The following is a 60,948-nucleotide window of genomic DNA, read 5'->3' on the forward strand; positions in this document are numbered from 1 at the left end:
TATATTTGAAGACAGTTGAAATGACGATTTTATACACAAAAAATGCTAATTTGTTACAATAAGGTATCGTCATTATCAGTGTATGGTTGTAGAAGTACGGGAAAACTTCCAAGGGTGTGTCCTAAGTCCAATTCTGTTTTCTCTATTCATATTAGTATCTTGCTGCAGAAGCTGCTGGTTCATGAGATAAGGGTGTTCCAATATCACCAGATTTATTGGCATATTTCTATTTCTCTTTGCCGACGATGTGGTTCTAATTTCAGATAGTGTACTTGGACTTCAGAAGCGGTTAAATGTCTTGCACAAATATTGCAAGTCTTGGTCAGTTACTGTTGATATGTCAGAATGAAAATAGTTGTATTCTGGAGTGATGGAAGCTTAGCCAGAGTCCAAACGTAGACATATGGTGACTGTTCAAGTTGTTAACAATATAAATTACCTTGGCAAATACACACAAGTAAGTTAAGTCGTTCTCCAATTTGTAGATAAAATGCAATAAAGGCCAAGAAATCATTAACTGAAGTGCTTAGTACAATGTATTGTTATGAACAGTTTCCATATAATGCTTACTTTAAGATTGTTGATTTTCAAATTATGCCAATTTTACTAAACTCTTCTGAAATATGGGGCTACCAAAGACAGGAGTGCATGAGAGGGTTCATTATATTGCTTGTAAACGTTTTCTAAATATAGGTCAGACTACTATGGTTTGGGGAGGATATGGAAGATACTTATTTATTATAATTCTTAACTGAGGTGTATTAAGTTTTGGGTAAGGATTATACATATGCCAAGCAATGCATACACTCGTCAGGCATACACGATGTTTTATGTCTAGGATTGTGCTAATCGTCATACGTGGGCAACTTCTGTCAAGGATGTGTTGTTTAGTTTCGGTTTTGTTTTTGCTTGGATCTTCCAGGAAGTGGGCTGTGTTTGTATTATAGTACTCCAGTTATATAACGGCGTGTCAGCTTAATGTGGGAGGAAAGCCCGAAGAGGTGCAGGTCTCAGACGTTAACCACTTTGGTGAAACCCGCGACTTTGGGTATGGTGCAATGTGTTTCCGGTTGTTAAACAATAGGTAAACAATAGACTTGCCTTTGCGTGTGTTTGTGACGGATGCTACCGCGACGACTGTTATCATCACTATTCAATAGTTATTCATAAGCACATGATTTGTATTTTGGTTTGGTTTGGTTTGTTGTTTTACGCCGCACTCAGCAATATTACAGCTATGAGGGCGGTCTGTAAATAATCGACTCTGGACCAGACAATCCAGTGATTGACATCATGAGCACCGACCCATGCAATTGGGATCAATGACATCATGCATCAACCAAGTCATCGAGCCTGACCACCCGATCCCGTTAGTCGCCTTTTACGACAAGCATAGTCGCCTTTTACGGCAAGCATGGGTTACTGAAGACCTATTCTACCCCGGATCTTCACGGGTCTGATTGTAATGTGGTCGTAATCGTACAACAAACTCTGGTTTTAAGCAGATATTTCTTTTCATTATCGAAAGAGTTTTGTCGCTTTTAATAAATAATATTATTGGTCGGAAATGCGTTCCGAGTGTCAATGCACTATTCTCACGGATTCAAAAGTAAAATTATCTTCAGACGAAGGCAATGCCTGATATAAGTCACATATAGCCTCGCTACGCGTATCCTGGCAATTGTTTCGGATTTCGAAACGCGTGAGTAACCATCCCCTGTTCTTATTAAAATTGCAGAGTAATTAAGGTGAGACCAGTTGTCGCGAAATACTTCCTTTAACTCGGAGGCCACTGGAGTAATACTGAATGTAATGCCTCTGGTAAATGACAACATTAATTAAAATATTTAAAACATCCACACTTCATTTACCGACAGACAGGCTAATTGTTAGTGCAGATTTTCAGTGCGAAACGACTCATGCTATCTGCGTAGAAACTTTGAGTGTATACCACGAAGAAAGTGTGTGATTCAACTCAATGTGTTGAGAGTTACCCGCTCTTGCGATGCAGAAGAACTGACGCAAACTGCCACCGAGGGGTCTGGTCTTTTTTCCAGGCTTGAACTGACGTTTCGGCTTGCAAATGACGTAAACTGAAACGAGAGCCTTTACACTGTTTCCTGTAGTCGAGGAGAGGAGTGTGTAACAGTGAAGCACATAATTTGGTCGTGAGACTGTGCCCCCTCAATACAATAATAGGTTATGAAGCACAGTTCAGTGGTTCGAAAAACTCTATCTCTATCGCACACAAAAATTCACAATCAACGCAAAAAGTATGATTGGGGACAGATGAGTCAGCACTTGTACCGTGTACCACTACAGTCAGTAATATTTCACGGCGTGAGTGTTGTTAAACGCCACAGTCAGTAACATATCAGTTATATCAAGGCGTGAGTGTTGTTTGACGCCACAGTCAGTAACATATCAGTTATATCACGGTGTGAGTGTTGTTTAACGCCACAGTCAGTAACATATCAGTTATATCAAGGCGTGAGTGTTGTTTGACGCCACAGTCAGTAATATTTCAGTTATATCACGGTGTGAGTGTTGTTTAACGCCACAGTCAGTAACATATCAGTTATATCAAGGCGTGAGTGTTGTTTAACGCCACAGTCAGTAATATTTCAGTTATATCACGGTGTGAGTGTTGTTTGACGCCACAGTCAGTAATATTTCAGTTATATCACGGCATGAGTGTTGTTTAACGCCACAGTCAGTAACATATCAGTTATATCAAGGCGTGAGTGTTGTTTGACGCCACAGTCAGTAATATTTCCGTTATATCACGGCTTGAGTGTTGTTTAACACCACAGTCAGTAATATTTCAGTTATTTCAAGGCGTGAGTGTTGTTTGACGCCACAGTCAGTAACATGTCAGTTATATCACGGCGTGAGTGTTGTTTGACGCCACAGTCAGTAATATTTCAGTTATATCACGGCATGAGTGTTGTTTAACGCCACAGTCAGTAATATTTCAGTTATATCACGGCGTGAGTGTTGTTTAACACCACAGTCAATAATATTTCAGTTATTTCAAGGCGTGAGTATTGTTTGACGCCACAGTCAGTAACATATCAGTTATATCAAGGCGTAAGTGTTGTTTGACGCCACAGTCAGTAATATTTCAGTTATATCAAGGCGTGAGTGTTGTTTGACGCCACAGTCAGTAATATTTCAGTTATATCACGGCGTGAGTGTTGTTTGACGCCACAGTCAGTAATATTTCAGTTATATCACGGTGTGAGTGTTGTTTGACGCCACAGTCAGTAATATTTCAGTTATATGGTGGCACGTGGTCCTGTGCACAGCGCACAGATTACAAATCAGGAGAAGATAAACAACGTCGGTCTCGGAGAGTAGTTGGATGGGTGACCACATTAAGCAGCTTGACTCCTGAGAGTTTCTAGGGCTTCGGTCCTGCCCCACACAAGGGGGCACGGGTGGCCCAGTCGTCTAAGGCGCCGCGATTCGCTGTGCAGATTTGCGTCCCTTGGGCACGCCAGAAACCTATGTATTGTGGGTTCGAATCCCGGTTCGACCCAATTGTGTTTCTAGGTTTGTCAGCACCATACCCGTGCTCGTGGGTTTCACCGAAGTGGTAAATGTCTGAGACCTGCATCACTTTGGGCTTTCCTCCCACATTCAGCTGACACGCCGTGATATAACTTGAATATTGTTAAAAGCAGCGTTTAACCCCACTCACTCACTCACTCACTCCTGCCCCACACTGAAGCACATGTACCACATGTGGTGTCTCCTTAGGCAAGTGACTTTGTTCAAAATGTGCCTCTGTTCACCCAGCAGTGAGAGGGTACCCGGTAGGATGAGATGGTAATGTGGCTGTTAACCTTCTAACGCCTCACAAGCAGCTTGGGTTGTATACTCCCCATGGAGGTGAGAATGAAAATCGAGTGCTCGCTGATCCATTGACCGGGGTAATAATAGTGCAGCTCTATGAGCATCCACTTGGTGAATGAATTTTTTGCAAAATAAATGCACTTATAATTATCATTATTATATCACGGCGTGAGTGTTGTTTAACGCCACAGTCAGTAATATTTCAGCTATATCACGATGTAATGATTGTTTGACGCCAGTCAGTAATATTTCAGTTACATCACGGCGTGAGTATTGTTTGACGCCACAGTCAGTAATATTTCAGTTATATTACGTCGTGAGTGTTGTTTGACGCCACAGTCAGTAATATTTCAGTTATATCACGACGTGAGTGAGTGGCTGTTAACCTTCTAACGCCTCACAAGCAGCTTGGGTTGTATACTCCCCATGGAGGTGAGAATGAAAATCGAGTGCTCGCTGATCCATTGACCGGGGTAATAATAGTGCAGCTCTATGAGCATCCACTTGGTGAATGAATTTTTTGCAAAATAAATGCACTTATAATTATCATTATTATATCACGGCGTGAGTGTTGTTTAACGCCACAGTCAGTAATATTTCAGCTATATCACGATGTAATGATTGTTTGACGCCAGTCAGTAATATTTCAGTTACATCACGGCGTGAGTATTGTTTGACGCCACAGTCAGTAATATTTCAGTTATATTACGTCGTGAGTGTTGTTTGACGCCACAGTCAGTAATATTTCAGTTATATCACGGCGTGAGTGTTGTTTGACGCCACAGTCAGTAATATTTCAGTTATATCACGGCGTGAGTGTTGTTTGACCCCACAGTCAGTAATATTTCAGTTATATCACGGCGTGAGTGTTGTTCAACGCTATAGTCAGTAATATTTCAGTTATATCACGACTTGATTGTTGTTTGACGCCACAGTCAGTAATATTGGTTCTAAATTTATATCACAGCGACCTGTTAACCATCGAATCTGGATCAGCCAGATCAATGCCTAAAATGCCGATTTTTACAGTAGGATTATTTGATACAATACGGTATCGTCGTAATCGGTTTGGAGGTTTAATACTGTATGTACGAGACCAACTTCATATCGGAAGCACACTCGGTGAGACGGTATGGCAGAATTACAGAGGTATGTAATTACTCAAATCACTAATTACTCCGATTCGTTTAACGTATGTATAATATAAGGAAGATGCTGGTGTTACATGAGGACACACTGTAACTTTTTTGTTGAAATCTGGAAACACACTGATTATTACTATTCAAATCATGCATGCGTGGCGATAGTTAGGGGTTGGTGAAGTGAGTGTGTGCTGTGCTATGTGCGTGGGGATGGATGGGGGAGGGGGGGGGGGCGTGCGCACGTGCGTGTGTATGTATGTGTGCTGTGTGTGATGTGTTGTGTGCTTCAGTATGAGTGTGATGATGATCTTGTGAGGATCACATCAGACTTCGCGTAATGTACACTTAATGTATGACGTTATACAGTTTGGGAGTCGAAGAATGAGATACATGCATGGCGCCAAGTTTCAAGTTACTTTAAAAAAATCCTAAAAGAAGTTAGTCTATTTGTGACATACTAGATACATAAGAATAAATACTGGACTCACGGAGTTCATCGTCCCATTAAGTATCTTTGATACACACATATACGTGTATATGAACAGCTACGTTAATAACCATCTTGTGTTGCTTGGGTTTTTTAACTAAACCCCAAGCAACACAAGATGGTTATTAACGTAGCCGTTGACGCATCCTTGACCCAAAAACAAAAAGTCCTACAAAGTTTTCAAACCGGTAAACTTTAATAGTCAGAATGATGTCATCAAATTTAATTGACCTTTCCCTTATAAGGGTCCATCAAATGTACCACCAAACCCCTGTCTCAAAGGTGAGGTGAGGTGAGGTGTGGTGAGTTTAACGTCGCGTTCAAGATTATTGTACTGATATTCAGCAATATTAACGCCGAATTCAGCAATATTACAGCTATATGACGACGGTCTGTAAATAATCGAGTCTAGACAAGACAATCCAGTGATTAATATCATGAGCATCGATCCACGCAATTGGGATCGATGACATGCATCAACCGAGTCAGCGAGCCTGACCACCCGATCCCGTTAGTCGCCTTTTACGACAAGCATAGTCGCCTTTTACGGCAAGCATGGGTTGCTGAAGACCTATTCTACCCCGGATCTTAACGGACCTCATATCTGGGGGTGGGTGGGTAGACGAGTGGTTAAAGCGTTCGCTCGTAACGCCGAACGCCCGGGTTCGATTCCCCACATGGGAAATCAATGCCTGTTTAGAATTTGGTAAAGTTATATCTTGGTCTGTTTAATGTGTGCAAATCTGTGTCAATGAACATATAACCAAACATAGGTGAGATCAGTGCTCTACAACCCATGTACATTTCAGAAGGTCATACATCGAGCTTTTTCTTCCCGTCTATCGTGTATCTCATTAAATAGATAGCCTGTCTTTTTTACATAACAATACGATGTGAGTGTACATTACAGCGATGGTGCCGAGGTTCATATGGATCCTGAGGAGACGAAATCCTGTCTACAGTATAACGAAGCAAAAGGGTTGGTATTCCGTATTTGAATAAATAACCAGGTTGTGAATGAATGAACTATCAACTATCACATTCACCGACTTACATGGACTTATGGACCCGTGAAGATCCAGGGTAGAATAGGTCTTCAGGAACCCATGCTTGTCGGAAAAAAGGCGACTATGCTTGTCGTAAGAGGCGACTAACGGCATCGGGTAGTTAGGCTTGGTCACTTGGGTGATGCATGTCATCGAATCCCAATTGCGTGGATCGAGGCTCATGATGTCAATAACTGAATCGTCTGGTCCAGACTCAATTATTTACAGACCGCCGTCATATAGCTGGAATATTGCTGAGTGAGGCGTTAAACAACAAACAGAAAAACATGGAATAATGGATTTCCACACAGTGTAAAGATGGCATTTTGAGTGTTTGTCACTTTTTTTATTATATTTGTTTGGATTATGGAGGAGTTCTATATTAGTTTACAAATACTTTTTGATACTTCGTATTAGTGGTTTCAGCTTTATTTCCTTTATAACAAACTAATTATTTTTGTAAAAACTACATGAACTATTTGGCAAAGGTTTTAAATTTTTACCGTCAGATTGTGTTTCTTCTGCAATATGAATCACACAAATATGATAACACACGGAATTGGCTTGCGAATAAAGGCCACAGACGGCCTTCGTCGTGTAAATAGTAATTTGTGACTTTCTCAACAACTAGACCTATATTACACAACCTGATAACAGGTTAGCCGGGATACGGAAGTGGCTGGAGGGGTTGTACAGGCGTGTCCACAACCCTCCCACAATGGATAACAGTGACCTGCCCTCATCCCTCGCCCAACTGATGACCAACGGTGGACGATGGGGGGCTGTCCAGGTAGGCGGATTCAGTTACCTGTTGCCGACTCTGTACTTCAGGTCTGTTTCATATAACTGAAAGGTAACGTCTTTCTATCATTGATGCTGTTTCAATAGTACATGTTTATCAAAATTAATAAACGTTAAATGAATGTATTGACACAGTTCAAATGAAACAATTTTCTATGCATTGAATTCGTGAATCCTATCTTTTTAACTATATTACTATATCGGAATGTGACAGAATATCTTTCAATGATTATACACGAGAATATGATCGTTATTCAACTTTCAGGTTCTGAAAATGGTTCTGGAAGATGGAGATTGTTTTCTCTCTGAAGAAGTTACATACCAAAGCCTCATTCCCAGTGTAAGAATAAGCTGTATTTGACTATTTGTAACTCTCAGCAATTTGATTGCTTAAAGAGGACATCTTTGTGTCCATAACGAGATGAATCTAAAGCTTTGGTTTGGTTGGTTTGTTGTTTAACGCCGCACAATATTACAGCTATATGACGGCGGTCTTTAAATAATCGAGTCTGGACCAGACAATGCAGTGATTGATATCATGAGCATCGATCCACGTAATTGGGATCGATGACATGCATCAACCAAGTCAGCGAGCCTGACCACCCGATCCCGTTAGTCGCCTCTTACGACAAGCATAGTCGCCTTTTACGGCAAACATGGGTTGCTGAAGGCCTATTCTACCCCGGATCTTCACAGGTCGCAATCGTATGATTACGGAACATTAATACTTACATTTTCTGTTAAAGGTTTCCCGATTCCAGTTGCTCGACGTATGTGGAAGGGAACATGAATGAGAACACCCTGCTACTAAAGTAGTTCGAGTTTGGGCTTCGCCAACATTGCTTTAGATAGATTCCGGGGTAGAATAGGTCTTCAGCAACCCATGCTTGCCGTAAAAGGCGACTATGCTTGTCGTAAAAGGCGACTAACGGGATCGGGTGGTCAGGCTCCAATCAATCACTGGATTGTCTGGTACAGACTCGATTATTTACAGGCCGCCGTCATATAGCTGGAATATTGCTTAGTGCGGCGTTAAACAACCAACCAACCAACAACCAATCCTTATATTTTAGTTTTTACCCCGGAACATTACAGTTGCCCCAGTGAGAAGTGATAATGAAGGGATGGACCCTGTTCACCTCCATCAGATGATGTCTGAATGGGATTCGAAGATGCAAGGAAGGCGTCCCCATCTGCTTTACATCATCCCTTCTTTCTGCAATCCAACGGGCACAATTATGACAGAACAAAGGAAGAGGAAGATCTACAACGTTGCCCGAGAATTTAACATCCTCATCTTGGAAGACGATCCGTACTACTTCTTGCAGAGCGTTAGTGTTGTAAACGCTTGTAATTGTTTACTAGGATGAATTGCTTTACTAAATGGAACTTTGCTGCCGGTTGTAAATGTTGACTTTGGCGAGATACTTTTAAAGAAACAGAACACACAATCTCATTAAAATCAGATCTTAATTCTTGCTACCCCTAAACAAAGATCTGAGGACACCCCAAGTCGACATTAGCCAATCAGAAGTCAGCTTTCTCGTGCTATTTGGCACTAATTTCAAATTGGGGACTTCTTTTCGAAACATATTTTGACAAATTCTCGATTAAAAATTTGAAACCTTAACAAAAGAACAGTCTGGAATGGAACTATCATTCGGAATACCCCATATTAAGGTTTTCGAGGTTGCATGATCAGATATTACATTCCGACTGTCACTTTCATGATCTGGTAAGCGACGCTCTGATTGGTCGGATGTAAGGTCGTTCTGACGTGACCCCAAATGGGATGTCCTCAGATCTTTGTTTTGCGGTAGCGAGAACTAAGATCTGATTTTACTGAGATTGCAGAACACATAAAGTAAATACATTTTCCCATTTTTAAATAATGTATTGCTGATTAGGCAAAAAGAATTTCATGAATAAAATATTGCAGCTCCTTATGCATGTAATTAGTACTTTCAAAAGATTGGAAATGATCAATCTACACCAACTTGCTGGTTTTAATTGTTCCAATTATCATATGATATACTTTCATAATGAGTTGATGCCTGAAAGTTGTTATAACATACAAAACATCTTTATAAACACATTATACTTAATTGCCAGCCAACACCGATACAGGCTTAGCTCTGATAAACGGTTATGACTTTCCATAAACAAATTAAATATCTCCGCTTTTTTATACAAGCTTCCAAGGTTTTAACCAATAAGGAGACGATAATCGTTATTAAGAAAGCCATGTTTGTTTGATATAGTCGGTATATATCAGTCTTAACTTTTCTTGCAGCCTCTGGTCCCAAGCTTCTTGTCGATGGATACGGATGGGCGAGTAATTCGAACTGACTCATTTTCGAAGACGTTATCTCCGGGGTGAGCAACGTTTGCCGTCAAGTTAAAAAGTAAACGAAATCTGAATTAATCTAGTGCAGAATTCATTGTTTTTGCAAATTATCAAAATTTTCGATTTAAGACAAATCTTATCCCTACATCACAATTTCTTTCCAATTTCCCAGTATAACTTTGTATGTTTGACTGAATATTATCAGTTATCAAATTGTGACATATACTTCAGTATGTTTAAATAAGAAAACGACTTAAAACGCAGTAAAAAGTCACGTCGACCCACAATCAAGCAGGTGAACCATCCGATCCCCGAAATTTCTAAGTTACCAGGCGTATAAATGATTATCATCTGAGAACGTACACGTAAACGGATGCGACATGTGTAGGCCCGTGAAAATCCGGGATAGAATAGGTCTTCAGCAACAAATGCTTGTCGTAAAGGCGACTATCCTTGTCTAAGAGGCGACAAAAGGGATCGGGTGGTCATGCTCGCTGACTTGGTTGATGCATGTCATCGTATCTCAATGGCGTGGATCGATGCTCATGTCAATCACTGGATTGTCTGGTCCAGACTCGTTTATTAGCATACCGCCGTCATATAGCTGGAATATTGCCGAGTGCTTGTACCAGTCCGTACTGATGACGATTTAAACAACACACAAATGTACGCATTAACGTTATCATACCAAAATGGAATACCATTGTCTTCAACTGTATCTCACTGACAGGTGTCGTTTGGGATTCCTGTTTGGGCCAAAGCAGATTGTGGACAAAATGGCAGCTATCCTCCATCTAGAATCAGGGGGACCAAGTGCGGTATCACAGGTCAGATGCGTTCTATGTTGTGTCGATTTAAGTCGTAGTAATTATCATGCAGGCGACAATGTTTTGTTGAGTAACCAGGGCATGGTGCCTTAGTGTCTGGACGGAACTCTAACATTTATATGTGATCATCTTCTCAATATTCGTCTGTGTGTCTTCTATCTACGTGTGTATGTTCAGATGAGTTGTGATGGGCCAAACGAATTTTTTTTATCGTTGCATATGCTACTAATCACTAGATTGTTTGGTCAAGACTTGATTGTATAAAGGTAGCTGCCATTGTATTGCTGACTGTGGCTTTAGGCATCAAGTTAACACTTATATTTTATGAAAATTACGGAGTAGCGGGAGGTACAGGCAAAGCAGGACATGCTTATTTCGCGAACACCTGGTGTCATCGTTGATATTCAGTGATCCATTCACATAATTTTCACGATTTTGCCGTTTCCGCACAATTGGATCTACTTCGGCAGATAATCGAGACTGTAGATTCTCTGGCGTTAACCTTTGGAATTCACCCTACCCGCCTTCAAACACCTTTTAGGTTCACAGTATATGACCCATGTGTCTCAATGTTACGTCACCCATCGTCAAACACCTTTTAGGTTCACATTATTTGACCCATGTGTCTCAATGTTACCTCACCATCTTCAAACACCTTATAGGTTCACAGTTTATGACCCATGTGTCTCAATGTTGCCTCACCCTTCTTCAAACACCTTTTAGGTTCACAGTATATGACCAATGTGTCTCAATGTTGCCTCATCCATCTTCCACCATATGGTAGTGTTACTCTATATTTCCGTTTAACCTACAGGTGATGATCTACAAGGTCGTGCAGGCTTGGGGGTACGAGAAGTACCTAAACCACGTGGCGAAGGTGGCGTCATTATACAAGCAGAGAAGTGGCATACTTCTATCCTATATGGACAAACATCTGCAAGGTACAGCTCATGTTTAATCGGAGAAACTCAATTTTGGGGAGGAGCAAATTAACAAGAGAAAGTGTTGCAAATATAAACGACAGTTATCATATAATGGGTAGGTTTCTCGGCAGGATAAAACCAACGGATAAAAACGATATCCGTTTGGGTCATATGTGGTTAGATATGCAAACATCAAAGGTCAAGTAGTGACTCTTTTCAGCGTTTACAAACAAACATGGCGTCGCCCTTGTCATTCGGCGATCGAGTCAGAATTAACCATCGGGAAATCTGGAGAAACTACAGGGATAATTGCTATCATTATCAACAGAATAGTCTAATATAGTCAAGATCAGTGCATAACTGTGGCTTGACTAAGGCATTTTACAAATTTTGGAGATATGACGAGGGTCTGTAAATAATCGAGTCTGGACCAGTCAATCAAGTGATTGACATCATGAGCATCGATCCACGCAATTGGGATATGATGACATGCACCAACCAAGTCAGCGAGCCTGACCACCCGATCCCGTTAGTCGCCTCTTTCGACAAGTATAGTCGCCTTTTACGGCAAGCATGGGTTGCTGAAGACCTTTTCTACCCCGGATCTTCACGGGTCAAGTGTTTTAAGAATCGAATCGTGTTTAAGTTTTCGTATGATTTAGATTCGTGTACATTATGGCAGGGTTGTTAGTGTGGTGTGTTCTGAACCGGGAATCTATAAGAAAAACACGATGGAACAGTCCGTAGCTCTGTGTTGCACAAGTCAAAATCAAAATCGTTTTTTGAGAGCAGCACAAACATCCAGTTACCGCAGCTGAAAAGAAAATGATAAGGATTTCGAGTTACAACATATGATCCAGATTCGAGTTACAACATGGGCACAATGTGTGCAGCCCTTTTCGACCTGGTAGCATCACTACTTACAATGGGAGGATAAGATTTATGGATGAACAACTTCTTTATTACAATTAGGAGCTTTCTGTGGTTCATTCATGTTGTTTTCACCGCTGTTTTGCCTTTTAAACCCAATTGAATCTGGTTCGTCGTACAATCGAGACTGGTTATTCTTTGGCGTTGAGGTTTATCAGTGTGTTTGATTTCTAAGTCAAATCTGTGTAAAACCTGGATGTTAAATAGGATCATCGAATATAGTTTAATAGTCGATATGTATCTGAATTTATATCCCATCAATGAATGCAGGTCTATGCGAGTGGACCCCCACGGGCGGTGGGATGTTTCAGTGGGTGGCGTTACTAGGCGTGGACAAGTCCGAGCCGGTCGTTGACAGATTGATGGAGCGGGGTGTATTCGTCATGGACGGCTCCATCTTCTCCGTGGACCTAGCATCACGACCCAACATCAGGCTCTGCTTCGCACGAGTGTCGGACGAAGAAATGGAGAAGGTAAGAGCGGAGGCATTGCGACATTTTCGACCGTGCATTCATTAAGCACAGCTTTAAGATTTTGCTGGTTGCGAATTTTGGGGCATATGTGAACTTTATTGTTTAAATACAATTTTCAGGCTGTTTCAACATTAGCTGAGGTTCTGAAGGACATGACGGGTATCCAGTGACGCCAAAGCTGTATCTTCTACATCAAGCCAAGACTACAAGATATGAAACTCGCTCTTTTCGTGAAAACTGGTGATTATTGGGGATTATTGCTGGGCTGTGTTTTTTAACTCCATATTTTCGATTAACAATAATGATCAAGATATGTACAGATGATTTCGATTTTAAAAAAATGGAAGTCATGCCCTGATAAACTCACTCTATTTTCGTCGACGTCTTTAAACAAAGTAGAAGTCCGGGTTAATGACAAATATCTTGTATGAACCGAATCTGTATTCCACAATACATAAACCTTTAAATAGACATACAGTGTTAGTTTTTTTCAGCTTTGTCCCGCTTGGAAGTAGTTTGATAGGGAAACATCATCAAATTACCGTTACATTTAGAGACGGGGCATTGAGGATTTGTCTATGTGTGTGTTTGTTGTTTAATGCCGCACTCAGCAATATTCCAGCTATATGACGGCGGTCTATAAATAATCGAGTCTGGACCAGACAATCAAGTGATTGACATCATGAGCATCGATCAACGCAATCGGGATACGATGACATGCATCAGCCAAGTCTGACCACCCGATCCTGTTAGTCGCCTCTTAAGACAAGCATGGGTTGCTGAAGATATTCACGGGTCTATCTTCATACAGAACGAAACAGGCTTTGCTGTGGTAGGCGAATATAGAAAAAAACACCGCCCGAGAATATTCAATCTCGATTATCTACAGAAACAAATTCCGTATGGCATAAAAGATAAATAGGAGATAATAATAATAATGCATACAACATAGGAGATAATCAGAATGGACCACTGACAATCAGTGAGGTCACTGTGTGTTCGCGAAAAGGGTTCTGCGTGTATTGTTCTACCGGTCCCACCCGCCACTCAAACAATTTGCATCAAACGTATGTGTTTGTTTGTTGCCTGACGCCGAAAGGCAAGTCCCCTTTCACGTGGCTATCGTTATGGTGATTTTATGTACACCAGGGTGCCGTTTTACACACAGAAAATTGCGTTACGACTGTCGTAAACCTATGAGATTGCTTTGCACAACGCCACCCAGTATGTGACCTTAACGCCAAATGGGGTCCCGAAACTGTCGAAAGGATTGAAGATGAGGAGCGCGCAACACTCCAAAGGGCATTGCTGGATGTCTTCAGTAATCCATGTTCCCCGTGATGTCAAAGCTCAGATTTGAAGAAAGTCATACATCACTACATTTCGAACACGTTTGATCAAGCTACACTCCCACTGCACAGGCACACAATGTGTGTACGTTAACTAACCAGAGTTGCTTCCCTTGCTCCATCTTCTCTCTGACATTCCTCGGCCCGCCGCAATACACCACTGTCGCAATCATGATCCTACATTCTGAGACACCACATGCCACAACACGACTGCTACACAATACATGAGTGGCCTTAACCTCCATTTGAGAGCTTTCGTTCTCAAACTGTGGAATTTAACCAAATGTTCGTTTATTTACAAGTCAACCAAACTACATTCAACGAATGCAACTCGTTTTAACAGAATTAAATCGAGGAAATCAAATATGAGTTCATCAAGTATAAATCATTCATAATCTTGTCATTTCCTGTCAGTGTCTTTTCACTCGTTATTCTTAACGAGGTCAAAGGTCGCGTCACAGGTCTGTTGAAGTTGCGGCCATACATCCACATATCTCCGTGTTCAAGTTTCGCCTTTATGTGTGCTTATAACCAGTTTAGAAGCATCAACGGAAATAGTGTGTTTGCCGTAAAGGGCGACTAAGCTTGTCGTAAGAGGCCTAGGCGACTAACGGGATCGGGTGGTCACGCTCGCTGACTTGGGTGATGCATGGCATCGATCCGAATGGCGTGGATCGATGCTCATGATGTCAATCACAGGATTCTCTGGTCCAGACTCGATTATTTACTGACCGCCGTCATAAAGCTGGAATATTGCGTTAAACGACAAACTCACTCACTCACTCAAGACTTAATAAAATTACAAACCAATGAACTAATACACTTATACAGAGAGATTTTTAACTTATGTCAAATGAGTGAGTGACTGGGTGGATGGATTGGTTCTTGGGTGGTGAGTGAGTGAATACTGCAATAACATTAAAATGTTCATATTCTACAACACAATTTATTAATCAATACCACTAATATTTAAAAACATAATATTCTGTTTGTTCGGTGTTTTAATGTGTCTTGACCCGTGAAGATCCGGGAAAGAATATGTCTTCAAAAACCTATGCTTGCCGTAAAAGGCGACTGTGCTTGTCGTAAGAGGCGACTAACAGGATCGGGTGGTCCGGCTCGCTGACTTGGTTGATGCATGTCATCGTATCCCACTTGCGTGGATCGATGCCTATGATGTTAGTCACTGGATTGTCTGGCCCAGACTCGTTTATTTGCAGACCGCCGTCATATAGCTGGAATATTGCTGAGTGTGGTGTTAAACTACAAACAAACAATTTAATGTCTCGTAGAAATATGTATAGTTTTAGGTCAGGTTTTGTTTCTACCTACTTAGTATTCCATGATATAAATTTACATGGAAGGAGGGAGTTTGGTTTGAACAGTATTCCAGTCATATAACCGTTACGGCATGTCAGCTAAAGATAAAGGAAAAGCTTGAAGTGATGCCAGTCTCAGATGTTCACCATGGTGAAACCCACGACCAGGGATATGATCCTGACAAACCTAGAAACATCATCAGGGCGAACCTAGGCTCCGGACTAATGATCGTAGGTTCCAGGCACTACCAAGAGAATCTCTACACAGGGAATACTGCTGGGCCACCTGTGTCCAGTTTTGTCAAATGACATAAACCAATAAAATACTGTATTCGACGTAATAAGCGCCCAGGGCGCTCTCAATTTAGAAATAGGGGGCTCGTATTAGAATATTATTTTGGTGAAAAAAAGAGTTGAAAGATAAATTTCGTGGTTTATACTGACAGCCTGAAATGTTTATATACGACAGATATATTATTCCAGAATTTAATTGCCCATTATTAAGGGTGCATATAACACACGAGTGCGTATTATGTGCGAATAAGTCAGTCTTGTGTACATTGATCAATCAGAAGGGGTGATAATTGGGATCGTTCACTTGTCAATATATTAGTGTGTGTGTGTGTGTGTGTGTGTGTGTGTGTGTGTGTGTGTGTGTGTTTAACGCCACATTTAACAACATTCAAGCTACATAACCGCGGCCTGTAAATGGCCGAGTCAGACAAACCAGTGATTCATGTTATAAGTAAACGCCGTCGGGGTAAGATGTCATGCATCAACCAAGTGACCGAGCCTGACCCCCCGGTCCAGTCAGGCGCCTCTTATGACCAGTGTACGTCGTTTTGGACCTAACACAACTCGGAACTCACACCTACTAGTTATTATTGGACCAGTTAACGATATAGAAGCGAATGTGTGTAATCATGATATATATTAGGCCTGCCCTTCAGTGGTAAATATAATATATTGCAAACTCTGTTGTTATGTATCGTGTAAAAACAAGTGTAAATTTCATTAAATTCGGATGTCTCAGATATAATAATATTGTTTACGGAGAGTGCGGTAGATATCCTTTGTACGTTAATTCATATATTCGTTGTATCAGATATTGGCTAAAAATACTTACTATGCACAAACAGCGATTGCCAAGGAAAGCATACAATATGTTATACAACTATCATAATCTGGGTTACAACACTTGGGCATCAAATATTCGGGTACTTCTGTTCTCAAATGGCTTTGGCTATGCTTGGATTTATCAAGGAGTTGGTAACACCTGTATGTTTGTAAATATGTTCAAAGAAAGAATTGTAAAATCCTTTTGTCAAACATGGATGTCTAATTTAAATGCAAGTGGCAGATATGATGTGTATAGATCATTCAAATCCTTACTGGAGCCTGAAAAATATTTAAGTGTTCTTCGTAATTTAAATCTTCGTTCAAGGAGTTGGTAACACCTGTATGTTTGTAAATATGTTCAAAGAAAGAATTGTAAAATCCTTTTGTCAAACATGGATGTCTAATTTAAATGCAAGTGGCAGATATGATGTGTATAGATCATTCAAATCCTTACTGGAGCCTGAAAAATATTTAAGTGTTCTTCGTAATTTAAATCTTCGTTCAACGTTCACGCGTTTTCACGCGTGATATTAGAGTAAATACCGGAAGAAGACAAAATACGTTAAAATCTATGCGTTTGTGTCCATTATGTGATATGGGTGTTGAGGACGAATTTCATGTACTTTTTATCTGTGAGTTTTACCAAGATATCCGAAAACGTTTTATACCCGCTAAATACCTTAAACAGCAATGTACCACATCCCTTATATCACTTATGTCTAATCAGTCTTCTGATGTAATCTACAGCCTAGCTCAATTTCTCCATCAAGCACTCAATATTCGTCAAGAATTTGTAAATACAAATGTCTCCTAGAATGCACATATGTTGAAAGTATGTATACATTGTATGTGTTTGTATATAGGCCGGAGGCCTTTCATACAATAAACTTCTTGTCTTGTCTTGTCTTGTCTTGACATATATATATGATATCACCTTTTCATTGCGTTTAAACCTGATTCTTACTGTCAACATTCATTTTCACATAATTGTTTGTCAAAAATCGCTTAGCTTCAATGTTGTTATATTATTCGGTTATTGTGTGCACTGATTCTGGTATGAAATGTAACGTATATATTCCTGGCATCTAAATTATTTCCTAAGTACTGGAATTAGGAGTAATTATGAACCTGACAATATTCTGATCACTTATCATGTGCATAATTGAACAGGATTAGGATAGTGACGAACTCACTTTATCGCTCATCCTAATTATCTGGTAAAGGCTAACTGTACTCCATCAAGGATCATTTGTTAGACGTAGAACAAATCCTTAAGTGCACACTGGAGGAATCGCTGAGTGTAGTTACATGTCCTATTGTAGGGAATTCGTTACGCAGTATCAACATCTTAACGTAAATAATGAAATTAGTAGTGTGGGAATAAAGGAAGCGAGCGTATGCAGATAGGCAGATTCCTGTTTCTGAGTCGCATCAAAATCATCCGCATGGAGTCCAGACGGAATAGGTCCCCAGTACTTATGCTCACAATGTCTGATCATAAATATTTGATACATAATCAAGTTGTATTGTGTCTCGTGAAGATCTGGGTTAGAATAGGTCTATGTTTGTCGAAAGACGCGACTAAAGGGATTGGGTTGTCTGGCTCGCTGACTTGGTTGATGTATGTAATTGTATCCCAATTCGATCATTTATAGACCTCCGTCATATGGCGTGAATGTTTCTAATTGCCGACGTAAATGACATACAGACAAACAAACATTTACTTGTATATATGCATTCATGTAGTAGTTTGATCAATAATGCTGTGACAATGGTGTTTCCACAGTTGACATACTTGGGTAAACTGCGCACATGGAATACATGCTAATCAGTGTGAACACACAATTAATGACAATATGAAGTGAAATATATTCCCATCAAGCTTCCAGTTACATACCAGACATTGGCATTACTTCAATTTTGTTGTGCACACTAAAACAAAATATTAGCTTTGAATCTTCCCGTGGGCGTCATTTGCTGATAATGTGTCATTTAGATAACACTTATACATGCAAAGACGTTTACGGGTACTCAGTCGTGTATTGCAATCAGACAGGCGACCAGTAAGATCTTAGTTTAAAATCATTTGTCGTGTACATCAAATACATCCAAGTGGTTTCCCTACATCTTGGAATACTCTTTTGCAACTGAAATGTCGCGTGAACCTAAACCACACTTGTCCATCCTACCCCACCCCACTACACCTTAAGCAACACTTCTCCACCCTACCCCACCCTTCCCTACCCCATCCTTCTCCACCCTACCCCACCCTTCCCTACCCTATCCTTCTCCACCCTACCCCACCCTTCCCTACCCCATCCTTCTCCACCCTACCCCACCCTTCCCTACTCCATCCTTCTCCACCCTACCCCACCCTTCCCTACCCCATCCTTCTCCACCCTACCCCACCCTTCCCTACTCCATCCTTCTCCACCCTACCCCACCCTTCCCTACCCCATCCTTCTCCACCCTACCCCACCCTTCCCTACTCCATCCTTCTCCACCCTACCCCACCCTTCCCTACCCCATCCTTCTCCACCCTACCCCACCCTTCCCTACTCCATCCTTCTCCACCCTACCCCACCCTTCCCTACCCCATCCTTCTCCACCCTATACCACCCTTTCCTACCCCATCCTTCTCCACCCTACCCCACCCTTTCCTACCCCATCCTTCTCCACCCTACCCCACCCTTCCCTACCCCATCCTTCTCCACCCTACCCCACCCTTCCCTACCCCATCCTTCTCCACCCTACCCCACCCTTCCCTACCCCATCCTTCTCCACCCTACCCCGCTCCACCCCACCCCACTCCACCCTTCACCGCACTTCTCCACCAAATAAACAAATAAAGGTGATAAACACACAGAATTAGTTTGTTCAACAGATCGCCTGTGCACAGTCGGTGTCCAAGGGTGACATTTTTAATTGTAGACAGAGGAACAGCAAGATTTAATGCGTATGCTTCCATATACACATAGCAGCTTAAAATATACCAGTTGTGTTAACCCCCATGAAGTCGAGAACGGAGGCCCCACGACCGCCATTAGATTGCATGACGTGCATTAACCCATGGAAATATTAGCGTCAAAACCCTATCCATTATTCATAAGAAATTTCAGCTAAGTGCACAGTCGATTATTCGATTCCGACTTTCTCATGGATGTGCGTTTATGAATTACTTTGAAAGAGCGATAATACCAGGATATATACTCCACATATCTACCATAAAACGTTTTAAAAGCTTTACTGGGGCCTTGAATGTTATAGCCTTGATTAAACAACGTTTGCTCAACTGTACCCCAACAAAAGTTGTGAAATGTAGACACTAAAGACTGTAGCTGCAGGACTATTGCTTGACAGAAAGGGAACGCCGACTTTTGGAAAGTTGAAGTCATCCTTCTTGTCATTCAATCCTGTGGAGAGATTTTTGTCACTCTGAATCTTTATACATAGATCTAAACATGTAACAGATGAGACGATATCAATGTTGCCAGAGCTGCCATGACCTTTCTGCAACAACACGACATTCGTGTTCTACCGTGGCCAGCCCTCAGCCCTGATCTGAACCCCATCGAACACTTGTGGGATGAGGTTCAAAGGCGTCTGGACAATGTGCGCCCAGTCCCTACAACTGCCGATGAACTACGCACAGCTGCTCTGGATGTGTGCAGGAGGACCCCTATGGCCTTCACAAATCGTCTGATCCACTCAATGTACAGGAGATGTGTGGCAGTGATCAATGCTAATGGTGGTCACACCAGGTATTGACTGACATTTTTGGTGTTGACCCGAAACTGTGGATCCACACATGCCAGTCAAATACGTAACAAAAATAACACGGTCAGGTATAAGGCAAATATACCATTCAGTTGGGATTTTGGTATGTGTGGGTGACGCAGGCGGTTGGGAGAATGGACAAATTTAAGTCATTATGTACGAAACAGCGATGGACTGTCTCAAAGATTAACCACAATCCATAATAATTACAATCAAGTGGAATTAATACCATGTGGATTCCAAAAACGGGTTTGCTTGAGTCTTTGCAATCCAGCCCTTGGTGGTCATCGGCTCAATGTCCATCGATGCATAAATACACAGGGTCGTTATCATCAACTGTAACAAATGAAACCTCTGTTTGTACGTCATTCAGTTCTAGAATTGAGAAAACAGTTCAATCTTCGAAGTCTTATATTATACTAAGGACTTAAGGCCTACAGTTTCTGAAATAGACAACAAAAACCGATGCAACATGTATAGCATGTACCAGATACTTACATCAGGACATCAGCACGCATACCTGATATGCAAAACAAGACATGCAATGTGAGAGACTGTTAAATAACATATCCTGTAGATTCCTGCTTGAATATGTATGCTATGGTATGTGCAACCGTTTGTACAGACATGAGGTTACGGGTTAATGACAGTCTTATATGTCACGTTCGGCTACTCAATCTATACTCTGCAAAAAAAGAAACGTAAGAGAGATTTTAGATGGATATTTTATATATCATATAAATAATCAACAGATGTAATCGATTGTTCAAAATTAGCACACAATATTGTCAATGACCCAGGTTCCATATGGGTTACGTGGAACAGTAGAGTTTCACGGTGAAGGCCATCTTTTCTCAATATCATGTATGGCCACCATTAGAGTCCAATACCGAATGGCATCAACACCCCATGGAAGTCAGATCCCGAATTGCTCGTAGTCGTTGATCCAGTGCATCCCATAAATGTTCGATTGGGTTTAAACTGGAGACCTGGAGGACCATGGCAGGACCTGGATGTTCAGAATCCTGAAAATTGCTGGTGTCAGTCTTGCCGTGAGAGGTCGGGTGTTGTCTAGTTGGTAAATGACGTTCGTTTATTGCATAATGGGAAGTACGTGTGGCCGAAGAATCTCATCCGCGTAACATTATGCCGTTAAATTCCCCAGAACGTGCACCGGGTCTGTTCTACCAGTGTAGGAGATGGCCGCCCACATCATTACACTATCACCACTAAATCCGTCTACTTCCTATATGCAGTTTCGTGCCTAACGTTCTCCGCGACGCCTGTAAACACGACGTCTACCATCTGCACGGCGAAGCATAAAACGTGGCTCGTCACTAAACCAAACTTGTCTCCATCGCATTTGTGACCATACTCTGTGACATTGACACCATTAACGTCGCAGTCGACGATGCAGGTCCGTCAAATTGACACCTCGAACTGGTGGTCTGGCGTGAATACCGTTAGCGCGTAAACGGTTCCACACTGGCTGCGCAGATTCCCGACGCAATCCTGGCCGTATCGCCGTAGTTGTAGAGTTGGCCGTGGTGGTTCTTTCTTCCTGTGCTCTGGTAGTGATACTTAGTCGACCAGATCTGGGAAGGTCACGTGTGTGTGATAACTGTTCCAGGGTGTTGTAATGGTGCTTGCTGATGATTTCCCTGTTTGCAGTCGGCCGATGGTGTTGCTGTGTTGAGCTTCCGTCAGTTTTGGCATATTTTCGCTGTGCACTTACTGTACAATTGTGATGGCATGCGAATGAAAACCCAACGTTTATATACCCCAACAAGTGATGTTGCACGTGCAAGTCATGTAGGGGTGTTTCGGCGCCAGGCTCTCACGTGGCTGTGTCTTTGCAATTTTTCCATCTTTTCACCACATTTCTGCAGTACCTCATTCTTTCCACACGAATCAATCCCAATCCAAACGGAAATGACGAATTGATGTTTTCTTAATTTTGGATGGATGTCGGCAAAACTTTGTCAGATATTTACGATTTTTACATTTTGTCGTTTCGGTTGTTACAAAGTAATGGTGACGACAAGTGGGAGTTGTTTACCGTACAATAAAACACTGCAGAGAGAATAAAATTTGACAGGCGCAGCCCCGAGAGGTTTATTGTCCCTGTAGTGTTTTGTTGTACGATATACAACGACCACGAGTCGTTTATTTGTTGTATGAGATTACAACATCATGTACAGCCTCTTTAAGGATGTTCACATAATGTACGATCTTTAAATAATATTTACCCGTATTTAAATAATGATGACTCCCTGAATACAATCCGACTGCGGCAATATCGGACAAGTTCTTTTTATGAACAGGGTTGGTTATTTAAGTTTGTATTTCTCAGATATTCTCACAATTTCGATCTCACAATCGAAATAAACAAAAGTGAGTGTGTGAGTATTATCTAACGCCGCTTTCAGCAGTATTTCAGCACTATTGCGGCGGCGGACACCAGCAATGGGCTTCACACATTGTGCCCATGTATGGAATCGAACCCGGGTCTTCAGCGTGACGAGCGAACGCTTTTACCACTAGGCTACTCCACCGCCCCTTAAATCAAAAGACTTTTGCGTTGTTGTATAGACGAAGACCACCAGATCGAATCATCTCGTGGCACCAGGATCTTATTATTGTTGTTTATTCTTATCATGCATATATATTTTCACGCAAACAACAGCAAGAAGGAAGAAACCATGTCTTCGTTATTTATGAAGCTCTGATATTAAACATTATAATTACACTATTGCCCCGGGACATTTGTAATGCTATATATGTCTTATCAAATGACAACATTGTTTTCAGTTGAGCTTCAGTAATATATCTGAGTGCCAATACCACTGTATCTCAGTATGCATATATCATTATCATGCAGTATGGTAATGCTGAAAATGAACTGCATTCATGTATGCAGCCACTCATGTTTATGTACATTTCTTCTTCATGTGTTGACATGTACATGTTTGTACGAAATGTTACCACGCAATTGTTTCATAAACTGTAATAGGCGTTAAGAAATGCAGCTGAAGAAAACAGACATATTACTTCTTGTCTGTTTTTTATATATACCTGCCGTGAAAAAAAGAAAATATACATCGATGATTAATGGCGGATACACATGAAGCATATAATATATGGTTATGCGATGGGATGCATGGTATGCTGGTTGTGTTTTGGACCTGAAAGCTGCTGTGTTTCGGTGTTTAAGTCTTGTTTTGATAACGTTTGTATATTTGTCTGGGTTTCAAATGTATTAAATATATAATGTGTTTGGGTCAAGAGCAAGTCAGCTCCAAAAATATTGTTTCAGTGTTCTGGAAGTCAATGTTCTTCTATTGAATACACAAAACCGTGGTATCGTGATAATCTCTTCCTCAAAACAATTTTTAGTGAGTGGGTTGGGTTTAACGCCGCCTTTAACAGTAGTCCAGTTATATCGCGGTGTGTCAGCTTAATGTGGGTGGAAAGCCCGAAGTGATGCAGGTCTCAAACATTTACCACTTCGGTGAAACCCACGAGCACGGGTATGGTGCAGACAAACCTAGAAACATAATCGGGGCGAACTGGGATTCTTACCCACAATCATAGTTTTCTGGCGTGCCCAAGGGACGCAACTCTGCACAGCGAATCGCGGCGCGGCGCCACCCGTGCCCCCTGAAACAATTTTGAATTTTATAACCCAAATGATGACAATACCTGACCGTCTTCATTAATGAGGGTTCACGAAGTTAATATTCGTCCACTGTACTTCATTTTGCGCTTCTCGTAAGCTAGTACTGAACTGCCTGCCAATGAAAATGTGTATCACTTTCTGACCAATGATAGCATCAATTAGAAAAAAATCAATAAATGAGTACATTTGGTTGAACGCCGTTTCAGTATAACAGTGCTTCGGTTATGTCGTGTCAGCTTAATTTTGGAAAAAAACAATCCGTGCTCAATGTCTTAGAGGTGTGACCAGTGAAATGGCGCTGATCGATATAATCGGAAACTAGGGATTCGAACAACTGATTACTGGATCCTTAAAAAGAAACGCATCTCTGCAAAGCGAATTGCGGCCACTGAGACCCCTGCTCTACCATTTCCCCCGACATAGAGTCATATGAGGAGTTATATGAGCTCACAATGATCATATATGACTGAGAGAGCCATGTTATATTATAGAGTTAGAGTTGAAGAGATAGTTTATCATCTTCATTATGTGTAATCATATGATTAGCTTAACAATTATGCGTCATCACGTTCCCAACAGCACGCAGCTGCTTCACAAGTGTTTCATGGTTGTACGTTCAATTTTTCCACATAAAAGGTTTTCTGAGTAATTAATGTTTTGTCAATAATTCTATGATTACTGCATCAAACTGATATACGTAAGAGGTCACAGCTCAATTGCTTTATCATGCTTGGTATGTTGATGTTTTTAAATTATGCTTTCAAGTTGCAATCGTTCAAAAGACTTACACCTTTAGCAGAAAGTTCAAATTATTTATCCTCCTATACTACAAATATAAGAGATCAGTGAAACCACCTGATCTGTTTTAAATTTAGATCTATACATAAAGATTCAGAGTGACAAAATACTACCCACAAGACAGCATAACATGAGGGATGACTTCAGCTTTCCAAAGACAAATTTTTCATTACGTAGAGCAATATTCCAGTAGCTCCAGCCTTCTACAGAGTTCCAAGAACGTGATACGGCTCTTGCTCAAAAGTTGTTTGATCAGCCTTACAACATTCAAGGCGTCAGTTAAGCTTTCAAAAATTGGCATGGTAGACAGTTCCAAATTCGATGCATCAGTGCCCATGATGTCCGTTGAAATTCCCAATTGTACCATATTTTCACGTGTTTTTGTTCAGGTGAACATTTGCCTTGCCTTTGTATGTGTTTGTGACAGATGCTACTGATGGGTCAGGATACGCCCGTTTTTCCCGAACACCTGGTATCATAACTATTTGATAGTGAGTCATAAACACACGCTTATGATATTGTTGGAATCGTAATATGGATTCTTCTTCAGTAGATATTTCTTATGATTATTGAAATGTTTTTGTCGCTTTTGTTTATTGTTGTGGAAATGTTTTTTCTTGCTTTTATTAAAATTCATTCATGGTTATTATTTGACAAGACAGCATATATATTAGGGGACAGTGAACCATTCTTCTTCACGTCTTTATTCCCTAACCAAAGACAGTATCAATGTTATTGTTTAGAAATCACACCGTGAACATGGTAGTTCTTTCTCCAAATGCTTTAAAGGTCACATATGACATGGCACGAACGTGTTTTTATAGCTTTATTGTGTAGACGGACACAATAAATTAAAGAACGTACTTTTCATGTACGGGTGCCAGCGTTTGGGCAGGATACGTTCATCTTTTCCGGAACACCTGGTATCATCGCTATTTGATAGTGATTCATAAAACACATGCTCATGATACAATCGGGATCGTGCAATCAACTTTGCGTTGAGTAAGGATAAGAATTAATGGATGAACAACTTCTTTATTTCAATTAAGAGCAAAGACATGAATTGTTATCCTTACTTCGTACTCCAGCTTCTAAATGCGTTTCAAAGAAACTTTGCGTTGAGCCGAGATATATTATTACTTCGGAAAGGTTGTGTCGGTTTTATTCAAATCAATAGGATTTTCATGCATAAATATTACTATCGACGATTTTTTAACTATAGTTTAAAACCCCATTAGGTGAAAACGAATGGTACTTACAAAAGGTGTTCATCATCACGATGCTTCAATTTCTTGCATCCATTGCAGCTATGAATAGTTGTCACCTTATTATGTATTTTGATTCAAGTGAATGGTTTTGGAAATAGTAGAGGTCTATACCCGGCAAATTGAACCTCCAGGAAAAATGGGTAAAGGATTACAATGATATTTTACATGAAAAAGTAAGGTCACTTTTGGTGTGCTTCATTATGCCTGATTGCCTGAAAAATGTAATTAAAAAGTCCAAATCTAATACGGCCCCAAAGGAGAACCCACACTAAGAAAACAGATTATCATTGTCGAGTCCTTTTCTTATGACACTGGCATGTCCTTTGGGCTCGACAACTGCAACATTCTTCATATGAAACTTGGCAAGGTGGAAGAGAGAGAATCTGTCCGTTTACTTCAAGGGGTTATTGACCATCTCGTGGATGTCAGGCCTGTAAGTACTTAAGGATGCAGGTTAGAGACAAACTCCAGATTCGCCATATCAAAGACATACTTCTGGCAGTGTTCAAATGTTGACTTTAAAAAATCTGGAATTCAGAGCTGAACGCTCGCAATAAAGTTAAAGCCACAAATACTAATGCTGTACCCGTCATTTCGTATTATGTTGGTGATGTTGATTGGACGAAACATGAAATTCAGGGTATAGACAAACCCACAAAAGAAATCAGATCCCACTACCCTCGCTCTTCACCCAATCGCTTATAATCACAAATTATAATGGGAGGACGTGGTTTGATTAACGTGTAGGCTCTTAATGATAGAATTGTATTGTAAAATTGTCCACACATTTATTTGTCTGATGATCCTCTTGTGAAGCATGACTCATGATGAAAAAAGGCATTCCACAGTTTTCTTAAATGAGCCAAGGATGTTGGATATACTTTTAATGTAAATGTTGATTTTGTTGTTTGTTCTGTACTGCTGGACAGATATGAGTGTCAACCAAGTGAAGTGCCATATCAAATCGGTCCAGACTCAGGGAGAGGCTTTTTGAACGACCACTGCTTCGAGTTTATGTGCAGTGTGTTGAGAAGTTGATGAGGTCGGCTGGCTGAAAAGTGCAACAGAAGGCTTTCTGTTTGCTGCTAAGGACCAGTAACCTACCACTCGAAACCGTCAAAATGCGATTTTACTTCAAAATGTAAATATGAAATGTAGTTTATACAATGAATTTAATGAGACTGCCCAACACATTGTCAGTGGATGTCCAGCTTTGGCACAAACACAGTATCTTAAGCGACATGGTGGAGTTGCTCGGTCCTTATATTACCCTCTTCCCCATGCTTGTGGTTTTGACATGGAGTTCCATCCATGGTACGATCCAGAATATGTAGAGGGCGTCATGGAAAATGATAAATGAAAAATTATTTGGAATAGGCCCGTACACAGCTTCAGACCTATCCAGGCCACCAAACGTGATCGCGTCCTTATTGATAAATCCAATGAAATCATTTATATTTTGACACTAATTATGTTTGACAGAGTCAGGAGAAACATGGCAAAGATGCGGAGCTCGCTTTCGAAATGTCAAGCTTGCACACCAAGTACCAAGTTGTCCGACTCCTAATTGTTCACGGTGCCGTTGTCTGACATTGGGAGAGTACCCGGGTTTGCTACCGGGAATACAACCCTACTGACAATCCGGGTAATGCGGAAGGCTGCAGTGTTTGGGAGTCTTCACATTCTCCGAAAAGTTCTGGGTGGGTTTGACAAGGCAGCTGTCTTGCTGCGTGCAACGGGAGCAAGGGCCCTGAGCTGATGATGAGCCGAACCACCCTGACTGTGCCAGTTCACCCGAACCCTCTAAGCTGCATTTTTATAATCTGTATTTAATAACAATAATTCATTATAGAATGTGCTTAAATCAGCGTATTGATCAATGTACTGATCATCGCTATAAAGAATTAAAGGCAGTAACTAAACTAGTGAATGCCAATTTTCACTGATAAGTACACGTAGATATCTCATTAGTAATATTATACTAATAAGCTCACTAAATATCAAATTACGTCATAATATGATCGAGCATTTATTGGTAAAATCGGTACAGTAAAAGGACATGCATACATTTTCATTAATGGTATAATTATATAAGAGAGGCTTCAATAACCAGGACTACGCAATTCTTGGAACAGTGGAATCAGCTCTCTTGAGGTAAGAACATATGTAAGCTCAGATTTTACAAGATCAAATATACAATGCCATGAAATCATTTATAGTTTTTATTTTTTATTTCTTATGTTTTCAATGGGTTGGTTAATACTTTGAATATATAATATTTGTATATATAATAATTTCTTGCTTTAAGTCTATACACATCGAAAGTCGTTTAAACAATAATATAAATTCAGCACCAAACTCTTTGCAATTTGTGCAAATGTCACTTTATTTATATTTTGTGTGCGGTGCAGTATGACGTCTAATTTCAAAATATGTCACTATTTTTAATCTACTGTAGATTATTAATTACCTATTCAATATTGATGTACATAATGTTTGAATAAGGGTCATAACATGATAATCAATGTCTTTCTAAGATAATCTAAACTACGGTGGCCAAGTGATTGCATGACCAGACAGAAAGACGACAGAGCCCAACCTGTCAATTTCCGGAGCTGCCTTGTTTAATAACGTTTAATTTGGACATGACTAGGGGATAATCACAGATTGACAATGTATTTCGGGCATGCAGTTCAATATCGGGTGTGTCATGCACGACACCTTGAAACTGTTGATTAACTTGTGTATGGTCTTAATGTAATACGCAGTGCAATTAATTTCATGAGACCTTTGCTATGTGTCTTTTTTAGACCTACCACGCCCTACTCACTTTTTTCTTGTCCAAACATTTGGGCAACTTGGGATATTGACGTCCCTCCTCCAACAAAAGTGTTAAGGGGCGTGGCCTAAAGCCACCGACCCAACGGTGCATGGGTGAGGTGACAATTGTTTTCTTTGGCTGATATATAGACTTGTGAAGACTTAGAAGGTTTACGGATACGTCAGGAAGCGGTCGATATACAAGTCTGGCAATTTCTTTTCTGTTCTTGACACTGTGAATAGTTAAAATAGCAATTAATGTTCGAAACGAGCTTTTTATGACTGAAATATTTGGGTACCATAAACGGTGACTGCCCCGCAGCTTGACAAGGGTAATCCCCATTGTGTTCGTTACTCAACATACATCTGTCCATCCAGCTTTCGTTTACTTCAAAATATGAAATTGATATTTAAACAATTGATAAAAAGAATGAGCACCGAACATTTGTCTAATTTTACAGTTAACATTTCCATTTACATAATTCACAGCAAAAAAACATAATTATTCGTCAAAACCCAAGTGCCGATCCCCCATAGAATTTGTAATAAACTGCAAATCCACCTCCGCATTTGCAACAGTACAAGGGGAATACTGTTTTTTGTCTGTAATTCCCTACCGCTCAAATCATACTAAATTATTATCATGTTCACTTACTCATTGGGATAAATTTTAAAGGTTTTCACTCAGTACAGTATATGTGAATATAGTTCACCTTTTGTGAAATATCACCAATTGGTTGTGTCATACGTGAGCTGCCCATCTTAAACCCCTATTACCAGTCTTACCAGTGATCAATCTCCGGTGAATTTATACCAAACACTATAGGCGCTGGACAAGTAGGAAGACTCCGCAATAAACCCTTCTCTGGTTTATGCCAATTTTGTTCTCAAATTTAATATTTGTCAAGTATTTGTTATAACGTATGCCCTGTGTGTGTGTTTGTTGTTAAACGCCGCACTCAGCAATATTCCAATATGACGGCGGTCTGTAAATAATCCAGTGAATGACATCATGAGCATCGATCCACGCAATTGGGATGGATGACATGCATAAACCAAGTCAGCGAGCCTGATCACCCGATCCCGTTAGTCGCCTTTTAAAGCAAGCATGGGTTGCTGAAGACCTATTCTACCCCGATCTTCACGGGTTACGTACGCCCTGAACATGCAAAATCTTCAAAGTTGCTATGTTGACTTTACTTGCCTTTAAATAACTGTAATACTTCGGAGTGGTCTCATTTTCCTTCTTTCAACACTATTTTATTGTCTTGTTTTATTTTGGATTGTATGTCCAGAGAGAGAAATTGTTTATAAGTAGGATACACGTTCCGTTTTCTGACATTTGCTATAAATGTCGATATAAACCATAAATAACAATTGTATATAGTGAATTTATCTGACACATTAAATCAGGATTATATGGTGAATAGAGAACTATACATAATTTTATATAGCTTAAGTATTCTTATAAAATAGAAAAATGTTTCATTCTGTGTACTTTTGTTCCAGAATTGCGTATACAAATTAAGGTTTGAGTTCATACGCACTAAAACACATGTTTTCAAAATGAAATTATCAGAACGAGTTTGAATTTTCTGGGTATTTTTCCAAAAGATGTTATTCCAAATTGCATATATAAATGTACTCTTGAATTAAAAAATGTAAAGGAACCTGACATTCGGAAAGACACCAAACTGGTGTCAATTTACACAAATGATTTGTTTGTTTGTTTGTTGTTTAACGCCACACGCAGCAATATTTCTGCTAAATGACGGCGGTCTGTATATAATCGAGTCTGGACCAGACACTCAAGTGACTGATGCCATGCGCATCGATCTACGCAACTGGGATACGATGACATACATCACCGAAGTCCGAGCCTGACTACCCGATCCCGTTAGTCGCCGAGGGCCGAAGACCAATTCTACCCCGGACCTTCCCAGGTCTTACAAAAATGAAAACACTTGGTTAACTTCAGAATCCTGGCGTGATGGTATACTAGTCTGTATCAGAGTGCTGAAATGAAATTGATTTGACCTTTTATCACAAGTATATCTTTCGACACAAAATATTGTGAGTCATCATGAAATTCTCCACGACAGTACTGGCGGAATTGTTCTAATTTTAATATTGAAGTATTTTCGTGTTATTATTAATGAACAATCAATTGATAAAAAATAAGAAAGATTTATATGGTGGCTCAGCGGTCGTGTCCATGTGCTCGATCGCCACATCCCATAATTGTCGGCAGGCGGCATAACTCCTGACTAGACAACCGCTCAATAATGTTGCATGTACACGACAGGTGATAATTGCAAATATTTTTGTTGTTTCGATAACTGGGGTTTACTATCGTTCGGTGGCTTGTTTGTTGTTTAAGGCCTCATTCAGCAATATTTGCGCTATTTGACGGCGGTCTGTAAACAATCGAGTCTGGACCAGACAATCCAGTGATTAACATAATGCGTATCGATCTACGTAATTGGGATTCGCTTATATGCATCAACCAAGACAGAGAGCCTGACCACCCGATCCCGTAAGCCGCCTCTTACGTCAAGCATGGGTTTCTGAAGACCTATTCTAACCTGGATCTTCACGAGTACGTTATGTGTTGATTCCGAGGGAGGACAGGTCGAAAGAAGAATAGGTCGAAATAATTGTATCCTCTATCGTCATTCCATGGACAAATACATGTTGATCCATATTAATGCAGTACACCGTATGACGTGACTAGGTTTTGTTTGGGGTGGTCAAGGTGTTTCACCTGGCTGCCACCGATCAAATAACAGGCCATGATAAATTATTGATATTATTAACAGAACCAAATTCGACCCCTGTTTTATGTGAATGAGGTAAGATTTAACGTCGAATCGATCAAATTGCAGCCATATGGCGACGTGCCGATTCACGCATATACACAATGTCTCCTAAAAATCGATTTACGAGGGTCCTATGGTATCAGTGTATGACTTTGGTAAAATGTGTCTCATTGTACACCGATCGTTGCTCAATATATCAACCCACTGGTTTATCTACTCATCGATCATTTACGTCTCATTGTGGAAGGTCTGGTGTTCGATCCCCGGCCGCGTCATACCAAAGATGGTACTTGTTGCTACCCTGCCTGGCGCTCGGCATTAAGGGGATAAAACAAGGACTGCTTGCCTCGGAGTCAGTATATTGTCTGAGTGGGGTATTCGTGTTAAACTGCGGCATGGTATCTAAGTGGGCTAGCACTATAAAATCGGCATCAGTCTGAACTTTTACAAGCAGCCTCGCACACACACACGCGCGCGTCGCTATATAAATGCAATTAACCTGGGCGCGACGTTAACCCCATTCCACCTCAACTTCGTTGTGTGGCAGCTCTAATGTTGCGGATAAGTTCCGTCTATTACAGTATATTATAATATAGTGAGTGAGTGATGAGTGAGTTGGGTTTAACGCCGCTTTTAACTGTATTCCAGTTATATCGCGGCGTGTCAGCTTAATGTGGAAAGCCCGAAGTGATGCAGGTCTCAGACTTTTTCCACTTCGGTGAAACCCACGAGCACGGGTATGGTGCTGACAAACCTAGAAACATAATTGGTGCGAACCGGGATTCGAACCCAAAATCATAGGTTTCTGGCGTGCCCAAGGGACGCAACTCCGCACAGCGAATTGCGGCGCCTTAGACGACCGGGCTACCCGTGCCCCCTATTATAATATAGGAACTGTCAAAGTAAAAAGTATGATTTTAAAGTGACAGCTTGGCTTTTTTTCATGACGTTGGTTGATCTTCCAGATCACTATGATGTTGGGCATAGTTTTTCTTGGTGTCTTGGGCGTGTCCATGGCCGATGTAATGACTCGGGAGAATAAGCAGATCATTCTTGGCCTACACAACGAGGGACGGGAGGCGCTGAATGATAACCAAGTTCCCAACGAACCTGGAGCGGCTGATATTCCTGATCTCGTGAGTAGTTGAATTTAGAGTTCCCTGTCATGATATCATTGTTGTCATACAAAGTACAGTACGAACACTGTTTATAACGAACATGCTTAAAACGAACTGACCGATATAACGAACTTATTTTTAGCCCATATGTTGCATATATGCTGTATATATGCTTATATCGAACTACGGTTATTACGAAATAATATTAGTGGCCCCTTTGAGTTCGTTATAACCGTAGTTTACTGTATGCTGTATATAGGCTTAAACGAACTAGGGTTATTACGAACTAAAATTAGTGGTCATTTTGAGTTCGTTATAACCGTAGTTTACTGTATGCTGTATATAGGCTTAAACGAACTACGGTTATTACGAACTAAAATCAGTGGTCATTTTGAGTTCGTTATAACCGTAGTTTACTGTATTTCAAGATAATGTCGAGTGCATGAAATGTATTCATATACTGTACGTTTAAATACTTTTTATGGCAGACATGGAACGAAAACTTGGCGAGAAAAGCTAAGGAACATGCAGACACGTGTCAGTTCAAGCACTCAACAAGCCCTAAGTACGGAGAGAACCTGTATATTGAGAAGTCGAGTCGGTCGGAAGCAGAGGTTATTAGGAGAGGTTTCATCGCTTGGTGGGAGGAGGTGGGCACGTTCCGATTCAATGACAAGTCATGCAACCCTACTCAGAGTTGCCATTACTCACAGGTACTGATGCTGTTTTTTCCAAGGGTCCTTCCCGTCTTTATGTTTTGTTGAAACCATATGTGCACCTACAAATATAATACAAAGCTAATTGGTTTTTATTTAATACAGCATGAAACTTTGTTCAATTATTGTTTTCACGTGATATTTATAAAGGTAAACACGGGAACAAGTCAAAATAGAGAATTTCATGGGATATCATTTTGGCCAATGATGCGTCAAATTAAGTTTACCTTTTAAAATAGGTGAGCATTTTCTTGCCTTTGCATGTGTTTGTGACCGGTGCCACCGGTAGGGTAGGATACCTCAATCTTACGGTTTTCGCAAACACTTGATATCATCACTATCTGATGGGAATATATAAACGCCATCATGCTTAAGATCTAGCAATGGGCTCTGCGTTTAGCAGAGCTTTCTTATGATCATGGTAATAATGTTGTGTTCCCCATAATAAAGAAGTTGACATCCATAAATTCGCTTCCTTATGTGTATCACTACTAAATGCCTCTCAAAGACATTATGGTAGTAGTTTTGTCGCCTATTTTTATAAATGAAAATTTGAAATTGTCTCGCACGTGTTGATGGATACAAATTATGGCAAAGTGTCCGGATATTTTGTTTTCCGCATTAGAGATATACAGATGTTTGACATTAATACGCACTAAACAGCACGAAGCTGCAGTCCAGATCTGAGCAGTAATATAGTCGATACCTTCATCGTTGTTATAAATTTTCAGTTATCAGTATCTTTACGTGATAACGGTTACTTCCAAAACTGTGTGTACATGTTCCTTTTTCATTTGTTTCGCGCGAACCTCCGCGAAGAAATTTCTGAAGATATGGCTGACATAATGAAATAAACATTGGTTTCATAAAATAAATACCTGGGCTCATGCGGATAACATTTATCATGTATTTCACTGTTCCGTTATCAACTTGACGCAACTGTGTTCTGATGCGAAGCATACATAACTTGATATAAAATCCTGTTAACCTTTAAAGACAATGTGTCTGAATTCATGATTCATCTCTCGGATTGATTGATTGAGTATGGTGTTACGCCGCTTTTAGCAATATTCCTGCAATATCACACCAGAAATGGGCTTCACACATTGTAGCCATGTCGGGAATCGAACCCGGGCCTTCGCCGTGACGAGCGAACGCTTTAATCACTAGGCTACCCGACCGTCCCTCATCTCTCGGAACTACATAACATGTTGGAACTAATTCACAAGGTCAAGTGCCTTCACAGATCACGTTGCTCTCTTTGCCTGTCACCCTGTGGCGTTTTCTTTTAAACTAGGACCCAGTACCCCGAGTTTGTGTTGAGAATCGAGTCACAATTTGTTATAAAGCGTTGTCTGGCTCATAGTCGTGACCCGTCGGCATGGGGCAAATAACTATCCGTCTGGCAAGGTGTTCGAATATTTTCATGCCATCATGGATATTGTTCAGTGTGGCACAAAGCAACATTCACGAGTCACAAATTGTTTTAAGTGTTGTCTGGCTCATCATCGTGGCTCAACGGCATGGGGCAAATGACTATCGCTCTGGCAAGTGTTCGAATATTTTCAGGCCATCATGGATATAGCGTTCCTGTCACATTTTCACAGACCCGTGAAGATCCAGGGTAGAATAGATCTTCAGTAATCCATGCTTGTCGTAAGAGACGACTAACGGGATCGGGTAGTCAGGCTTGCTGATATGGTTGATCGTATCCCAAGGTCCCAGGTCATTGTATCCCAATTGCGTTGAACAATACTCATGATGTCAATTTGAAGTATTTGATAGTGATTCATACAATCTTGCTCATGATATAGGCATATTCGTGCAATGGCTATTCACAGATAATCTAATCGCTGCAGTTTTAAAATAATGAATTTATGATCTCCAGGTTGTCTGGGAGGAGACCCGTGAACTTGGCTGTGCTTTAAAGAACTGCCACACTATCCCTCAGTTCCGAGGTTTTACGGACGTATGGTTCCTGGTCTGTTACTACGATCCAAAGTAAGTACATATCCTTTAATTCACGCCCCCAAAGATCCCGGTGTTGATGCTTGTTAGTATATATCCTTTAATCCACGGCCCCAAAGAGCCCAGTGTTGATGCTTGTTGTAAGAACATATCCTTTAATTCACGACCCCAAAGACCCCAGTGTTGATGCTTGTTAGTACATATCCTTTAATTCGCGGCCCCAAAGTACCTTAAGTACTCACGGAAATGGAAAAAGACTGTTTTTCTCAATTTAAAAATCGACACAAAGTGTTACGTAGCTGTAAATACGAAATAACAAAACAACTCGAAAAGTACTAGTCTGGATTTGCTAGTTTGATCTCAGTGAACAATACAAAATGTACTTTACAGGAGGTAATTTGTCGGCACTTTCAACATTCAAAAATATTCAAAGTCCAAATTGACATAGCAGAAACAGACTATAGGCATTATGCACCTGTTCTCACCTGTCGTCAAGGTGTCATAGGTCACCTTGATCTACTTACACCTGGTTATGCCCTGTTTCACAATAGTCTGTTTTATTCACATTTTTACACACTTTTACGTGTAAAAAGGCATAAAAACATTTGATACGCTGTATTTGTGCCACGGCCCAATTAGTACTAATTTAGTTGTTTGAATATTTACATATTTTGTATATTAACTGCAATAATTTAAGATCTGAGGTCGAAAAAACATTTTTTTTTTCTTTTCCGTGATTACTTTAGTGTTGGTACTTGTTAGTACATATCCTTTCATTCACGACCCCAAAGACCCCAGTGTTGATGCTTATTGTAAGTATATAACCTTTAATTCAAGGCCCCAAAGATCCCAGTGTTGATGCTTGTTAGTACATATCCTTTAATTCACGGCCCCAAAGAACCCAGTGTTAATGCTTGTTGTAAGTACATATCCTTTAATTCACAACCCCAAAGATCCCGGTGTTGATGCTTGTTAGTACATATCCTTTATTTCACGGCCCCAAAGATCCCAGTGTTGATGCTTGTTGTAAGTACATAGCCTTTCATTCACGACCCCAAAGGACCCAGTGTTGATGCTTGTTGTAAGTACATATCCTTTAATTCACAACCCCAAAGATCCCAGTGTTGATGCTTGTTGTAAGTACATAGCCTTTAATTCACGGCCTCAAAGATTCCAGTGTTGATGCTTGTTGTAAGTGCATAGCCTTTCATTCACGACCCCAAAGAACCCAGTGTTGATGCCTGTTGTAAGTACATAGCCTTTAATTCACAACCCCAAAGATCCCAGTGTTCATGCTTGTTGTAAGTACATATCATTTAATTCACGGCCCCAAAGAACCCAGTGTTGATGCTTGCTGTAAGTACATAGCCTTTAATTCACGGCCCCAAAGACCCCAGTGTTGATGCTTGTTGTAAGTACATATCCTTTCATTCACGGCCCCAAAGATCCCAGTGTTCATGCTTGTTGTAAGTACATATCCTTTCATTCACGGCCCCAAAGATCCCAGTGTTCATGCTTGTTGTAAGTACATAGCCTTTAATTCACGACCCCAAAGATCCCAGTGTTGATGCTTGTTGTAAGTACATAGCCTTTAATTCACGACCCCAAAGATCCCAGTGTTGATGCTTGTTGTAAGTACATAGCCTTTAATTCACAACCCCAAAGATCCCAGTGTTGATGCTTGTTGTAAGTACATAGCCTTTAAGTCAAGGCCCCAAAGATCCCAGTGTTGATGTTTGTTGTAAGTACATAGCCTTTAAGTCAAGGCCCCAAAGACCCCAATGTTCATGCTTGTTGTAAGTACATAGCCTTTAATTCACGGCCCCAAAGAGCCCAGTGTTGATGCTTGTTGTAAGTACATAGCCTTTAATTCACGGCCCCAAAGACCCCAGTGTTGATGCTTGTTGTAAGTACCGAATGAATCGGTATCCATGCCGTGATAAAACAGTGATTCCAAGACCCTGGATCAAGGATGGTTCATCAAGTATTTCAAGATTATCTTGTTTCAAATAACGATGACATGTTCCTGATGTTTTTCGATTCAAGCGCACCTCTTTGACACATTCCATCAGAGCAAATTATATATTCAGTAACAATTCCTGTCTAAGAAATGATATATTTGTGTTAATGTTCCAGGGGTAATTGGATCGGAGAAGAAGCATACGAGCCAGGTAAATACATGCTAATATCTTATTTGAAACTCAACTGCTAATAACATATGCATAAAATTTGGCATAAAATGCTTCGCCCTCATTGCAAAAGTTCTTGACTAAAAACGTGTATGTTTTGGTTTTCGAAATCTGGCACACATCTGGACTATTCAGATGGACTATTCAGGATGTGTGAATACGTTCCTCGTTCCAAGTGTGGAAAACATGGTATTCGGCATAGTAACATGAATATTGCTATATTCAATTCGAATTTGACAGAAATTCCTTGATGTGATTGGATTTCCTCTGCGTTTTACTTACTGTGTTGCTCTATTGTCAAGGTTTGATGACGGTGCCATATTACTGCATGAATAAATTATATGTTCACAATTTATATACATGTGCTGAGTGCCATGGGAAATTAAGATTTTTTATTTACAATGTCTATCAAGAATGTCTGTTACGAAAGAGCTTGTTGGGCATCGGCTGGTAAATAACACCCGGAAATACGAAGATATATGTATGTTTATTGTCTAAGTGAATGCAAGTGCCGTTAACTTGACCGGTATTGGCATCATATAACATTTGTTTGTTTGGTTTACAGCTAAATAAAGACTTCAAAGGGTGGATACTAACAGACGACGTTGGACTGGGTGTTGTCTGTTAAACATGTTAATGTGAAAACAAAATAAAGCAAAGAGAATGCAAAAAGGCGCATACGCAAACGAGACTTATTCAGGTTTTATTTTCTCCGACTCACAGTTCAAGGGAGTTTGTGCCAAAGCCAGTATAGCCCTTGTTCTGGAGACTACTGTCCTCGTGAAGCTGTGGCTGGTGATACTTTTCATTGTTTTCTGTGGATCAAACTAAGCTCATATAACAGAACCATTATTGAAAACAGTCTCAAACTCACTCACTCACTCACAGCTTTCTCCAACACTATATCATCCTGAAAGTGTTACCGTTTTCTAAAATGTAGGTTCCGTTCCGCCGACCCTTACATATTTAGACGCGGAGAGAAGGAAATCTTCAAATCACTATTTTTTAATTCTTCTGACGAAAATCTTGTCCATGCTTCTGGTTATTCTGTAAAGACAGAAGACCCTTTCCATAATGATAATAATAATACCGGATTCACAAACCCTGTATACCTGGTAACTGAGACAACAAAAGGCGATCGCGAAGGACCAGATTCAGACACAATTCAATAGGGCATATATATAATATAGAGGAAGACTGTCGCGGCAGTAACGTATGTTAAAGAAATATATGTCTCCTCTGTCATTAACACATACCATAATCAGCTGTATACTGACCCACAATAAACATCCATAGCCGTACCATATGTTGGGAATTAACCCGGCGTCGCTCTACAAACATCAGCATATAGGACCAACAAGAACTGCAACAACATCCTGAACTCAAATCAAGCAATGTAGCGATCAAGCGATATGTCTTGTGGGAGCCAGTTTTGGATGATAAATTATGCTTACATATTTCTCTTACCCCCCCCCCCCCCCCCAACCCCCCCCCCCCCCCCCCCCCCAACACACACACACACACACACACACACACACACACACACACACACACACACACACACACACACACATTCCAAAGATAAAACAGTTGGTCACTGAACTAAATTAACCTGACGCATTTTCTTTGGGATCTTTACAGCTGTGACTATATCAACAAGTTGTGCGTGTTTTGCGTACGTGGACATTGCTGTACTCAGTACACCCGGACATCACGTGACTATTACATGACACAAGATGGCGTCTTGACGCTGATACAACTGTTGGTCGATATCAAACTGAATACCGAATTGTTTTAAACCGAGAAAAAAACTTTTCTCAAAATCCTAATAGTTAAGCAATACAAACCCTTTTAGGAGGGAGCGATCGGATTGCAGTTCACAATAAAAGCACGATCATTATTCTGTTGCTATCCGAGGTAGACGTATAATGTTGGCATCGGATAATTCCGTTACAATCCAGTAAGGTCTGTTATTCAATATCAAGAATCTGACAACCCAAATCTCATAACATAGGCAACAACGTTTAAGTTCCTTGTGAGACGTCAATGTTTAATTCAAAATTACATAATTCTGGAGTTTTCATCATTGCCCTAATCCCACACGATTCCCACACGAAATATGTCAATAGAACAGAAATGTCTTTGAACTTTTTGGATGTGAACAATCTATGAAATGTTTCACGCATTCCACCACCTAATTACGGATAACGTGCAGTCTAGATGTGTGACGTGGTCACTCTCGTCCGCCGTAAAACTAAAAAAAATGGAGATTGAATAAATATACATAAATATCAAGATTAAGAAAGGGTAATTGCTGTTTATGATTGCACACATTATAACAGCGTCAGCATATTCATATCTACATTGTGAAATCGTTGCAAATTAAGAAGTCAATCTGATCTCTTTACTCAATTAAGCAGTGCGTTTATATAGTGACAAATGTGCCCATCGCAGCCTGTCCTGCTCACGTAGAAACAACTGTCACCAAGGTAAGGAATAACTTCCTTCTACTGGGATTTGGGCGGTGGTTAAGGGTTTGCTCGGCACATCCGAGACTGTTTCGGTTCTCCACATAGGTACAATGAGTAAGGCCCACTCCTCTGATTATGAGTGAGTTTAGCATCACATCGGCATTGTCTCGCCATACTGTGACACCAGCAAATAAGACATATGTTTTAATGCTGTCGACAACAGTTAACCAATCAGCAAAGTATCACATTTTTATGAGTGAATATCAATAGTCCAAATGCTAAAAACATTCTAACCAATCCTGATATCAATATTTACATTTAATACTAGTATCATACCCGTTATTGGCCAACAGAAACCAGTTTCTTTTATTCTAGGAACTGTAGACCATAACCATATATTACAGATAGGCTTTTTTCATTTTAACATAGAATGATGTACAAACAGGTATTTGCTTCAGAGTATATTCATTTGTTGATTATAACGACCCTGTACATTTATGCAGCTATGGACATGTATGGAACTTAAGTGTTGAAGGGGTCACGGGTGGCCAGTCGTCTAAGGCGCCGCAATTCGCTGTGCAGAGTTACGTCCCTTGAGAATATTAGAAACCTGTTATTGTGGGTTCGAATCCCGGTTCGCCTCGTTTATGTTTCTAGCTTTGTCAGCACCATACCCGTGCTCGTGGGTTTCACCGAAGTGGTCAACGTCTGAAACCTACATTACTTCGGGCTTTCCTCCCACATTAAGCTGACACGCAGTGATATAACTGAGAGCGGCCTCAAACCAAGTTAATTCACTCACTTTAGTGGTAAATACTTACATCCTGTTATAATGGACAGATGAACAGTCATGTTTTATTTCCTTGTAATGGCATTGTGCTCAGATAACTTCCATATTGTAGAAATTGCCTTTATTAACATTGAAGTCGTTGGGCCAACATCGGAATTCAGCTAAAAATACCATCATGTATTTTGTAATATAGTCGCGAAAATACTAAAATGTGAATATGGAAAACAGCAGGAACTGTTTGCATTGTTTTGTTAAAAAACGTTTAAATATAAAACTTCAACGCCAGAGATTAGTCTGTCTCGAATATTTGTCAAAAAGATTCCATTAGGCGTAGAAGTCATAATAGTCATGAAAACTATTTGATTTAATCACTGAAAATCAATTATGCCTTCGGGTGTTGGGGACTAGGGTAAGAATGTCCAGCCCTACCGGCAGCACCCGTGACAGACCCAGTTGTGTTTGTTTCCCGACGCCGCCATACGACGGCGGCCTGTCAAGTCGATTCTTGTCGAGACAATCAAATGACGGAACAGAAAACAAAGTGAGACGACAGCGCATTTACCGACTTTGCTGCAACTAGAACTGAAAACGATACGTTAGTTTTGAATTACGTCTGCGTACAAGTGAAGATATTCTGCTGCTTACAAGAAACGTTTAAGAAAAAAGTTAACGCTGATAAATTATCCCTTGCTACAACACATTGTTCCATCCACACATATGTTAATCCCAAAATGAAAAATAGAAGTGTAAACTGTACTTAATCGTTAAATATAGCTTCACTAAAATCAATGTACAAAGACTCATTGGTCATATACCTCGCTTGCACACATCACACGTGTTTTTTCAACGTGTTCAATACTACATGTACAATTGATGTATGTGTGTGCGATTATTTTCAACGAAGATGTTATTTACGTGAATTAAAATAGCATAGTAAGACATTAATAATGATATATGTGAGGAGAAATGGGCTAAACGTCGCGTTAACGATTATTGCATTCAGCTGGCGGAACCGTTAACCAAGTAATAGATAAAAGCCACAAAATACTTTCAATAACCATAAAAAATCTCTGCCAAAAGTCCATCGTTAGCATGCGTCTATGATTCATTATCAAGCAGTGATGATTCCAGATGTTCGCTAAAATGTGAGCATATCCTGTGCCACTAGTGACGCACTCACAAACACATGCAAAAGCACGTCAATCACCCGTCACAAATACATACAAAGGCAAGTCAATTGTTCACCCCAAAAAACGGGAAGGCATGTTCAAGCAAAAAAATGGAACTGCATAAGACATTATTTTTGTCACTGGTCCGTCAAGTTTGGAAATGTCCTCCACGCATCAGCCAATAATCGTTTTGAAAGCTCCTCTGATGCCTTGGATGTTGTAACCCTGATGAAACAACGCGTATGCCGGTTGTATGTCGTTACATTGTCTGTGTTCTTACCCCTCCTAGATGAACTTCCTGGGCGTGGCTGTCCTCATGGCGTTGGCCGTGACATGTGAGGGTGGTGTCATGAAACCACAACTACAGAAACTCATTCTGAGAATGCACAACGAAGCACGGAATTTACTCAACGCCGGGCGTGTTCCCGGACAGCCAAGGGCCTCCGGTATTCCCAACTTGGTAATACAAAATATGTTACCATTCAATGTATAGATGTTTCATACAAACATCATAGCTCAAGCATAGTCCGGTTAAATTGTTAATCATAAAAAAGATGCGCTGTAAAGTTATGGCATTTTTCAGTATGCCTCTCATCTTTATTAACTGCTCAAGATAAGGAACAGAATTTATGGATATCAACTTAATAATAAAGACGTTGACATCCATGAATCCTTTACCTTATGTATATCACTTCTAAATGCCTTTCAAAGACTTGATGCTCAAGATTTATCTAATGTTTCGTGTAATTATCTCACTTCTATTATATTATTTAAAAATATAATAAAGAACTTGACATCCATAAATTCTCTTCCTTGTTTGTATCACTTCTAAATGCCTTTCAAAGACTTGATGCTCATGATGTATCTAATAGTTCGTGTAATTATCTCAATACATATTTTCTCATGCCTATCCGTAGCTTATATTTTTGAATTATGTTAACGTTATTATTCAGTGTCATGATATTACCAATTCTTGACAATATATAATGCTTCTTGAGTGCTTTAATATCAGTCGTTACCTATTTCATGTTTCATGTCTGCTGAATCGCTTCAGCAAATATACACCCATGTAGTTAATGGAACGAGTCAGTAGATACCTTCTACCCGCAGTCTTGGGATGAGGGTCTTGCCAGGAAGTCGGAGGCATGGGCGAATGGTTGTCAGTTCAAGCACACCTCTACAAAGGAGTTTGGCGAGAACCTGTACATGGAGATGTCTCAGAAATCGGAGTCAGACATTGTGGTGAACGGCTTCCAAGGGTGGTGGAATGAAGTGGACGACTTCAACTACAACGGTGCTTCCTGCATGAACACAGCTAGCTGCCACTACTCCCAAGTATGTCTTGTTTGTTTAACGCCGCGTTCAGACATGTGACGGCAGCCTGTAAATTGATTGTGATTAATACTTATAAGCAACGATCCACGACGTCGGGGTACGATGACATGCAGTCAAACAATCCACCCGAACCGTTAGGTCGCCTCTTACGAGATGGGGACAAAAACTAACCCCGAATCCCCACCGTGTGCCAGGTGGGTGGACTCCCACGATCAGTTTTAACAGGCTATCCTTCACTATTTTTAACCTCATGTTCAGATCTCACAACCATCACTTACCTGTTAATGAAACTGATCATAACTGAAAATGATAAATCAATTTTGAAAACTAAAATATTTGGCTTTCAAGACAATACGCTAACTGGGTACACAACATACATGTGCTAACATCTAGTCTCCAAAATGAACATATTTTACAGAAGAAAAAAACTGTCGTTGAATTATAGTTATAAAATATAATCAAAAAGGAGCCAAGGGACTTTCTTCATTTTCTGATACTGCAATAATCTAGACTTGCGAAATATTATAGACTTGCATGGGATGTATTGGATATATTTGTTTCAGATTCTGTCTGACAGACTAGCGTGTCTCTTTAAGGTTTTTTAATCGTATAAGGGTCAAGAAATGTTGGGAAATCAGACACAAAATAAAAGGGTCACCGCCATTTATTTTTTTTCCTTTCTGTCGCGGACGAGCAGTCAAGACGCCCGATAAATAATGAACGTTATGATTCCACCGTGTAGCTGAGGTCGAGGACGTTTTACACTGCAGCACAAAACATTATTTGATCAAGGTTGAATGCTTATACCCAAAAACAGTGACATACAACGCAACGAAGATACATACACCATTTCGCTATTCTCCATTATATGTTTTAACTGATTTCAGGTGATCTGGGCCGAAACTACAAAAGTGGGATGTGCAATGACCAAGTGTAATAGAATTCCCCAGATGCCTGGAGGAAAGAATGTTCAATACCTCGTGTGTTTTTACGATCCTAAGTGAGTATAACTACCTACGTAATTGCTGCAACACGACGTTAAAGTCCGTCCTCATTTTCCCTCACTGATCTCTTGTTTCTCGGCTCAAGAAGCACGTCTTCTGGTCGCGTGTTCTGAAATGTGAGCCAAACCACAGATTCATCCTGATTATGTTTCTTGAATTTGTTAGCCGGGCTCGTAGAAGTCATGACACTCGTGTTTAATACATATTTAAAATTTGAAATATTTACATAACTGACAAACAATAGGCTGAAAGATTTCAAAATTAAGTGTAAATATCTCACTGATTATCAATTACTTTGTTTCAAAATTTCATAAGAGTTTACTAAGTGAGTGAGTAACTTCGGTTTAACGCCGCTTAGAAGAAGAGTATTGCAAAAACATTTGAACGTATTATTTTGAGATTTGATTTAGGGATTTAGGGATGTTACAATGTGTAACATGACTGGGTTTGAGTCCAAGACAAAAGGTTATTCACAGTACCCTATCATCTGAACTATTGTCAAGTTGTGTGTAAATGGATAGACTTAGGTTTATGCAAAAGGAACAATATGGATTGGAAGTTACACTTTCGTTTTCCAGTACACTAGAGTGAGTAAATGAGTATGGTTTTACTACGCTTTTGGCAATATTCCAGCAATATCACGGCGGGGGACACCAGAAATGGGCTTCACACATTGTACCCATGTCGGGAATCGAACCTGGGTCTTCGGCGTGACGAGCGAACGCTTTAACCACAAGGCTACCCGACCGTCCCCCAATACACTAGAGACATTGCAAGGCATGCGTGCCAGGTGTCATTTTTTTAACAGTTTGAATAATTTGACGTATAAATATTAAGCGTCAACGCCAGAGAATAACCAGTCTCGATTATCCGCCGAAACAGATTCCATTGGACGTAGAAGGCCAAATAGCGGTGAACATTAAATGAATGGATCACTGAAAATCAGTGATGATAAACATGTTCTATCATGCATCAATCTCACAATGATCACTTTGTTGACTTATAGAGGCAACTGGTACGGAGAAAAGCCATACACACAAGGTCAGTTAAATCGCTATTTTATTTTATTAGACATATTTGTCTTATTTGTGATAACCAACAACAAAGATATTTACTTCGAATTTTATTTCGATTTCTTAAAAGTGAAGATGGGAAATGTATTCAATTGTATGTTTTGTCAACAGGGGAACAGTCACTTGTTTTTTTTAACATGGACATAAGACTCTGAGCTGATTTCATACACGACCTGTTATATATAGTACTTTTTTAAGATACTTGGTATGTTTGAACCTTTGTTACAGCATAACTTCCTGCTCTGGAGCAAGTGGTCTGGGCTACATCATGAGACAGACACACCACATCTATCACACTCACGGATATGTATTGGTACAGAGTGAATGGTCGTTGCAAATTGTAACTATGTACACATCTCATTTCAATCTCATTAAAGAATGACAAGAAAGTATCTTTTGTTATATATTCATAGTCGTAATAATTATTAAAAAGTAGACACAATTTATGGATAACAACTTCTTTAATTACTGTGAAGGCGACGTTTCGATGTAGATCCTTATACCGATGTCACCCTTGCCTCACAGCGGTATAAGGATCTATAACGAAACGTGGCCTTTAAAGTAATTAAAGAAGTTGTTATCCATAAATCGTGTCTACTTTGTCATCCGTCAACTTCTAAGTAATGCCTATCAAACAATTAATTATGGGAATGGTTCTGTCGCTCTCTTTTTTAACTGGCGCGTGTCTTACGAAGCAGTGTTTACAGCCTTACTTGCTTTCCATGGCATTTAAGTTGTATTAAATGGGGGCAACAGTGAAGCCTGGCTACGATAGACGGGGTGACCCCAATGAAGTCATTTTACATATTATCATTTGAGGGGAAATATGTTTTCAACATTACCTGTGGCTTTAGTATCAAACTCCGATACTCCGAGTTTGGTTTAACACCACTTTTAACAGTCTAAGAGATACAGGTCAAAGATGATTACTTTACACCAAACTCATAAAACCAACGGGTATGGGTATGATGCGACTATAAGAATCCAACCCGCGATGAACGGCAGCTGAGGGATGCATATCGAGATATGGCGAGTTTGAAAAAATGTTCATCTTTTCCCCGCATATTTAACGAATGAAAGCGAGCCTATCATAAACACCGTATTTAACCTGCAATAACGTAGATCTGAAAGTTGATATGAGGATTTAAATTTCTCGATAAGTTAAACCACGACGGTAGAACCCTGTGGAGAGCATGCGCGCAACAATATGCCAAAAATTTACCCGCTCGAATTCAAACCCTGTCTATCTGAGCAGGGGCGGTCGGGTAGCCTAGTGGTTAAAGCGTTCGCTCGTCACGCCGAAGACCTGGGTTCGATTCCCGACATGGGTACAATGTGTGAAGCCCATTTCTGGTGTCCCCCGCCGTGATATTGCTGGAATATTGCTAAAAGCTGCGTAAAACCATACTCACTCACTCACTCACTGTCTGAGCAATGTGTATTTGCTGAGGGGAACGCACTAACATATTCACTGGAAAAGCATTAATATGTCCAAGCTTCATAATGTCAAATACTACTGAAGATATACCCGATAGGCACAGTCACAGCATTATTCATATCGACATGACGGTTTAGTGTTTACCAAACAGAATAAAACCAGAGTTTAACAGATATATTGTACCTAAACCTATACTCACGAATCACATTTACAAATGGACATTAAAGAATAAATTAGTTACTAGTAACCAGTCCTGTTCAAAGTGTTTTTCTACTTGAGTGAGTGAGTATGGTGTAACGCCGATTTTAGCAATATTCAAGCAATATCACGGCGGGACACACCAGAAATTGGCTTCACACACTGTACCCATGTGGGGAATCAAACCCAGGTATTCGGCGTGACGAGCGACCGCTTTTGTACTTGGAAATATATAGTACTTCTATTAAAAGAAATGCCTTTATAGTACAAGTACATATGCCGTTTGGAGAAGAAGAATCTGACATCCCTATACTTACGATACTTACGAGTGAGTGAGTGAAGGATGCTAAGCGCCACAGTCACCAATATTCTATCAAGATCACGCCGGCCAGTAAATAACTGAGCCTCGAACAGACAGAGCAGTGTCACCCAGCCTCAGTATCCGGTCCTTGGTATTCACAATGTACATGGCACATTAGGGATATATGATCTACCGGAACCCAACATTGGTAAAATACCCACTTAGAAAGGAGTATTAGTTAATGGAAATAGAGTGTATATCTCAAGAAATGAACAATAATTGCGAAAGACATGGACTGATATTCCAAATGAAGGAAACGATTTTAAGGTGAATTTTACTTGGAATCATGCAAAAAGAAAATACGCCGTGTCGCTTGTTATAATTTGTTTTATAAATGATCAGAATTGTAAATAGATAATTAAAGTGCAATTAATAAATTGATTAATACATCATGTTATTGACATTGGCACGAAGATAAGAATCACAAATTTGAATAGAAATATAATGGTACGGACATTTTATTGTCTTCATATCATGTTTGCCTTACATTCCAAGGCTGGCTGTTTGTTGTATGGCGCTGCACTGTGCGATCTGTAGATAATCCATTCTTGACCAGACAATCCAGTGACTGACATTATGGGAATCGACCTACACAATACGATACGATGACATTTATAAACCAAGTCAGTGAGTCTACCCAACCGATCTCGATAGTCTCTTACGGCAGGCATAGTCGCCTCTTACGACAAGTATGGGTTGCTGAAGACCTGAACCTTTAGGTTAACCTAAGGCGAACGTTAAGTTAAACTGTATGGGAATGGGAATCTAGCAGTTGTTTTTTACTATAAAGACAATGTCTCAGATTGATACAAGTCACTGACTAAAATGTCTAGACCTTGATTTGAAATGCTACCCTGACCGGTGGACAATAAATTACCTCCTTTATAACTAACTACCTTGTAATACTTTCCATAATCACAAGAAATATCTGTTGAAAGCAGAAACCACTGAAAGATCTTAAGCATGATACCAGGTGTTCACGAGAAAGTAGTGTATCGTTCCAAGCCAGTGACACCCGACACAACACATAGACAAGTTATCAAGTTAACTGTTCACCTGAAGAAACACGGGAACAAATAAGGTAGAGGTCAAAATAGCAAATTGCATCGGACCATTTGGTCTCTGATGTCCAAAATCCTTTGGTCCTCAAAATGAAACATTTGGAAAGCTAAGCCTTGAATGTATGATAACGCTCTTTTAAATATTCCCTGAAAGAGCATGCTCGATTGAACAACAAAAGTGACCATGTTGACACCAAAGGCTGGGGCTGTTGGAATATTGCTCGACGTAAAGGAAAAGTCGACTAGCGGAAAGTGGAAGTCATCCATCTTATCGTACAATATTGTTGATATTCTTTTTGTCAATCTGAATCTTAATGTATAGATCTAAATACGAAACAGATGAGGCTGTTCCACTGTTCTCTTGTATTTCAAGTTAAAGTGGGCAAGGAGTTGGCTATTTGGCCATTGTTGAAGCTTTTGTTCAACTGCTTGTCCAAATTTCCCTGTTTTGATTTAGCATATCCCAGCAGAAATAACGATCCATATGCATAAACAAACAGAACAGGAGGGGGGTGTAGGTGTGTTTGTTGGCGTGGGGGGAGGGGAGGGGGGACAATGAGTGCCCGTATGGATCTTCAAATATCACATGGATGTTATCAAAGAGGATATACACAATTTCACAGATTGTTTTCTCGTTAAGCTTCAGATGGAGTTTGTTTTCATTTCGGACAAAAAGTCATGAACTTTAGTGATGCAACTATGTCCAAGGTCACGCGCCATGGAATGGACGTTTTTCCTTCAGTAACAGGAATATAGTTGCGGCTGTTTGTCCAAAGTGACCTGGTGGCTCTGATCCTCAAATATCACTGTCATTGCGAGTCACATAATATTACCTGTATGTAGGACAGGAACATTAAACTAATCCAATTTCATGAATACTTTCATGTAAGCTGGCGGTTTACATACATCTGGTCATTCATCCTGACATAGTGTTTCATGCCACGATTCGGAGAGGATGTCCGGCCACCATAGGTTAGTCACAATCCAACTATCTTCCGAAACCTCACAGGATTCAAGTTTCTATTGGGTCAGTGTACATACAAGACAACCGGCCTCTTGGTCTAGAGGATAGAGCGTCTTCCCTGACAGTGCAAGGTCGGTGGTTTGTCTCTCTGGCGTTAAAATGATGGCGCTGGTTGGTACTCCGCCCGGGGCTACGTGACTAATAAAGGGGCAAGCTCGGAATCAGTATACTATTGTAAGATGTGACAAATCCCATCTGTATCTTCTGTCTGTATATGTGCAGCCAAAATGGTCAGTGAATGTGCTTGATCTATTTCATTTAAAAATTAAAAATTATGTTAATATTTTGAGTTCGAATAGAATAGAATTATGTATTATTCGTATATATTATCTAAAATTTGTCACATTGTAATCGACAAATGTGTTTTATCATAACCAAATCAAATCATATATCAGGTTCAATAGTGTCAGTGCCAATCACCAGCATTGGCCCGACAGCGGACCGTTTGCCGATGCCGATATTGCCGGCGGTTGCCGATGCGTAGCCAACGTCGGCCCGATGTAGGTGTGCTAGCTATAAAACTATAAAACTGTCATTAGCCTGGAATGGTACGCACGGACGCACGGACGCACGCACGCACGCGCGCACACATGCAGACGCACACGTGCATGCACGTCGCTATTACAGTACAATACCAGTACTCTTGAATGCGATATTAAACCCTATTTCACCTCACCTCACCTCACCTCACCTCACCTCACCTCACATACAGGGCAGACCACTGTGTTTTCATTGTTTTTTCAGATCTTGTTCCCCATCTGCACACATGATACATATTCTCCTCGATGTGATAATGAGGGCCCAGATTATACAGCTCTACCGTTAATGTTTAAATGTCACACCATCCACCACTCCAACCTCCCTCTCTGTCGTCACGACTACAATCCACGTGTCGCTTTACTGTCCGCTAATTTACATTCCACTGGGATGAACTTTGAACAAGGATGTCTTACCGCAATGTGTTCACACATAATCATAACTAAATGAACTCGTTTGTGGTAACCGCAAAGAATGTTTGGCCATTACGCTATATGAAAAGCAATATTATAGTTTGACATTTAATTATTTGCAAACAGGTGGTCGATTACGCAGATGCCCTGCGATGATATTATTTGTTGTGTCGATTTTATTTTGTATTGTTTGTTGTTGTTGTTTGTTTTTTGTTATTATTAGTTCTTTGTTCTGCTACTTTATCTCAAAACAAGCGTCTTCAGCAACCATTGCTTGCCCTAAACGGCGACTAAGCTTGTTGTAAAAGGCGAATAACGGGATCCGGTGGTCAGCCTCGCTGACTTGGTTGACGCATGTCATCGTATCCCAATTGCGTGAATCGATGCACATGATGTCAATCACTGGATTGTCTGGTCCAGACTCGATTATTTACAGACAGCCATCTTATAGCTGGAATATTGCTGAGTGCGGCGTTAAACAACAAACAAGCATATACTAACTTTATGGGAATGGGCTTCGAAGCGAGTATTCTGAGGTAAGATTATTATTATTATTATTATTATTATCATTATTGTTGTTGTTTTTATTATTATCATTATTATCATCATCATCATTATTATTATTATTATTATTATTATTATTATTATTATTATTATTATTATTTACCCGGGTACTCTCCCAATGTCAGTCAACAGATTGGGAGGTACCAAACCTAAGGCACCGAGAACAATGGGGAGTCGGACAACTTGGTACTTGACATTTCGAAAGTGAGGTCTGCATATTTCCCATGTTTTTCCTCAATCTTGTCAATCTCATTGGTGCCAAAAGGGACATCTTTAAGCTGTGTGTTGTTCGTGAATATAAAAGGATAAGTTAGATCCAGTGGAATTGATTGTGGAAATGTTGGTAAGTATGTGTGTGAGAGTGAGTGTTTTTCAACCTCACATCGTCCTGCAAATATTCGAGTCTGAGTCCTTGTTCCCACGCTTTCAACGAACTATGTAGTGCGTCCAGTCAATGAGATAGTTTCAGACTTTAATATTGGGCAGTTATCAGTGTGGTATTGTCCAATCTATTTTAGAGGATAACATAAAAACCAAATATTCTATTGAATTAATAACTATTATGTTTGCCACGAAGACTCGGCTACTCATTATGACTGTTTCAGCTCACAAAGCCTTGTACACTTAGACAAGAAGCGTCTTTAACGTTTCAATCAACGAGATATAAACCAAGGATTTTCTATCCCAGTAGGTTTCACCAAACTTTATCTGCGATACGTTGATATTTTTCGTCGATTTAACTCTTTAAAACAAAACAAACAAAATACATTTATTGTCCATGAACAGGCACATCCGTTTCAGCCAATGGTATTAATTTTCTCTGCCTCGACAATCTTTGAAAATGCAATTTGCTCGTTTTCCTTCATATCAATGTAGACGTCCTCGAGTACACGTACTTGTTTCAGCTTTAGAAAACGCTGTCTGCTATTAGACAAATCGTCATCACAATTCGCCCTGGTTTGATTCTTTAAATAAGAGCGACACAACCATTTCCGTCAGCATAATAAGTAATGAAAAGTGACAAAACCCTTTCAAATAATTAATTAAAAGTAACACAACCCTTTCCATAATCATAATAATTAATGAAAAGTGACAAAACCCTTTCAAATAATTAATTTAACCGACAAAACTCATTCCATAATCATAAAAATTAATTGAAAGCGACACAACTATATCGTAATCATTATAATTAAGTAAAGCGACAGCACCCTTTCCATAATCATAATAATTAATTGAAAGTAACACAACCCTTTATATAATCATAATAATTAAGTAAAAGCGACAACCCTGTCCATAATCATAATAATTAATGAAAAGCGACAAAACCCTTTCAAATAATTAATTAAAAGTAACACAACCCTTTCCATAATCATAATAATTAATGAAAAGTGACAAAACCCTTTCAAATAATTAATTTAACCGACAAAACTCATTCCATAATCATAAAAATTAATTGAAAGCGACACAACTATATCGTAATCATTATAATTAAGTAAAGCGACAGCACCCTTTCCATAATCATAATAATTAATTGAAAGTAACACAACCCTTTATATAATCATAATAATTAAGTAAAAGCGACAACCCTGTCCATAATCATAATAATTAATGAAAAGCGACAAAACCCTTTCCATAATCAAAATAAATAATTGAATTTGACAAAATCCTGTCCATAATCACTTATAATACCGAATGTAAACTCATTCGTACCTCTGGTATTCTTGTCCATTGTGTTTAGGTAAAGCATACCTATGTCAATTATAAGAACATTCACCGTTCTTACATATGAATGACAGATCAGCCGATGCGTTTCCCTTATATATGACGTTAACACACGAAGGTGATGACCTCTTTATCATTTAATATCCTTCATTAAATAACCCAATTTCAACACGTATTTGCAATCACTGAACTATCTTTGAACTGCCACATTTAGTATAAAGTGCCAAATGATTTGAAGCCGTGTTGTTTTACAGAAGCACACACACACACACACACACACACACACACACACACACACACACACACACACACACACACACACACACACAAACACAAACACACACACACAAACACACACACACACACACACAAACACACACACACACACACACACTATTTGGAAGCTTCTAAGCTTTAAGGGCAACATTAGGAATAGTTTCTCTTGCAAGTACGTGTTGCAGCTATTCATGGAACCAGTGAACACTAGTTCCTGCTAGTTGACCTAAATGTTTATTCATCAGATCGTGATGCCAAGTTTACCGGATTGCTTTTACGACAGTGATAACATTGTTTATTTATGATACACCTACATAGACACTGGTATGTATGTACATATAACCGTCAACTTCAGAGAAATACAAGTCTTGATTATCCGCCAAAAAAATCCATTGGGTGTGATGTTGTAAAACTTTGTTATCGAAGCATGGTTTACTAGTTGACCTGTAGAGCAACTCTGTAAAGCAACTCTGTAAACAAATATAAAACTATAACGCCAGTCAATAACTCTCAAGTATACCACAAAACAATGTCAATGATTCCATTGGGTGTAAAAGTATAAAAGCGGTGAAAATTATTTCAATGAATGACTGACAAGCTGGAAAGCTTATATATAACAGAAATACTGTTCAAAGTACCAAAAACCAAACTCACTCACTCACTCGCTCGACCTACATCGCCGCTATGGATAAGACATGAGCGACAAGTATAATTGACAGGCGCATAGCTGGAATGTTTTTCATTGTGATAAGAACAAAAATATAAGTGGGCATAATTATAACGCTTTACTTAATGAAAGTTGAGATAACTACACCATGTTCGAGGAATTTTAAGCCACCTGTATCATGTTAACACATCCCTCTTATCAACGCAAGTGTTAAAGATCAACATGTGAAATTTCTTTCAAATACAAAACTGGCTAGAGTGGGTTAAAGGTGACTCAATGGCGCCTCTTTTGCGATACAGCCCCGTAGTCGATTGATCATCTGAGCAGATAACTTAATAACCGATAATTATGACAATGAACCAACTCGAAGTATATATGTATGTGTATGCATGCGGGCTTTTATTTATGTAATTGTTTACAATATTGTCAGAGCTGGCTGTCAATAAATCAAGATTACTAAAACAAAAACACATTTACATTCTTTTCATTTCGGTCATTAATATCATTCATATGTATTCCCGTGAATGAATAACCAACCTGAAAAGACTCTATCCTCTTGACATTTGCTGTCCGAGGATTTTCGAGCCTTGACGGAAATTGCCGATTCAAAACACCACTCGACATCTGTTCTGTTTTAATCACGATAAAACTAGTGTGACAATTGATATATATTATCCACGCTTGAAATAGACTAAAGTCACGTGGAATTGAATTTTGAAGTCGTCAATTTCCGTTGAGGTTTAAACGTCCTCCGTATGAAAATCTATTTGTTGTGCAAATACACGTCTCTCCTGCATCAGCTGTTGATTTGTAAATACAATATCTGTGTCCGAGTTTAATGTCGTGCTACGGACATGGAAACTACATTTGTAAACGTGAGAACTGATTTCACACAATTTACGCGTGAAGTCCTTTCCCGACAAGGGCCGGTCGAGTAGCCTAATGGTTAAAGCGTTCGCTCGTCACGCCGAAGACCCAGGTTCGATTCCCGACATGGGTACAATGTGTGAAGCCCATTTCTGGTGTCCCCCGCCGTGATATTGCTGGAATATTGCTAACAGCGGCGTAAAGCCATACTCACTCACTCACTCACCTTTCCCGACACTTTAACGTCCACATTAACAGAAGAGGTAGTAAAATGCCGGTATTGATACTGATTCTGAGATACCACGAAATAATCATTCGTTTTGGCTCTTTGTCCATTATATATCTTATCCCCCGATGATCAGATTTGCATTTGTTTCTACTTCATGTAGTTTCGGGGTTCTTTTGGGCCTACTCTCTCACAGAAGTAGTATGCCCATGTATGTTTGATACAATGCTGCATGCGCCAACTTCCATTCACTGACAATCGCTATCACTCGAGTCGTCACTTGTTGTCAGATTCAGCACTACCGCAGCGATATGTCGTCGACCTGGAACTAATAAAGTAATGACTAGACAACCTAGTGATTGATACTATGAACAACGGTCAATGCCATCGGTTTACGATGACACACCAAGTCACCAAGCCTGACCACCCGATCCTTAAGTCGTCTCTTACGGCCAGCATAGGTTGCTGGGGACCAATTCGAACCCGGAATCCTAATCTCGCAAGTATATCACCATCTTGGCATAGCGATATCTTTTCATCGGAAGGTTGGCGCGAATTTTCAACGTGCGTCTACTCGAATAGGCTACATGCCTCTGGTCTATTCGTTGTTCGTTGTATGAATTTTGTTTGTTGTTCAACGCCGCACTCAGCAATATTCCTGCTATATGACGGCGGTCTATAAATAATTGAGTCTGGACCAGACAATTCAGTGATTGACGTCATGAGCATCGATCCACGCAACTGGGATACGATGACATACATCAACCAAGTCAGCGAGCCTGACCATCCGATCCCGTTAATCGCCTCTTATCACAACCACAGTCACCTCGCACGGCAAGCATGGGTTTCTGAAGATCTATTCTAACCCGGATCTTCACGGGTAGCGCTGTATGAAACGAATTCGTGGGATGTATCTTTTTGTCCAGTCATGTACGAACACTTTTTGTATAACATCCGGTGTCATTACAGAAGCGTGATAAATGTCATATTTTGATATTAGATTTCCCATATATAGATATTTAGAATATATAGAAAATTCAGTTAATACTAGTAGTACTACTCAATAACTCACCCAGAGGGCTGAGGGATAGCCAACATTACCTGGTAGCAGGGAGGGCTTTCTGGACTTATTCTTCAGTATTCCTGTACTTTTTTATCAATCTTTTCAAAAGTTGAAACAGTGTCACAATTTAAACTCATGCTCAACTGAATTGTAAAAAAATATAACCTTAAAACAATAATATTTTATATGAACTCGTTACATATCATCAAGGATAAATAAAGACTTATACGTATGTATGTGAGTGAGTGAGTGCGTGAGTTGTGTTTAACACTGCTTTTAACAATATTTCAGTTGTATCACGACGTGTCAGCTCTATGTGGGAAGAAAGCCTGACGTAAGGCAGGTCGCAGACGTTTATCATTTCGTTGAAACCCACGAGCACGGGTATGGTGCTGACAAACCTAGAAACATAATCGGGGCGAACCGGGATTCGAACCCACAATCATAGGTTTCTGGCGTGCCCAAGGGACGTAACTCTACACAGCGAATCGCGGCGACTTAGACGACTGGGCCACCCTTGCCCCCTCGTATGTATCTATATGTATCTCAGTTCGCAATAGATGTGGGGAGGTGGGGGAGGCCGGTCCTATAAATAATAATTACGTGCCTTCTACTAAGATTATATTATGGTTCTAAATTGTAGTTCGAATCCCTATATTGAAAGAAATACGCCGAAAACAATTGACGAAGAGTAATTTATAGGTAATGGAATACCTTGGAAACTTGTGTTGAAATTTTTCAACAAACAAAACTAAACACAAAAACAATAGCACCATGGTACTGCAGCTCAAACGGTGTATATTCAGACCTATATGCACAAACATAGCAGTTCACATGTCTGGAGTAGGTGAAAGGTGTATGTATGGCTATTTTGAAACTTTTGGTTTAGAACTTTTAACTTTATCTCAAGATAAAACAAGTTCATCAAATCATGAACGTTCAAAGTTGCGTCAAGGACAAATCTGCGGCCTCTTCCAATTGATGGCAAAAACGGACATAAAGATACACTATTTGCAAGTAGATCATTACACACCGATACATATATCGACTGAGCACGCTTGTATCCCGACTTATACGTATGTAAAGGTCAATACTGCAAAATGAGAGAATGTCACTGAGAGCCAAAGAGAAACAAGTGGGGATATTTAAAATCAAACTAAAGTGTTTCACTTCGGTAAAAATGGGGTAAGATGAATTCGGGCACATGGATAAAAGAAGGACCGAATTAAACACTACGGAGAATCGGTCAAAATAACGTTGCAATTTAAGACGAGAACATGTTTACAACGACAAAAAAACAGCCCAAAAGAAAAGAGCTGACCTTCGATTGATGGTAGATAATATCAAAGCATTGTTAATTCAAAATTATGCTAAACGTGAGGACGACCTTGAGACCAGAATTTCGTTCTCATCTATTTCAAAATACAAGGCATATATTTGTTTTTAAACTCATTTGATCTCGTTAACGTTGAGGTTACGGGACTGCTTCAAAATGAGCAAAGGTCCGACCAAAGACTTTCAATCTGGCGCAAAATGATTTGCTGGGGAAGAAAACCTGCCCGAAATAGGCTGAAGTATCGTGATATGTCCGAAATATGCTTGAATTCGCTGATATGGACAGCGAGACCCGAAGGGAACGGTTTCATATGGATAAGCATAAGATGATTATATTTATCAATATAATTCTGTTTGTGTGAGTTCAAGGGATATGACATATAACATGCACGCACATCTCGTGGAACAATGACGATAGGTCTGTCATTGAGGACAACCGCCGTCATTAACACTAATGACATTTCTCCATCTGATTGATGTACAAACGAACCAAGGGCACCTGGCCACGCAGTACATCCCAGTAGTGTCTCCGGGACAACCGGTACTGTTGGCATTATTATTCCTTAACTGAACCATTGCAAAAACTTGGGGAAATTCCATTTAGGACAAGCAGCTAGGTTTTCCTATATTTTTCTGAAAACAAACCAGCCGATATTTGTGATTTCAAATAAGTACGAACCAATGTATTTTCGTATTGCACGGATGGTCTATCGTCTCGTCCCTTCTTAATGCCATATTGATCCAGAAAATCGGTAAAACGAGAAACATTTTTTATTCTGGCTTAACTACCACTCTAATAATATCTCTTCCGCGGAGTAATATTATTCTGTATTTCAACAACAAAGCGAGACAATTGCATATACTAAAGCACAAGATGTTATAGACATCATCTCGTTTAACGACATATATGTCATACATCTTTTGAATAACGCTCAATTGAGGATAAAGAGTTTCTGCCTTATTATCGCCCTTTGTTAACGTGTATGTGTCTTCTCCTGGGAGTTGCTGAAACGTTATGAGCTTAACTACGAAGGACGTATATTACGCCCTTCACAGATTGCCTGTATTAAGTCAAACACTTTCCATGCATGCAACCAAATAAACAACTAGGCAGAATATTTCTGCAGGCTTCAAAAGTGACTACTGGTATTTTCTGTTAATGAAAATGGACAAATTTGACTACCGCGGTGTCATTTAGCATCTCCGGCTGAAAGGGTTAACTCCAACAGCCATCCATGCGGACAAGGTGTCAACTTAAGGGGTGATGCTCCTTCTTTTGTCCTTGATGAGTGAGTGAGTGAGTGAGTGAGTTGGGTTTAACGACGCTTTTAACAGTATTCCAGTTATATTACGGCGCGTCAGCTTAATGTGGTAGGAAAGCCCGAAGTGATGCAGGTCTTAGACGTTTACCACTTCGGTGAAACCCACGAGCACGGGTATGGTGCTGACAAACCTAGAAACATAATCGGGGCGAACCGGGATTCGAACCCACAATCATAGGTGTCTGGCGTGCCCAAGAGACGCAACTCTGCACAGCGAATCGCAACGCCTTAGACGACTGGGCCACCCTTGTCCTTGTTAAGAGCTGTGCAGCGGAGTTCAAGAATGGAAGGGAGAGGCTGGAAGGTGATCCAAGATCAGGAAGACGTTCAATTGTGATCACTAAGTGTTGATAAAAAATGTATTTGAATCATGACATTTAGAAATAAAACACATAAGAGAGAGAATTTATGGATGTCAACTTTATTATGAGGAACATAAACGTTTATGTTCCGGAACGTTGTGTTGCGCATAATAATGAAGTTGACATCCTTAAAATCTCTACCCTGTTGATAAATTACATGATGTTATTATGAAGATCGACGACTCGCGTGACATAGCTAATTGAATCGGCATCTCTGATGAGAGAGTAGGGACCATTCTGTGGATACAAAGGTATCAAGGGTTCTGGAGAAACGCTCCAGGTTCGTCATCTGTAGTAAGAATGTTATGTCGTTTTGAAGCAGGCCCAGTTGAAATTCTTGGTCGAGTTGAAACTATGGATGAGTCTTGGATTCACAGGTATCAACCAGAGACTAATCGACTGCCAAATGTCTCCTTCCATGGCAACGGCAACGTTTCATGATGGCTTCGGTTTTGTGGGATTCCAAAGGCCTCCTACTTTGGACAATCTCCCGAAAGGTCAGACCAACAATGGCCACTATAACATTGCTTAGGCAACTGCGTGAAAGGATCATGGCTAAACATCGTGGAAACCTCACTAAATACATGTATGTGTTGTTCCATCAGGACAATGCACCCGTTCACAAGTCTGTTGTCGCCATGGCTGCAATGTATGACTGTTGCTTTGAACCCACTGGCCATCTTCCGCATCCACCAGATTTGGCATCGTCAGATGTCCTCCCATTTCCATTGAAGAAAGAACTATCAGGCAAGCATTATGCAATTGATGATGACGTAATTTCTACTTTGGAGAACTATTGAACACCATCAGAAGAAAGCTTTCTAAACCCGTGGGATCCAGGCACTCCAGTATCCTTGGCAGAAGTGTGTGAACCTCGGAGGGAATAACGTTGAAAACATAATAAGGAACCAACTGAATCCACGCAGTCCATCATAGTTAGGCTCAAAACTTTTCAGACACCTCTCGTATACCAAAACCCCTGTGTGGTTACAACACGTTAACATGTATATGTTACTGTCAATATGTAAGATCAGTCAATTTACACATTGACTGATTTAACAAATTGACTGATCTTACATATTGACAGTAACATATACACGTTAACGTGTTGTCACCACACAGGGGTCAGTCAATTTACACATTGACTGATTTAACAAATTGACTGATCTTACATATTGACAGTAACATATACACGTTAACGTGTTGTCACCACACAGGGGTCAGTCAATATGTAAAATCAGTCAATGTGTAAATTGACTGAAATTTTCACTAAGGCAATTTACAAAACGCCAAAGTATTCCATTCCTTTTACAATTATTTTCTTTATCTATTATAAATGATAACTTATTCCAAACATTATATGCTCTATTTCATCACCCACAAATGGAAATCCCGACATGGGTACAATGTGTGAAGCCCATTTCTGATGTCCCCCGCCGTGATATTGCTGGAATATTGCTAAAAGCGGCGTAAAATCATACTCAATCACTCACTCACAAAAGGAAAATGGAAGGATTAAAATAAACCTAAAGTCAATGGATATTTTTTTTTATTTTTGGCTCCTAATCCTTGCATAATTAGTCTACTGTGATGTTTAAGCTTTTGTGAACTTTTCCGTTAATCTGAAGGAAAAATAATTGTAAAACGTCTGAATATTTGGGCGTTATGTAAATTGCACAAGTGAAATTTTCAGTCAATTTACATATTGACTGTAGCATAACACGATTTCAAAGGAATACATATGATTTGTATTCCACATGACGTAAAGGAAAAACATCAAACTAATTCATTTCAATTTTATACGACGAAGAAAATGATGTATTAGGATGTTGGTTCTGTCTCGATAAAGCATCGAATGAACGTCCTGTTAATTACACTCGACCCATGTATCCGGAAG

The 60,948-nt window shown here is 40.0% G+C and overlaps 3 protein-coding genes across 4 annotated transcripts; all 3 read left to right on the forward strand.

Annotated features, from left to right (window-relative positions):
• Positions 1–4,284: 4,284 nt before the first annotated feature.
• Positions 4,285–13,004, forward strand: LOC139479364 (kynurenine/alpha-aminoadipate aminotransferase, mitochondrial-like). Its single transcript, XM_071262223.1, has 11 exons — positions 4,285–4,290; positions 5,291–5,334; positions 6,398–6,466; positions 7,191–7,323; positions 7,600–7,674; positions 8,408–8,665; positions 9,628–9,710; positions 10,412–10,508; positions 11,323–11,449; positions 12,632–12,834; positions 12,954–13,004. Exons 1-11 carry the CDS (start codon positions 4,285–4,287, stop codon positions 13,002–13,004), a joined length of 1,146 nt encoding a protein of 381 aa, XP_071118324.1.
• A 15,207-nt stretch (positions 13,005–28,211) lies between these two features.
• On the forward strand, positions 28,212–38,468 carry LOC139479191 (uncharacterized). 2 transcript variants are annotated; one of them, XM_071262021.1, is made up of 6 exons: positions 28,212–28,297; positions 32,748–32,918; positions 33,389–33,613; positions 35,505–35,617; positions 37,721–37,755; positions 38,339–38,468. In XM_071262021.1, exons 2-6 carry the CDS (start codon positions 32,754–32,756, stop codon positions 38,344–38,346), a joined length of 546 nt encoding a protein of 181 aa, XP_071118122.1. In that variant the 5' UTR covers positions 28,212–28,297; positions 32,748–32,753; the 3' UTR covers positions 38,347–38,468. The 2 variants fall into 2 exon arrangements, with proteins under 2 accessions (XP_071118122.1, XP_071118123.1); XM_071262022.1 differs by having other exon boundaries at positions 28,252–28,309.
• A 1,735-nt stretch (positions 38,469–40,203) lies between these two features.
• LOC139479086 (salivary antigen-5-like) lies at positions 40,204–45,995 on the forward strand. The gene is made up of 6 exons (XM_071261843.1): positions 40,204–40,262; positions 42,493–42,663; positions 43,314–43,538; positions 44,426–44,538; positions 45,549–45,583; positions 45,844–45,995. Exons 2-6 carry the CDS (start codon positions 42,493–42,495, stop codon positions 45,846–45,848), a joined length of 549 nt encoding a protein of 182 aa, XP_071117944.1. The 5' UTR covers positions 40,204–40,262; the 3' UTR covers positions 45,849–45,995.
• The last annotated feature ends 14,953 nt before the right edge of the window (positions 45,996–60,948 follow it).

The sequence above is a fragment of the Haliotis cracherodii genome, unplaced genomic scaffold, assembly GCF_022045235.1.
Source record: "Haliotis cracherodii isolate W230 unplaced genomic scaffold, xgHalCrac1.p SCAF_4, whole genome shotgun sequence".
Lineage (NCBI taxonomy): Eukaryota > Metazoa > Mollusca > Gastropoda > Lepetellida > Haliotidae > Haliotis > Haliotis cracherodii.

Excerpts from the sequence above, each read along its gene's own strand:
- LOC139479364 (XM_071262223.1), top strand. Across the intron at positions 7,324-7,599 it reads GACGATGGGGGGCTGTCCAG|GTTCTGAAAATGGTTCTGGA; the intron begins GTAGGCGGATTC and ends TTCAACTTTCAG. Across the intron at positions 10,509-11,322 it reads GACCAAGTGCGGTATCACAG|GTGATGATCTACAAGGTCGT; the intron begins GTCAGATGCGTT and ends TTTAACCTACAG.
- LOC139479191 (XM_071262021.1), top strand. The coding sequence starts at position 32,754 with ATGATGTTGGGCATAGTTTTTCTTGGTGTCTTGGGCGTGTCCATGGCC. Across the intron at positions 33,614-35,504 it reads AGAGTTGCCATTACTCACAG|GTTGTCTGGGAGGAGACCCG; the intron begins GTACTGATGCTG and ends TATGATCTCCAG. Across the intron at positions 35,618-37,720 it reads GTCTGTTACTACGATCCAAA|GGGTAATTGGATCGGAGAAG; the intron begins GTAAGTACATAT and ends TTAATGTTCCAG.
- LOC139479086 (XM_071261843.1), top strand. The coding sequence starts at position 42,493 with ATGAACTTCCTGGGCGTGGCTGTCCTCATGGCGTTGGCCGTGACATGT. Across the intron at positions 42,664-43,313 it reads CCTCCGGTATTCCCAACTTG|TCTTGGGATGAGGGTCTTGC; the intron begins GTAATACAAAAT and ends TTCTACCCGCAG. Across the intron at positions 44,539-45,548 it reads GTGTGTTTTTACGATCCTAA|AGGCAACTGGTACGGAGAAA; the intron begins GTGAGTATAACT and ends GTTGACTTATAG.